The sequence below is a fragment of the Musca domestica genome, unplaced genomic scaffold, assembly GCF_030504385.1.
Source record: "Musca domestica strain aabys unplaced genomic scaffold, Musca_domestica.polishedcontigs.V.1.1 79, whole genome shotgun sequence".
Classification (NCBI taxonomy): Eukaryota; Metazoa; Arthropoda; class Insecta; order Diptera; family Muscidae; genus Musca; species Musca domestica.
In genome coordinates, this window is record NW_026712406.1 from 897,281 (window position 1) to 958,556 (window position 61,276).

General features: G+C 35.7%; 2 protein-coding genes across 3 annotated transcripts; both read right to left on the bottom strand.

The window, feature by feature from the left end:
* Positions 1 to 6,016: 6,016 nt before the first annotated feature.
* LOC131800326 (glutamyl aminopeptidase-like) lies at positions 6,017 to 56,843 on the bottom strand. Of its 2 annotated transcripts, none has more exons than XM_059130745.1 (12): positions 44,624 to 44,716; positions 13,105 to 13,580; positions 11,902 to 12,496; positions 11,653 to 11,800; positions 9,562 to 10,003; positions 9,405 to 9,502; positions 9,048 to 9,337; positions 8,845 to 8,988; positions 8,693 to 8,778; positions 7,090 to 7,495; positions 6,740 to 7,018; positions 6,017 to 6,681 (listed from the first exon to the last, which is right to left on the bottom strand). In XM_059130745.1, the coding sequence occupies exons 2-12, from the start codon at positions 13,343 to 13,345 to the stop codon at positions 6,279 to 6,281; spliced, it is 3,132 nt and encodes a 1,043-aa protein (XP_058986728.1). In that variant the 5' UTR covers positions 13,346 to 13,580; positions 44,624 to 44,716; the 3' UTR covers positions 6,017 to 6,278. The 2 variants fall into 2 exon arrangements, with proteins under 2 accessions (XP_058986728.1, XP_058986729.1); XM_059130746.1 differs by lacking the exons at positions 11,902 to 12,496; positions 13,105 to 13,580; positions 44,624 to 44,716 and adding exons at positions 47,828 to 48,198; positions 56,213 to 56,625; positions 56,693 to 56,843 and having other exon boundaries at positions 6,018 to 6,681.
* Positions 51,228 to 51,761, bottom strand: LOC101899124 (uncharacterized). Its single transcript, XM_005182073.4, has 2 exons — positions 51,658 to 51,761; positions 51,228 to 51,585 (listed from the first exon to the last, which is right to left on the bottom strand). Exons 1-2 carry the CDS (start codon positions 51,683 to 51,685, stop codon positions 51,302 to 51,304), a joined length of 312 nt encoding a protein of 103 aa, XP_005182130.2. The 5' UTR covers positions 51,686 to 51,761; the 3' UTR covers positions 51,228 to 51,301.
* Positions 56,844 to 61,276: the final 4,433 nt, after the last annotated feature.

Here is a 61,276-nt window from a genome sequence, read left to right on the forward strand (position 1 = left end):
CCTGACCTTAGGATTTGCAAATTTTAAGCAAAATCGGATTACCTGACCGGAAATATTAGGATTTACAAAGTTGAAGCTAAATCGGATTATTTCTCTTTCTGCGCAGAAAATATATTTTTTTTTTTTTTTTTGTAAATTTCGGTCTTCGCACCAGACCTTGGGTAAAAATATTCTGAAGTGTGAAATTTGAAGAAAACTCTTGCATCAGATTTTATAGGGGTTATAATTATTCAAAATTTTGACCCATTATGAGGGAGGTACTTCTTGGTGGAGTGGACCGATATGTTCCATTTTCACACCTTACCTAGAACTGATGCAAATATATGCAAAGTTGGAGCAAAATCGGATTATCCCTTCTCTCTGAGCAGTAAAATATTTTCTTTGAAAATGTTGACCTTTTTGTAACAGGGAGGTAAAAGAAGAATGGACCGATAATGCCCACATCCGAAGTCGATCTAGGTTTAATAATAACATTACGATGTTCCAAGTTTAGACCAAATCGGATACTCCCTTCGAGAGTTATCGTTCGCAACAGCCAGACAGATGGATGGACTTCGCTAAATCAACTCCAAATGTCCTTAAACGGAATTGGTCCATTTGAAACCGATGAGGCTAGAATTTTGAAATTTTGTATTAAGGCCCCTGTTGCCTAAAAAAAATAAAACTATCACCGCCTTTTCAATCATTAAAGTGTGTTGAAATTAATGTCCTTTGATATTTAATCCTATATCGTAATGAAAATATAAAAACTTAATATGTAAACTTGTTCCAATAATAACTTTTAAAATACACACATTTTGGACACCAACAAATGTTATACTATACGAACATATTGTCCTCTGGTGACAATCAAAAAATATAAAAAAAAATATTTAAACTATTTTACGTCGATTAGTTGGTGTTACGTTAAATGATCAATCAATCATAACTGGAATGTTGATATTTTGATATTTAACAAAATGTGTGTAGGTGTGTGGGTGTTTGTATCGAATAACACACTTTACACCACCAACGCTACAGCTGAATGTCTGGCATTTTACAAATTTCGGCATAGAATGTAAATAAAATATTCAAAATGGGGGAGGAAGTTATGTTCATTCGATATCTATTTAAGTTTTGTGTAACATTTTATACACAAATTCGTTGCCACATATAAATATCCCGCAAACATATTTATCAACACAACAAAAACAGTTCATATAAAACCCCCAAATGACTAGAGCCGGATTAAATTACATTATCCTTCACATAATATCCTTCATATAAATTTTGCCCAAAATATTTTACAAGCATTTTGCGTTTTGAATAACAAAATCCTCACAACAACATTCATATCAATTTTGAATTTATGACACTTTATTGAAATTCAATCGAATGGATTAGTCAATGAAGTCATTGGCAACCAAACAACTTTAACTCCCGGAAAAATGGGGAAAGTTTTGTTTGCAAATAAATCTATTACAATGTCATTAGGGTGCCTTCGGAGATAAAAATTTGTGTGGGAGAAATTTGTTTTTTTATCGAGTAGATTGGAAATGGAAACTTCATATGAAAGTTACAAAGTGCATGTTTTCCATTTCAAACTCTTTTACATTTTGGTCGAATTAATACGATGTGCAAATTTTAAATCAAATATGTAATTTTCATTAATATATTTCTTTTTTTTTTAAATGTTGACAAGCTATTACAAAAGTAAGTATTTCTTATAAGAAACGTAAGGTATATCAATTCTACTTTGAAAGTAAACAGACAGCGTCCCTGCAGAACATGAAAACAATCAGCTGATTGGTCAAAACAAAGAAATATATACAGCAAAAGAGAGAGAGAGAGAGAGAGCACAGATTGTATTCCAAAAAGTAGAGCGAAAGAGCATTTCTGTCGCCGCGCATTTCAACAGCAAACAAACGAAAATAAATAGAGCAGAAATGGCAGCAGAAACAATTTCAAAAAAAAAAAGAATCGCATATGGCTGAAAAAACAAAAATCCGTAGTGAAATAAAGGACCAACTATAAAAATAATTGGCTTAACTCTAGTTTAGTAAAAACTCTTCCATTTTTTCCAGAGGTAGGTATTTTTACCCAGATCCTGGGAAACTATTTTTTCTTGGGGGACGGACAAGGGACCCCCAGACGTTTTACCAGAAAGTCCGGGTTCAAGACCCGGGCTGGACCAGCTTTAATATATTGGGCAAGTGGATCCGAAAAAAAGTTTCCCGGAATCAAGGTAAAAATACCTACCTCTGGAAAAAAATTTCTAAAAAATCGAAGAGTTTTTACTAAACTAGAGTTGTTCCAAATAATTTTATTTTTTATGAAAGTAAAATAAACTTTTATAGTTAAGGAATCCCGGAATCTTGACCTTGAAAGATTGTTTTTTTGATGCAGGAAAAAGCTTCCTCAGTGGTGGAAAACTTATTCCTACTGGTGGAAAACTTATTTTTAATAGAACCAATTATAAAATGGCTGTCGATTTTGCCAACATATTTATGTATACCCTCAGCCAGTATTCGATTATTTTAATATATTTTGACTTCTGTTATGATTATTCAAATTATTGATCCTCTATGGAGTAGGAGTATGGAATGAGCCAATATTGAGAAGGAGTGGACCGGTATATCCCATCTTCACACCAGACTTTGGGTTAATGAAAATATTTTTATGTATGTAATTCGAAGAGAACCGGAAGCTTATTTCGGAATTTCTGATTGTTTTGGTTATTCAAAACGTTGACCCTTTGTGGGGGAGGTACCAGAAGGAATGGCGCAATGTCTACCATGTTCAGATGTGCCAAATCTAAATCGAATCCGATGTTAATTTCGGGTTTTATGAGCTTAATCAATATTCAAAATGTCGACCTTTTGTGGAGGAGGGACCAGAAGGAGTAGACCGATATATTCCATCTTAACACCAGATCTTGGGTTTATGAAAATATTGGGATGTGTGAAATTTTAAGACAATCGAACACTTACATCACATTTTGTAAGAGTTGTAATTATTCAAAATTTTGACCCTTTGTGGGGGAGGTACTTGATGGAGGAGACTGATATTGTCCATTTTCACACCTGACCTAGAACTAATGCAAATATTAGGATGTAAAGTTGGAACAAAATCGAATTATCCTTTCTCTTTCTGTGCAGTAAATTATTTTCTTTACAAATGTTGACATTTTGTGGGGGTGGGGGTGGTACCAGAAGGAATGGACCGATATTGCCCATCTCCGAAATCGATCTAAGTTTGATAGTAATATTACGAAGTACCAAGTTTGGATTAAATCGGATACTCCCTTCGAGAGTTATCGTGCGTGCACCACCCAGACAGATGGACGGACATCGCTAAAACGACACCAAATGTCCTGAAACGTATTTAATCCAAAGAAATGAAGGCTGGATCTATTTAGACCATGTTCTGACAAAGGAGATAAAAACCATTACGAACTCTAAATACCGAATATGAAGCAACTACATTTGAAATATGACTTAAATCTTTAAAATACCGAATATCGGAGGTACAATAGTATGGGGGGCTAGAAGAATACATGAAACTTTATAGACAATGCTCTGCCACCGGAGGTAAAACCCATTGCAAGCTCTAAAAAACTTGTTACTTAAAATTGTCCAAATGCCGGATATCGGGAGATATCATTACATGAAGTCTATACGAAAACGTTGACCGACATGGTCCAAAAAGTCTTCGAACGACCCGCTTATTTGCGATATGGCGGGACTGATGACAATACAATGTGCGAAAGTTGTCCATGTGGATTTTTGGAAGAAATGGAAAGGGAAAAGTATGGGTCCAATTTGATATTTATTAATGGCAATATGGATCGTAATCAGCATAAGACCATTTTGGAACAAAACCCGCAGACATCAGTCGATAAATTAGAGCCAAACTATTCTTTTTCATATGTGGTATTCTTATGTAGCCCTCCAGGGAAGCCACCCTAATAAATATGTGTACATCCAATAGCGATAAATTGTAATGCATTCGCCTTTCTTGGTTGGAATATCTTAAAAATATTGACTCCTTCAATTTGAAAGACAAACAACTTTGGCATTGAGGAAACCAACAAAATAACAACAACAAACACTATTTTTTTGTCTAAACTTCCGAAAAGCTTTTATCCAAGTCTTCGCAGGCATTAGCGGGAATGTTTGTAACACCCATACATGTATGTGGATATGTATGAACGCCTCAGAGTTAGGATAAACATTGAATATCAACCGCACCCATAATTTCATTTCCCAATTTTTGTTTGGTTTTCTTTTTGGTGTTGCTGATATTATTTTACATAAATTTCAAGTCAATACTTAGCGCGTAGTAACGTGTGTCCTTGAAAGAATTTGGTAAAATTGTAAGTCAACAATGTTGCTTAAATTACTTTTCACTTCTCCTCTGGCCCAGACAGTCAGCCACCCAGGCAGTCATCCGGCCAAAGCAACAATAGATGTTGTAAGAAAGCCATAACAAACACGCACACACACACACACTCATATCATTTTATAAAATATAGCATGGTACATTATTTATGCTAATAGAACGGAAACACGAGTTGGCGAAGGATGCCATATTTTAGGGGGATATTCGATAGAAATTAGAAATGTATTTTTGAATTGAAATATATTCTTATCCTAGACATTCAGAAATTTCATATCTAATGAAGTTATTATTTATTTGTCAATTTAATAAATGTATTATTCAATGTTTGCGGAAGTAAAAATGAATTTTTCGGAGACCAAAATTATTTGTCTTGAAATTGGGAGTAAAATGTGGAAGCATGCCATCCTCGTGATGACAAATGAATATTCTATGAGGCTTCTTGTTTTCCTTGCCACATTTGGGTGTTTATAATTTCAATTGCGTCTTTATTAAGATTGTAAGTCTAACTAGAGGAGAGTATGAACAAGTAAAAAGGCAGCTAAGTTCATGTTCGAAAGGAAAATGAATATTTTCCAAAAAGAAAAAAAAATAAATAAATAAATCCGCCGAAAAATACCGCTCAAATGAAAACCTTTATATGGAAGCTATACAAAGACGTGGTGCTACATCGTGATCAAATGCCAAATTTGAAACAATTCTGGTAAATAATGTCGCTAAGATCATCAAAATACCGAATATCGGGGGCTGCCGTTATATGGGGGCTATACGAAGACGTGGACCTGAACAAACAATTTTCTGTCTTAGAATGTAGTATCCACTACGAACTTCAAATACCAAATTTGAAACAATTCCGGTGAATAATGTCGCTAATATCATCAAAAAACCGAATAAAGGGAGGTACCATTGTGTGGGGGCTATAGAAAGACATAGACCCGCACAGACAATTTTCTGTCATAGGCTGTAGTATCCGTTACGATCTTCAAATACCAAATGTGAAACATTTCTGGTGAATAAAGTCGCTTAAATCACCAAAATACCGAAAATAGTGAGGCACCCTTATATGGGGGCTATACCAAAACGTGGACCTACATGGCCTATTTTGAATACCAAAAGTCCTGCAGAGATAATATACATTTAAGTGAAATTTTATCAACCTACTTCATTTCGTTCGGAAGCTAGAGTGATTTCCACAGACGGGCGGAAGAACCGACATCACTAAGTCGATACCCTCCATACTATGGCGGATTAAGAAGAAACTGCCGGACTTGCAGGATAGCAGAAAATCAACCTTTTGATACATGGATTTATTTTAAATCCTTCAAAATTGTAACACAACATTTTCCAGCATAAGTTACTCAGCAAAGGTTGTTAACTGCCTAGTCCATACACGATTTTTGTACATAGCAACTCCTCTATACGAAGGGTTACTGTCAACGCATGGTCTTCCGAAGGCATCAACCCAATAATTATAATATATTATTATATTTAAAAAATTATTTTCATTCCAAAACACTTCAATATTTAAATTTTCTTAAAAATATGCATTTATATTTTCTATATATGTATTTCTTTTGGAAAAAAAACTATATAATCCAATTAAAGCACTATATTGGACTTAACAATTTCTAAATTTCATTATTTAAATATCATTTAAAAAAACTTTTTGTTTTTATGCAAAAAATAATAACATTACAATTATAAAATACTAATATGTAAACATTTTGGCATATGCCCGGATAGAACAACTTAGAAAGAACAAAGGAAAGCTAGTGTATAATACAAAATAATAGAAAGACACAGAATAGAGTGAAAGAAATAGAAAATAAAATACATTTACAAAATGCTATAACAAAATTATATGCTTTGGATATCGCTTAGAGAGTGGTGGGTGTGATCAATCAATTAATGCTATTCACGGTAGTCACATCAATTTCCGTATTTTGTTCAGCCAGCCATTTACGTACTTGTTCCTGATTCTCTTCCAACCATTTCTTATTGTTCTTGACATTTTCCAATGCCTCCTTGCGGGCGGCAGTACCAGCACCACCTTCAGGATATTTCGTAAAGAAAGCTTCCATTTCATCCAATTTGGTTTGCGAGGCAAAACGGGATGTAATCGAGGGAATCATACGGCCCAAATAACGTTCATTAATGCCAAAACGTTCAACCAAACGTGGCCAATTTTCGCGTACATAATCCCAGACCAAAGCTTGGCCAATACGATTCTGGGCAATATACTGCAGACAGGTGAAGTAATCTTGGCCACGTACATAGTTTTCATTCCAGGCCAGATTGATATAACTATTGAAAAAATAAATTTTAAAATTGTGTTCCTAATCAGAATTTTCTTTATATTTACCGTTGCAAAATCCAGGGTTCCTTGATGGCAGCCAAGGCTTCCATTAGCTTGATTTTCTCCTGGGCATCTTGTTCGGCCACAAACAAATCCCAAACTTGATTCCAGCTTTGCTCATTGCCAACACTTTGCATGCCATAATAGTAAACAGTTGAACGAATATCAGGATTAGGTCTTTCCGAGGGATTTGCCAACCATTCCGTAAAACGTTTGCCAGCTTCGTCCAGGGCTTCAGGAACACCATAACCACAGGCAGCATTGAGTACCGTGACTCGTAAAAGGCTATACAAATTACAAGAACAATTAAATAATCCAATGATCCGGAAATGCAAAATCAAAAACAAAAAACTTACTTTTGCAAATGATCATCGTTGACATTCCATGTAACAGCGGGATAGACATTTTTCAACAGCTGTCGGCCATAATCGACAAAGTCACGATACAAATCGGTGAAATACAACAAATTCTTAATGGCACTCAGGCGTGAGGCACCCACATTCCAGGGTACATAATCCAATTCATTTTCCAAATATTTACTCAAATCCAAAGCAATGCTATATTCCAATTGTCCGGCATCGGCCAGGGCAAAGGCATCATTGATCAAATGAGCACGATCCGAGGCACTGAAATCGCCACGGCTTGTTTTAAGTGTATCTATCAGGGATTGCCACATTTCGGTGGGATAGTTGACACGATAATAACCGATTTGATCCTTGTTGAATTTGATCCATTTCACTTCGGCCGGAGTGGTGACAGTGACTGTAAATAAACAATTAAGAGATTAATAAAAATAAGTTAAACAGCTGTAAGTTCGGACGGCCAGAACTTTGAATATCCTCCAGCAATTTGGCAATTTTCAAAAAAAAAAATAAAATCCGTCAAAAATTCTCTTAAAATCTGAAAAATACCGAATGTAGCTGTTTTATTAGTTTCTATACGACGACGTGGACCTGCATTGGCAACTTTTGTCATAAGCCATAACAATATTCAAATGCGAAACTTGAAAAAATTTGTAATAATGTCGCTTATATCATCAAAATACCGAATATCGGGAGGTGTCGTTATATGGGGGCTATACGAAAACATGGAGCTACACAGACAATTTTCTTTCGTAGGCTGTAGTATCTATTACGAACTTCAAATACCAAATTTGAAACAATTCCAGTGAATAATGTCGCTAAAATCATCAAAATACCGAATATCGGGAGGTACCGTTATATGAGGACTATACGAAGTCATGGACCTGCACAGAAAATTTTTGTCTTAGGCTGTAGTATCCATTACGAACTTCAAATAACAAATTTGAAACATTTCCGGTGAATAATGTGGCCTAAATCACCAAATAACCGAAAATAGGGAGATACCGTTATATGGTGTCTATACGAAGACGTGGACCTGCACAGACAATTTTCTGTCATAGGCTGTAGTATCCATTACAGACTTCAAATACCAAATTTCAAACATTTCCAATGAAAAATGTCGCGAAAATCATCAAATAACCGAAAATAGGGAGGTGCCATTATATGGGGGCTATACCAAAACGTGGACCTACATGGTCCATTTTCAATACCAAAAGTCCTACAGACATAATATACATTTGAGTAAAATTTTATCAACCTACTTCATTTCGTGCGAAAGATAAAGTGATTTCCACAGACGGACGAACATCAGAATTTTATGTAGATCAAGAATATATGAACTTTGTGGGGTCTAAAATGTACATTTCGAGGTTTTACAAACGGCGGAACGACAAACTTAATATACCATCCATACTATGGTGGAGGGTATAATAAATTTTTAGAAATTCAATAAAGTAGATCCTTTGGAAGATAGTTGAACTTGATCATTAAATTCCAAATATGGTAGATTGTTCAAATGTTTAAATTATCTTCTTTATGCAAAGTGCAGAAAAAATTTTGGTTTTAGAAAAAACTAATATACGATCCCCAAACTTACCTTCATTGTCATTATAATTGAAAATTGTACGTTGAACTTCAGAATTGGAGCTTGTGAAATAGGTAATGGGAATAGACCAGTGGTAGCTACAAGAGAAACAATGACAATATTTTATAACATCTTCTTTTCCATACTGTTTTCAAAAACCCTACTTGAATGGCGAATCCGTATAGCTGCCTTTGTAATCTTCTGGATTGGCAAAGAATCTCTTTTGGGTCAAGGTATATGAGTTGCCATTACGTTTAACCTCCACAACGGGCAAACCCATTTGTTCGGTAAAGGTTTGCATAATCAATCTAAAATACAATTACGAAATTAGTTTTCAAATTCATTAGAATGGAGGGGATTTTCTTACTTCACATCAAAATCAAAGTTCAAGGCTTCAACTTCAGTTAGGAAATCATTGGTTTCGGCATTTGAGAAGTAGAATCTATTCAAATAATTGGTGGTGGCATTACGGAACTTCTCGGCACCAACTAAATCTTCCAGCATGCGTATGACAGAGGCTCCCTTGGAATACGTAATACTATCGAATAGCTCAGTAATTTGATTGGGACTTTCCACGGTTTGTACAATGGGATGAGAAGCCAATGTGGCATCCAGTTTCATAACGCCATGTAAATCGGCAATAAGGAATTGTGATAGCTATAAGACACAAAAGAACAAGTATGAAATATGTTTCAGAAAAAAAAGGATATATCATTGAGCCTACCATATCCCAGTCGGGATGAATATGAGCCACACCCTTGTATTCAATGTAACTGGCAAAACCTTCATTCAACCACAAATCATTCCACCATTTCATGGTAACTGTAAGGAAACAAAAAATAAAATATGTTCCAAAAAATAAAATGTTCCCTTAAACTTACCCAAATTACCAAACCACATGTGAGCCAATTCATGTGCCACCACAGTTGCAACACGTTGCTGATTGGCACTTGAGCTAATGGTTTTGTCGTACAACAAAGCTGTTTCCCTGTATGTTACCAAACCCCAATGTTCCATGGCACCGGAAACGAAATCGGGTATGGCAGCCATATCAAGTTTTGGCAAAGGATATGAAATATTGAAATATTCAATATAGTATTCAGTTATGCCGACACCAACACTTAAGGCATAATCAACTTTATCCACTTGAGCCGGTGTAGCAAAGACACGCATCTTAAAGCTGGGAACATTTGCAATTACACCTTTTACATCTTTCTCTTTGAATGCGAAGTCCGATACAATGAAACAAGCCAAATATGTACTCATCGGTTCACTTTCGGCGAAATGTACTTCGGTCAGGCCATTGCCAATGTCTTCTTCATGCTAAGCGGGGGAGGAAAATAAATAAAAGAATATGAATTAGATAAAATTATTGTTAATTTTAATTAGTTATAAATTTTGTAAAAACAATCGAAATTTTATCCAAGAGGCAATCAATCCCTTATTTGATACGAATATTGTACATATTCTCAAAGGAAATAGTTCTTATAGAAAGATACAAAGAACATATCCTCTACGAGACAGGCTTTAATTGCTTTTAATGTACACTAGAACCCCAACTTGCGTCGTTAATGGGGACCGGAGAATCGTGACGCAACTCAAAACGACGCAAATCGACTCACCTTTTTCTACCCTTGCTCAGTGGCATTCTTCTCTTATTTAATCATGTATCCAAATTGAAATTGCTATAGTATCTTGTTTAGATTGGAGTGGAATTTCAGCTAATTGATTTATTTTATCACTGTCTCTGTTGCAAATTGTTCTTACTGTTGTAGGGGCTAGTCCAAGAACTCTTCCTATATTAACAGCATTTTCTCTCGATTTAAATCGTTTTATTACGTCCAATTTTAATTCCAAACTTATTAATTTTCTTTTAAATTGACTCATTTTTTACGTCCTTAATGTACTCCGGCGAATCACACACACTAAATTCTTACCACAACCAGACAGTTGTTCTTAGCACAACAATGAAAAGGAAATTTCCCTTAACGTACAGGTGACGATCAGTGTTACCAGATATTTTAAAAATGCTAAACGACAGAAAAGATGCTAAACCAGGCACTGCAAATGCAAAAAAAAAATAGTAATCCACAATGTAGCTCGGACCGACGCAACTTGAAATTGCAACGACGCAAATCGAATTTTCTGGTTTTTGAAAAGCGACGCAAGTCAGGGCTCCAGTGTACTTCAGCATTTAAAGAATGAAAATGTCTATATTGTTTTTCTCCGCCTAAAAGTATGCTAAAGAATTTTTATACTAACAGACGTTTTTTACAATCTTTCCAATAATAAGGATAAAAAAGCATTTGGTGGGTACCATATAGTCGTCCAACTGCATTTTTCTATCCTAAGAATGTGCTTCACGCTACAAATGCATATATGGGTCTGACGGTAGATTAAAGCGAACTGGCACGAGTCAAAATATGGAAGCATTTCGAAATACGAAAAATAATATGATTATAATTTGGGAAAGGCTACTGCTTGATTGAATATGAGGTGTCATATCAAATATGATCATTATCGGATGTATATAACGAGCAGCTCAATTCTGAATGAATTTAAATCGTATTTGATACAGGTAAAGGCTATTTAGGATGCCTTGTTCTAAATATAATTAATATAGGATAGCCATTACGATGATGAGACGTATTAAATATATATTTTGGGACCGATTTGGAAGCTAATTGTAGGCTAATTTACTTTTAAAAACCAGGGAGCAGGGAATTTAATATAGGGTTTAGTAGGGAATTTAATATAGGGTTTCCTCAGAGAGAGCCGGTTGGTTTATAGCGGCAACCTTCACTTTTCCATGTACCCCAATAAGGCATGGGTTTAAAGAACCAAATCCCTAAGTAAGCTGCCTTATCGTTCTTACTCTAGTATTGTCCCTTAAGTAGATAGCTCCTTATCTAACTTTTTGAATATAATTTATATTAGATAATCATTTATTCAGTTATTTAACGAAAACTTACCTCAACATTCATGTTGGAAAGAGCATGATAACCATCTTCAGTTGGTCTGACCACAGTGATGGCAAACATGGCCTTCATGTCGGGTTCATCGAAACAGGGGAAGGCTTGGCGGGCATAGGTGGGTTCGAACTTGGATGTGGCAATTGATCTGTGAAGAAAAACATAAATGTATTGATTAACATGTTCTGTAAAAACAATTAAAAAAACTATTCTATATGGCAAAAGCATTTCTACACATCATAAATATACCTCTTCTCATTTTTCTTCTTATCCAAATAAGAACTTTGATAAAAGCCCACAATACGATCGACCAGAGAACCATTAAATGCCAATTGTAGTGAATAATTGCCCACCTCAAGGGGCTCTGCAAATTCTGTTACCCAATATTGAAACTCGGGATGTTCAAATGTCAGCGTTGGCGTAAGCGATTTCAATGGCTGCAAGTCTTCGCCTAGCTGTTGTACTTCTTTGGTTTCCACAGTCAACAGTTTCGAATGCAAAGGTATAAATGATATGGGTTTTAATACTTCCAGTCTTATGGTTACATTGCCCGTAAATGTTTTATTCTTTAAATCTGGCTGCAGTCTTAAATTGTATTTGTGGGGGCGCAACTCGCGGGGCAGACGAAATGATAGTTGGTGCAACACCTTTGAGGCGGTCATAATTCGGGGAGCCAGTGTGGTTTTGTTGAAGCGTATAACTTTCGATGGAGGTGGTGATGGCGTTTGTGTCTGCTGGTCTGTGGGACGAAAACGCAAAATGGGTTTCGTGGATAGTGGTATGCCGCCGTTTTCGTAACCCAGTTGACCGTCAGCTTTCAGAATGGTGTCGTTGTAGGAGAAATCTATTTGATGATGAGGTTATTAAAGGCACGTCACAAATCAGTCTTTTGTTCTTTGCTCCCAATAGGAATTGATGAATGGGTAAATGATGCAAAGGTACGTTATATATCTACTGCGGGAACAACTTGAGGGTTAAATAGTTTAAACAATAAAGCAAACAAAGTAAACTACCGGTTGCATAAAATGCATTTCCAGCAAAGTTCAAATTAACTATTCACTTAATGGAAATATGCACTCATGTTCATATGTCAACAGAACAGAAGGCATTCTTTGTGACTGCTTTTATTGGCATTGCCTTTTGATACAATTTAACCGTTAGCTTTGAATTTTGTTGTATTTTTAACATCTTATTTTCACGACAAAGAGAGATATGGTGTTGCCATACATGAAATGTATACTTTTTTCTTCTGATGCCACACATTGTCAATTGTCATGACAAAAGAGAGAAAATAGCCATAAACTCATTTTTTAACGAAAATATTCAATGTATGGCCTCTCATTGAGTAAATTACTTATACATTACCTTTGTAAAATTTCTTACTACCCATCCCCATCAATTCCAATTGGATAAAGCAAACAAAACAGCATTTTCATCTCCCAAAAAACAAACCTGTCTTATGCCTCTCATTGACAATATTTCGGCCCACATAGACAAGGGCACCCAACAGGAATACACACAACACCAACAGAAATATACAAAAGCCGGCCAATGTCAGCACAGCATTGCTTGGCTTTCTATGTAAATGATGTGAATCCTTCATTCGATGATGATGTTCGTCTGTGGACAGCGATGAACGCGGTCTTATTGGTATGGGTATTTTTGGTTGATGTTGTTGCTGTGGCGGGTACATTTTGGCGGACAATTGGCGTTTGTCGCGCGCCTTTACAACACTGGCAAAATGCACTTTGATCTGGCAATGCTGTTGCGTTTGTTTTTGTGTGTTGGCGGTGATGTGAAGCTTTCTTCTGTTACTTTGCTGTTGTTGTTAACATTTGTTTGTTTGGTTTGTTTGACAATTTGTTATTTTCGTTAGATTTTAGTAATTTTTACGCGGGATTTTGTGAAGTTTATTAACTTTTTTTTTTCTATAATTGAAATATATTTCGTTTTGGTGATTTGTGAATAATAAACATGCGGAATATTTTGGTGTTTAGTGAAAAGTCAATTGTCCTGAAATCAGGTTCTAAACAAAGGCAGTTGCTGCCGGAACATTTGAAGATGTGCGATGTGTGGTAATTTCTGGTGTTTTTTTGTTAAAATTAGATAATCCTTTGATTTTTTCTTGTGTAATAGGAATGATTTCTATGTTTGGCCTAATATTGCTGCTGAAATCTAAAAGCGAGTCCCAGCATTGGTAATTTATTATTTCTCCTTTGACAAATGAGGTCAGGTGCACCGTATCGTATCCCGGTGACTAATATAACCATCAGACGATTGATGCTAAGGCCACTAGCCATCAATGTATCCTACTAATTTGGTAACAAACTCTTCCGCTGACTGCATTTTTGGAAATAGCCACGGGCACCTTCTTTTTCATAAATTCTGGATTTATGACTCATAATGAAATTTGGAAAGGATGAAGTACTCATGAAGTACTCTGAAGTCAAATAATGGTTTTCAATAAACTTCCCATAAATTGAGAACCTTTTGCTAGGTAAGTACATCTTTATTTAATCTTTAACTGGAATTGGAATGAGAAATTTACATATTTTTTTACCCTTAAACAATATTTCCTAGAAGGAACAATTATTAATAAATATGTATATAGACCACGGATCGGAAATATCGTCTATGTCTTTTCAAAGATAGAAGTGAAAATACTAAAGCCACTCATATCTAAAATTTTGAGAAGTATCAAAAAATTGGCCATTTGAAAACGGTTCCGTGTAATGTTATCAAAAATACCCAAACGATTAAGGGCGATTCTTAAATAACGAATAAATATGTTTTCGAAGTCCCACAAGGCGACTAGTTCGTTCAATCAGCACCAAGACTCCATCGTCGGACGATACTCGTTACAAGACATTTTGAATCGATCTTGTTATGTACACCTGTTCGAACGTTCTCCCAAATTTTGTTCATTGTAATATATTTACAGACTTAGATTGAATTTGAATATTGACAAATCAGTCTACTGAATCCCGTAAAAAAATGTGTTATTATTTATAATAATATTAATGCAAATTTTAATTTTATAAAGATACTTGAGTTGGAGCACGATTTAATACAGTCCTAAGACAAAAATGCCACCCATATTGGAGACAATGATTTTAGGGCCAATGTGTCTTCACGAAACCAGTCATCCCACCCACATTGTAATATTTGTTTTATTAAACTTAGGCTGTTTTCGAATGTGGTACATCCCCAACGAGATTCAAACTCAGTTAAGGCCAATTGAAAATATCGATTCACATATTCTGTAACGATTTAATACCGATCATTTACGGATTTAATTTAATGCTGCCCTCGGAAAAATAAGTTGGTTTACTCATTCTGGTACTTTCCCCATGGAAATTCAAACTCAGTTTAGGCCAATTGATAATATCGATTTATATCTTTTGGTGTCTGTCGCAAATACAGCTTAAATTTTGAAAAAAAAATGTTTTAATGCAGCCCTCGGACAAAAATCCCATTCACTATTGGAAATAACGGTTTTAACGCCAATATCTATTCCCGAAACCAGTCATCCCACCCTGGTACCTTGTAATAATTTTATTAAACTTAGATTGACTTTGAAAGTGGGCAAAAATGTTATTCCACTCATTCTGGTACCTTCCCCAACTTAGATTGACTTCGAAAGCGGGCAAAAATGTTGGTCCACTTATTCTGGTAGCTTACCCATGGAAATTCAAACTCAGTTTAGACCAATTGATAATATTGATTAACATCTTTTGGTGCCTGTCGCAAATACGACTTAAATTTTAAAAAAAGACGTAAAACCAATGATACTACTTTTTACCCTAGGTCTTTTTGGCCCAAATCCGATTTAGGGCGTTTGATTTAGATCTAGGAGGGTCCATCTCTAATATTTTTTATTAGTGCTAGGTAAAGTGCGAAAATTTACAATATCGACCTCCCCCACCAAGGGTCAACATTTTGAATAATTATAACTCGCATAAAATATTAATTCCAATATAAGATTTGGTACAAAGTTAGAACGGGCCACGTCTGGAACCTCTTCCACAACGGGTCACACATTTGAATATCCATGAAGCTCGGAAAACGGGAAATGTGCAATTCATAACTTTTAAACTCTGATCATCCCAAAATGTATATCAACATAAGATTTGGCGGGAAGGGATTTATTGGTCCACTCCTTCTGGTACCGCCCCAACAGAGGGGTTAAAATTTTGAATAACAAAACCCATTCGATTCTCTTCAAAATTTCACATATCTCAATATTTTTACTAACACAAGATCTGGTGTAAAGATGATGGACATCGGCCTTCCCCTTCTGGTATCTGCCCCACGAAAGGCTTACATTTTGATTAACAATTATTCGCATAAAATTCGAATTGAATTGATTATCCTTAAACTAGGCACATCCCAATATTTTTATCAATATTAGATGAAGCAAAATACTTCGGTCCAATATCTCTGGTACCTCATGCACATTTCAACATTTTCCATAAATTATTATGAAATATTTTATAAAATGAAGGAAATAATACAAATACGAAATGGACAATATTGGCCCACTCCTTTGGAACCGGAAGGGTCTACAGTTTGATTAGTCACAACACAAGTCAAAATATATTTGGATAAACGAATATTGGCTGCTGGTATACATCTCCTGGTAAAACCGATTTATGCCTTTCATCATGTATAAAATAATTGTTTAAGACTTTCCAAATCTAAATTGCGGATTGTTAATAATTTTTGTTTTATAATTTCTTCCCTAAAACTCTAAAACTTGTGGACTTTGTTAGAACTTTTAAAAGACATCCTGGTAAATAATCGTTTGATTATTTTTTCAAGAACTTTTTATTGAAAAGTTTAAGAACCTTTTCAAGAACAATACCAAAAAAAGAACAATACCAAAAAGCATCTACGAGTTATGTTAGAGTGTGTATGAATATTTATTATCAGCAAACAAAATATTAAATTTTAATATTTCAAATTGTATGTTGGAATTAATCAAGTTCGTTGACCTGCAATTCGTTGACTTTCACTGAGAATTTTATGCATATGCAAACTTTTGCGCATCTCTTGTTTTCAAAAATTTAGCTTAAAGTTAAAACAACTTTAAATCCTAAATATAAAATACGACATATAATTAAACCTTATTACGAAATACGATAATAAAAATGTTAGTGACTTTCGAAAAAAAGTTACAGTCATAAATTGTAAATCGCGATCATGTCGAAAGAGACAGTACCAAACGAAAATTGAATAATATTTTTTGTAACAAACAATTGAAATAATTACAAACAAAAAATAATAACAACTCGATATTGATATCAGTTATTAAGCAACAATCAAAAAAACGGCAGGCACGCATTTGCATTTATTTTAATTTGCAGGCAATTCAATACTTCCGCTGCCAGATAAATTACAATTTTTCGATTATAAAATTTTGTATTTTTTTACAACTTTAAACAGTTATTCACTTTTTATAACAGAAAAAAATACAAATTTGAAACCATAAAAACGACGTTGAAATACATAAATCAATTGCAGCCTAATGATGGCGAGTTTCGTGGTAGTGGACATGAATGATTAACGGTGCATGGGAATGATTTCGAGCGGAGAGAGTCATTGATCATTGAAGAGAATTGTTTGAGATTGCCAATATTAAAATGATTTTAGGATCCTTGATTTGGTCTCCATTTAATATAAATCTAATACTGTATCAATTTAAACAAGCTTAGAGAATGTGGAAAAGGATACATCATGTCCACATTGGCCTCAACAGTAAGCATTTATATGTATGATGTATACCCTCAGCCAATGTTCGATTATTTAAATATATTTTGACGACTGTTATGATTATTCAAATTGTTGACTCTCTATGGAGTATCGGATGAAATCGAATATTAATTTCTCGTTTTATGATCTTCATGGATATTCAAAATTTTGTGGGAGAGGTACCAGCAGGAGTGAACCGATATGCCCCATATCCACAGCAGATCTTATGCTAGTGGAAATAATGGGATGTCTAAAATTTGATGAGAACCGGATGCTTATTTCGGATTTCCTAATAGTTTGGGATATTCAAAATTTTGACCCTTTGTATGGGAGGTACAAGAAGAAATGGTCCGATCTCTACCATCTTTATAATAGATTTGAGATATTGAGGTGTACTAAGTCTGAATGAAATCAAATGTTAATTTCCCGTATTATGAGATTGATGGGTATTCCCCCCCCCCCCCTTGTGGGGGAGGTACCAGATGGAGTGAACCGATATACCCCATATCCACAGCAGATCTTATGCTAGTAAAAATAAAGGGAAGTGTGAAATTTCATGAGAACCGGATGCTTATTTCGGATTTTATGATCGTTTTGGATACTCAAAATGTTGACCCTTTGTGGGGAAGGTACCAGAGAAAATGGTCCGATCTCTACCATCTTTATAACAGATCTTGTGTTGATGAAAACATTGATATGTACCAAGTCCGAATGAAATCTTATGTTAATTTCGTGTTTTATGAGCTTCATGAATATTCAAAATGTTGAACCTTTGTGGGGAAGATACCGGAAGGAGTCTACCGATGTATCCCCTCTTCACAGCAGATCTTGTGTTAGTAGAAATGATGGGATGTGTGAAAAATGAAGAGAACCAGATGCTTATTTCGGATTTTATCATCGTTTTTGTTATTCACAACTTTGACCATTTGTGGGGGAGGTACCAGAAGGAAAGGTCCGATCTTTTCCATCTTTTGTTTATGGAAATATTGAGATGTGCCAAGTCTGAATGGAATCGGATTTCAATTTCATGTTTTATGAGCTTCTTAAATATTCAAAATGTTGAACCTTTGTGGGGAAGGTACCAGAAGGAGTGGACCGATGTATCCCATCTTCACAGCAGATCTTATGCTAGTAGAAATAATGGGATGTGTGAAATTGGATGAGAAACGGATGCTTATTTCGGATTTCATAATAGTTTTGGATATTCAAAATTTTAACCCTTTGTGGCGGAGGTACCAGAAGGAATGGTCCGATCTCTGCCATCTTTATAATAGATATTGTGTTAATGGAAATATTGAGTTGTACCAAGTCTGAATAAAATCGAATGTTAATTTCCCGTTTTATGAGCTTCATGATTATTCAAAATGTTGACCCTTTGTGGGGAAGGTATCAGAAGGAGTGGACCGATATATTCCATCTTCACACCAGACCTTGGTTTAATAAAAATACTGCGATGTGTGCAGTTTAAAGACAAGCAGACAGTTACATCACATTTTATAAGAGCTATAATTATTCAAAATGTTGACCCTTTGTGGGGGAGGTACTTGATGGAGTAAACCGATATTGTCCATTTTCGCCCCTGACCTAGAACTGATGCAAATATTAGGATTTGCAAAGTTGGTGAAAATTCCGATTATCCTTTCTCTTTTTTGCATTCCCTTTCGTACAGACACAGGCTCTAAATTTGCTAGAATGCCACCGTTCATTTTTTTTACGATTTTTTTCTATAATTAATTTCCTTTCTAAAAATTGCCAACATTCTATGGAAAGTAAACCCACATTTTTTTAAACAATTAACTTACATTTAATCGTTTTTGTTATTAACATTTTAGCCAAGTTTTGTTTTCCTCTTTTTCATTTGGGAAATAAAGACGCATAAAAAACAACCAGCAGAACCAACAATAATGGGAAAACACATACCATTTGAAATGGAAAGAAAGAAAAGTCAAAGCACAAAATGTAAGTGCAGAAATGTCGAACCAAATGACCGATTGTTGCTGAGGTTATGGTGCTATCTTAACAAAAAAACACACACAAACTCGTTTGAGTTATGGCCAAGTTAAGCTGATTTGTAACACGACTCTTTTTGGATGATGTCGTTATGCTACTTCTCGTTGTGTTGTTGTTATTTGCGACGATGCCTTGTCTCAATTCACTTTCTATGGTCAATGCGAACGAACCGAACGTACATACATAGATAGCTATGTACATACATATGTTGATGAATTGAAAACAACAGTATTTATCTAAAGCCGCAGATAATTGTAACAATTCAACACCACAACAACAACAATAAAAACAAACAAATTTTACACCCAATCCCATGTGTAATTACTGTGTGTAAACACATAGCTCTTTGGCCCCCGATGTGTAATCCCCTTCGAACCAACGAATTTGATTTGTTCGTTGGAGGCTTCATCGACAAGCTCTGGCGGTTTGACATCATTTGTTGTGAATATTTATGTAGAGTTTGTGTTTGGAAGTCAATCAAGGTTGTTGCCTTGCATTCGATGTTGTTGCCTCTGAGAATTTGATATGTGATGGGGTAGTTATGGGTAATTTTGTGATATTGTGTCCTAAGAGCTGATCAATGGGGGACTGATGGGGAATTGTTTAAACTAATTTTAATGGAATTATAAGAAAATTTGTTCGAGTAAACTAATATTTTCAGTTTTTATGCCCTCAACCATATGGCTAGAGAGGGTATATATAATTTGATACGACCAAAACGTGCTAGGTTTCTTTGGACCAAATCCGTTTCAGTACATTTGGTGTCGATCTGTCTGGCTGGTTGGTGCGCACGATAACTATCGAAAGGAGTATCCGATTTGGTCCAAACTTGGTACATCGTAATATTATTGACAAACTTAGATCGAGTTCGGAGATGGACAAAATCGGTCCACTCCTTCTGGTACCTCCCCCACAAAGGGTTAACATTTTCAAAGAAAATAATTTGGTGCATAGAAAGAGAAAGGATAATCCGATTTTGGTCCAACTTTGCAAATCTTATATTTGTATTAGTGCTATATCAGGTACGAAAATGGACAATATCGGTCCACTCCATCAAGTACCTCCCCCGCACAGGGTCAAAAATTGTGAATAATTATAACTCTTATAAAATGTGATGTAAGTGTCCGATTGTCTTCAAATTACACACATCACAATATTTTTTATTAATCCAAGGTCTAGTTTGTAGATGGGATATATCGGTCCACTCCTTCTGGTACATCCCCCACAAAGGGTCAAAATTTTGAATACTCATTAAGCTCATAAAACACGAAATCAACATCCGATTCCATTCAGACTTGGCACATCTCAATATTTCCATTGACACAAGATCTGTAATAAAGATGGTAGAGATCGGACAATTATTTCTGGTACCTCCCCCACAAAGGGTCAAAGTTTTGAATAACCAAAACGACCATAAAATCAGAAATAAGCAACCGGTTCTCTTCAAATTACACACATGCCAATATTTTTATAAACTCAAGATCTGTTGTTAAGATGGAATATATCGGTCCACTCCTTCTGGTACCTCCCCCACAAAGAGTCAAAATTGTGAATATTCATGGAGCCCATAAAACATGCAATTTACATCCGATTCCATTCAGACTTGATACATCTCCATATTTTCATCAACGTAAGATCTCTGATAAATATGGTAGAGATCGAACATTTCCTTCTGGTACGTCCCCCACAAAGGCTCAAAGTTTTGAATAACCAAAACTATCATAAAATCCGAAATAAGCTTCCGGTTCTCTTCAAATTAAACACATCACAATATTTTTATTAACCCAAGGTCTGGTGTGAAGACGAAATATATCGGTCCACTCCTTCTGGTACCTCCCCCACAAAGGGTAAAATTTTTGAGTATTTATTGAGCACATAAAACGCGAAATTAACATCCGATTCCATTCAGACTTCGCACATCTCAATATTTGCATCAACACAAGATCTATGATGAAAATGGTAGAGATCGGACCATTCGTTCTGGTACCTCCCCCACAAAGGTTCAAAGTTTTGAATAACCAAAACGATCATAAAAGCCGAAATAAGCATTCGGTTCTCTTCAAAATTCACATATCCCATTATTTCTGCTAACACAAGATCATTTGTGAAAGTAGCATATATCGGCGCACTTCTTCTGGTACCTCCCCCACAAAGGGTAAAAATTTTGAGAATCTATGAAACTCATAATACGCGAAATTAACATCCGATCAACATCAGGCTTGGTATATTTTTGCTAACACAAGATCTGTTGTGAAGATGATGTTCTGATTCTAGTACCTTACCAACAAAGGGTCACAATTTCCAATACTTATATCTGTCATAACTTGCGAAACAAGTCGGGGTTTCTTTAGAACTTGCTATATCTAAATATTTCTCTTAACCAGAAATTTGATATGAATATCTAATTTATTGAAATTTATGCGTTCGCATAAAATTGGATAAAAATGTTCGATTTCCGATATAGTCCAAATCTGACACTTTAAAATATTTATATCAGTCTTAGGTCAGATACGAATTGATCAATATGGGCCAACTGCTTCGGAGAGATCAACAGTTTGAATAATCATAACTCAAGGCTGGTGGTATACCTCAGTCAGCAAAACCGACTGATACTATTTTACTTGTTTTTTAACCTTCTTTGATTGCATCTCTAACTTATTTTCTTTGTTTATATTTTAAATTTGAAGTGTCCTGCTGAATTAATGGTTGGCGAAATCTGGCGAAATTATCCTTATCATTGCAGAAGAAACTTCAAATGGTCTAAAAACGAATTTAATTGCAAGTCTCCCGGTAAGTTAACATTTTGTATGCATTATGGATATTTTTAGTGCCAATGAACAATAGTTGGAATCATTAATCAAAAATGTCTTCACAACTTTAAATATTTCTTTCAATCAAAAATTGTCAATATTTTCAATTTTAATTCATCCGCAGATAAAGGGGAGTTGTTTCAAACAATTATTTGATTTTTATTCATAACATCTTCATTTCCTTAATATATCCTTGCGAAACAGCTTCCTAAAACCAAAAACAATGTACCCATTTTCTTTAACTAAAAAAAGTTGTAGGGAAATATTTTTCCTGCTTGACGCATGAACAATACATGACACCGTGTGAATTCAATTTGGATGCATGATCGCCTAACTCGGTTACAAAAAAAAAAAAAAAAAAACACCGAGAGAAACTGAAAAGCATTAAAACAGCATGACCATCATCAGCACCACCAACATCACCACCATCACCGTCACTACCAACAGTAACTGTCAATTAATGTGTCAAATCTTTACATTACAAATGAGAAACGCAAAAGTGAAAAAAAAAAAACAAAACATTGCAACGGCATACCGCCAAAAGCTGTCATAATTTTTTGTGTATTTCAGAAATTTAAATTTGAAAAGCCAATAACCGCCCCTCCTTTTAAAATCAAAGTGGTTTTGTAGGCGAATTTGTCTGTTGAATGATTTATGTACGTATATAATCTCGTGGATGAGAGGTCTTTGATACCGCTGGCATAAACTTGTACTAGATCGATGTTGTTGGTGTTACACGCACACATACACAAGTTTACTCACACCTGTAATTATTTACTTAATATATGCCCCCATATAAGTATGTACATTATACATACAAACCACTGCATACTATAACAGCAACAACATTGCCATGATACAAAACGCTGTAATATACCAGCTACATACATACATAGATAGCTGTGACTGGCAGATCCATCGTAATCGATGCAAGAATGACTGCCTGCCTGCCAGCGAGAATGGTTGAATGGAATGGATTTGTGTCATTATTACCATTGTCATTAAAGTTGCACTTTGCCGTTTTCACATACCCACAGAGACAGACGAGTTCAACTGTGCTTCTATCATCTAGACATAGGTATCTGGAAGTCACCACAGTGGATTTGTAATGTTTCAAATCGCCTTATCGATTGAATTGGAATAGTTTCGCTTGTATTTAAATTATTCATATTAATGAAATCCGCATAGCTATGCGATGTTATATTTCTGTTATTATAAACTTGAATTCTTAATACCAGAAATCCACCACCAATTTAAAAAACATTAAATTCCTTTTAAATTTAATACTGAACAACCGTAATTGGAAAATTACAGCGACTGAGCACTAAGTCTCTTTGAGGATAGGAAAACTCCTTTCTCAATTGAAGTCTCACAATTCCAAAAAAGCAATACCCCTGAATTAATTCGGTTATAAAAAACAAGTCAAATAATATCAGTCGGTTTTGCGACAGATGTATACCCCCATCCTTGACTTATGATTATTCAACCTCTTGACTCTTTATGAGGAGACTCTTTATCATTGAGGATTGGGAAACTCCTTTCGCAGTTAAGTCTCACAATTCCAAAAAAAAAAAAAAAAAAAAAAACAATTATTCATATCAGTTATTTATATCAGTTTTAGGTCAGCTACGAATTGGTAAATATTATATTCGGAACCTCACCCATAAAGGGTCATGGGTGAGGTTCCGAATATAATATTTACCAATTCGTAGCTGACCTAAAACTGATATAAATATTACCACGTGACATATTTGGACTATATCGACTACTTCCTGTACTTGATATGAGATATCTCCAAATTCCTGGAAAATGTGGAAATATGCGTGAGGAAACAGATACAGCTGACCGGAGTATTTCATTTTCATACTTCATCTAATACAGATACAAATATTGGTATGTGCAAAATTTGAAGGATATCGAACGTATATCCATTTTATGCGAAATCATAAATTCCGATAAATTACATATCCATATCAGATTTCTGGTTAAGAGAGATACAGGGTGAGATGAAAAAAACTGCAAGCAACTTCAGACTGCTGTCATTTCTAAGCCGCTCATCCGATAGCTGTTAAAATTATTCCAGTGACAGCTCCTTATATTGTTTACAAGCGTACAAAAGCATTTTGGTGAGAATTTTCCTGAAAAAAAGTTATTCGTGATGGAATTCAAGCGTGATAGTGTTATTTCTTTATATTTGTACGGAAAACCACAAGTGGCTATCGTTAGAGCACTCCAGCATTTAAATGTGAATAAATCTTTTGTGTCTCACTTCCTTGATGTCGGGGAAGTGGACGGAAGAAAAAGCAACATCAGCAGAAATGGTTCGAAAAGTAAAGAAGCGACTTGATCGAAACCCGTGTCGCAGTTGCCGAAAAATGGCTCGTGAGATGAACATATCCCAATATTTCATTCGGCAAATATTGAAAAATGAGTTGAGTTGAGCCATTGAAATTCCAAAAAGTGCAAGAACTTACACCACGACAGAAAGAATATAGACTCAAAAGAGCTAAAGAGTTGCTTCGCTTGGCCGAAAGTGGTGAACTGTTGAATTTGGTTTTTTCCGATGAGAAAACATTCGTTGTCCAGCAGTTTGTGAACAAACAAAATGATCGTGTTTACCTGCCAAAGAGGTCACCAGAACTCAAGCGCCGGCCATGGTGATGGTGTGGTTTGCCCTAAACGGCCGATGATCGCTCTCCGCTAGTATTAATCGACCGTGGCATTAGAATAAATGCCGAATATTATAGCGAAAATATTCTGGAGGGTGTATTAAAGCCCTGGGCACGCAAACATTTTGGCCACAGACCTTGGGCATTCCAACAGGACTCAGCACGCGCCACCCAAGAATGGTTACAAAATGAGGTGCCTCGCTTCATTTCCAGCGCTCAATGACCACCAAAATCTCCGGATCCCAATCCGTTGGACTATTGTGTCTGGATTGTTTTGGAAAGCAAGGTTGGCACTAAAAAATACCAAAGTGTGGATCAACTCCAGCAAATGCTTCGGCGGGAATGAGCCAAAATACCACAGAGCAACATTCGGGCAGGGTGTAACGGTTTCATTGGCCGTTTGAAGGTTATAATTCGTGCCAAAGGTGACCAATTCGAACAAAACTAAAATTATTCTAAAATTTGATGCTATTTCCGACATTTTTTGCTTTCATTTAATAAAATTGAAAAAAATTGAGGTCCCAGATAGAATGGACCGATATATCCCATTTCCACACAATACCTTGGGTTAATAAAAATATTGTGATGTATGTAATTTGAAGAGAACCAGATGCTTATTTCGGATTTTATGATCGCTTTGTTACTCAAAACTTTGACCCTTTGTGGGGGAGGTACCAGAAGGAATGGTGTGATCTCTACCATCTTCTCAACAGATCTTGTGTTGATGGAAATATTGGCATGTGCTAAGTTTAAATGAAATCGGATTTTAATTTCGGGTCTTATGAGCTTCATGGATATTCAAAATTTTGACGCATTGTGGATACCAGAAAACTCCAAATGTCCTGAAACTGATTTGGTCCAAAGAGACTTAGGGTGTAAAACCGTTATTTCGATGAGGCACGTTTTGGCCCTATCAAATGATATATACCCTCTCTAGCCATATGGCTGAGGGTGCAAAACTCTTACATCATTTGTATACTAGCCTTTAGATCGAGTTCGAATAGGTGTCATATCGACCTCCACACAGAGGACCAAAAATTCTGTAAACATTTTCTTATTTTCATTCCACTTTGCATTATACGCTGCAGCCTGCAGATAAGCATGAATCACACTCTCATGACGACGTGGACGACGATGATGATGATGTGATATGGTTTCATTTTTCAAATGCATAAATATTTGCTGCAAACATTTTTGATATTGTAATATTTTTATGTTCGCCTTTAGTTTTTGTAGCTGTAGTGCTTTGATGCAACGGCAGGCCAACACCCGCTCGCTCACTTACTGTGGTTGGTAATACCTCCCCCCCCCACAAAAAAATGCAATTGCTTCTTTATGATGCGTTTGCGTATGCATGAATAATCGCTCCATCGCTGTTTGAACTGTGTTAGCCTGGCATCATCATCCGTTAGTGCCGCATCTAACAGAAGAGCTTTCGTACCCTGTGGGGCATCACAGTCAATTATGGAAATTATTATTTGTTGGAGGCATCAAACGACAACAACAATGACTGTAATTCACAGCAAGTTTCTCAAAACGCCTATTCAAAATTTGTTTTAATTTTGTTGTTATTGTTGTTGTTTGTCAAAGTAATGCAATAATACCGCAATACAATGGGAGATTTAGGACGAACTGATTGGGGTACTACATAGGATTTAAAAAACGATTGCAAATATCGGGATCTTTTACTTCAAATTTCCATCGGAATTGAAACAAGTAAAAAAGCTGTAATTTCGACCGGGCCGAACCTTAAATACCCTCCGCCTTTTGAAACAAATTTGACAATTTTCAAAAAAAAAAAAAAAAAAAAAAAAATAAATAAATAAATAAATAAAATAAAATAAATAAATAAAAATTCTTAAAAATACAGTATGTAGCCATTATATTAGGGTCTATACGACGACGTGAACCTGCATAGGCAACTTTTGTCACAAGCCATTACAATATTTAAATGCGAAACTTGGAAAAAAATCGGTGAATAATGAGCTAAAATTATGAAAATATCGAATATCGGGAGGTACCGTTATATAGGGGATATACGAAGACGTGGACCTGCACACACAATTTTCTGTCCTAGGCTGTAGTATCCATTACGAATTTCAAATACTAAATTTGAAACAATTCCGGTGAATAATGTCGCTACAATCATCTAAATACCGAATATCGGCAGGTGCCGGTATATGGGGGATATACGAAGGCTTAGACCTGCACAGACAACCTTCTTTCATAGGCTGTAGTATCCATTACGAACTTCAAATACCAAATCTGAAACAGTTCCGGTGAATAATGTCGCTTAAATCACCAAAATACCGAAAATAGGGAGGCACCGTTGTATGGGGACTACACCAAAACGTTGACCTGCACAGACAATTTTTTGTCATAGGCTGTAGCATCCGCTACGAACTTCAAATACCAAAAATGAAACAATTCCGATGAATAATGTCGCTAAAATTATCAAAATCTCGAATATCCGTTGGTACCGTTATTTGAGGGCTATACGAAGACATGGACCTGCACATACAATTTTCTGTCATAGGCTCTGATATCCATTACGAACTTCAAATACCAAATTTGAAACAATTCCGGTGAATAATGTCGCTTAAATCAACAAAATACCGAAAATAGGGAGGTACCGTTGTATGGGGACTACACCAAGACGTGGACCTATATGGTCCATTTTTAATATCAAAAGTCCTGCAGACATTATATACATTTGAGTAAAATTGTATCAACCTACTTCATTTCGTTCGGAAGCTAGAGTGATCTCCACAGACGGACGGACATCGCTAAATCGACATAAAATTTTATGCTGAGAATATATATACTCTATGGGGTCTAAAAGGTATATTTCGAGGTGTTACAAACGGAATGACAAACTTAAAAACCCTCCATACTATGGTGGAGGGCATACAAATCTTGGAAAATTGAAACCTAATGTCATCTGTCGGAGTTATGACTCTCAGTTTTGTTTTGAAAAACATAACTCTTAAGAGAGAGAGAGGGAGAGAGAGAGAGAGAGAGGGCAATAGAGATTAATATGATATTAAACCAATGGGAAAATAGTCCCGATTTAAGCAATCAATTTATATATACTTTTAAAAATATAAAATTTTACTTTTTCAATTTTCCTTTACTCAACAAACGTCATGCATTTTCATTTTTCAGATTCCCATGCTGCTGACTGTAGGGTATCTTTATAAATTTGCATATGCAAAAAATTTTGTTTTTTCTATTATATTTATTATTACATTTATTTATTTTGTGTGTGTGTTTTTTTCTTTGTCATAAACCAATTCAGTGCAATTTCATAGAAAAAGTGCCGCATTGGGGTCACAATAACGTGACACAACTAACACGAATTAAACTCAAGACGTAGACCTAATTTGATCATACATCATACAACGTCATCGTACATCATACTCGTACATGTACGTACGTGCCTATTTATTTATGTATGTGGTGTAATGTCGGTTTATTAATTACTTCCAGTTCACTTTTATGTGGAAGAGATCATCTCGTACAGGATTGTCCAGTTCTGTGTACTTTTCTCATACATCATCATCATCATCACTGCTCTGACCACTGGCCGGTCAGTGATCATTAATTGATTGCATGTTTTTAACGTTTTGAGGGAAATTATTTATGCTATTCATAGTTTTTATTACACAGAGAGATTAATATAATGGCCAACTATTGATCGAATTGAGGCAATACAAAAATTTAAACGAAATTTTATGGTAATTTCGAAAAAAATGGCGAGGAAACATTTGTCAAACAAGTAGAGATTTTTTTGCGTTTTATAGTCTCCACCATACTAAGGAGAATATATTAAGTTTGTCATTTCGTTTGTTACACCTCGAAATAAACATTTTAGACCCCACAAAGTATGTTCTTAATCAGCATAAAATTCAATGTCGATTTAGCGATGTCCGTCTGGCCGTAGAAATTACTCTACCTTCCGAAAAATACTCAGATGTGGACTTTTGGTATTGAAAATCGAATATATATAGATATATGTTTAGGATTAGCCCCATATAACTGTACTGATAGATTTAAGGTATTTTGGGTGTTGTAGTCATAATTTTAACCCAAATTTGCTATAGCGTGTGTTCCCTTGCCTAGAACTGTCAGTATATGTAAATCCAAGTTTTGGGACATAACTGTACCTCCCCATATTCGGTATTGTGATGATTTGAGCGGCTTTATCCACCAGATTTCGTAAAGAAGATTCGTAATAGGTAACACAGTCTGTGACAGAAAACTGACTATGTGGGTCTACATTTTTGTATAGCCCCCATATAACAGCACAACCCTATATTCGGTATTTTGATGATTTCAACGACATTCATCACCGGAATTGTATCAAATTTTCTATTTAAACTTCCTTAAGGGTACTACAACCTATGAAATTTGCATATACAGGTCCAGTTCATCATATAGCCCCCATATAACAATATCTCCTTATATTCGGTATTTTGATGATTTTAGCGACATTTATCACTGGCATTTTATAAAAGTTTGTATTTAACGTTCTTTGTGGGTACTACAGTCTATGACAAAAAATTGTATATGCAGGTCGAGTTCTTCGTATATTCCCCTTATAGCGGTACTTCCCAAAATTCGCTATTTTGATGTTTTTAGCGACATTATTCAATGGCATCGTTTCAAGTTTCGTATTTGAATATCGAAATGGCCTATGACAAAAATTAAGTTGCATCTACAGGTCCATGTCTGCATATAGGCACCAATATAACGGCATATCCCTACATTCGATTTTTTTTTTTGATTTTAGCAGTACTTTTCAACGGACTTTTTTACAATTTGCAAATATTCAAATCTGACCGAACTTACTGTTTTTTTAATGCAGTGGAAATACAGTTTTGTTTTTTGTAATCCATAATAAAATTTGACGGCGGATATTTTTGTCTTTGTCGTCACCTTTCTAAAATGATGCTTTGAAGGAGACTTTTTCACAAAACTCACATAAAGTACGACATTAACCCTGAAATGTGTTTTATGAAGTCCCGACGTTTAAGTAAGATTTAGACTTTTCACGTCTTTCAGAACCTGTAGTAGAGTTTTATAATATTTTGACTTGCTATGACAACCTTCAAAGGGAGCTATTTTTTCAATATTTTCAAATAAGGACCAGAAAGACCCCCTTCTCCATCACTTCTTCTTTTTTCCAATAGAACACACCTTTTTTACAGTGTACAACATAATTGAATATGTCTCTTGTAATTAGAAAGATCTTTTGACATTTAATGAGCAGAGATTAATTACGATGACATGTAGACCAGAATAATTGCACAAACACACATTATTCTGCAGAAGATAATTTTTGCTGCATTCTCGGCAATTATGCGAAAACAAATTCTTACATATTGTAACGTATTTGAAGTTACAGAAATGACGATATTTAAAGGTCGTATTTTCCGTCCACAGTGGTTGTAGTTCGATATTTTGAAACTATTTAAAACATTCTTACAACTAATTTGGTACAATTTCCCTAATTTGAGGTACACTGATAGCGTTCTGCGCCGACAGAAACAAATGGTAGTCGGGAGGGAAAAGGTGTATGAGGCTGGTGAGCTGTTTTGAAATCGTATTAGGAGCAAAGCTTTGAAATACTCGCTCTTATTCGAATGGTATTCCCTCGCTCTTATTCGAATGGCATTGCAGTCTGCTGTAATCACACTACATTCGAAGGATTTGAGATAGATATTTGAAAAATTTCACATATTCGTCCGTCTTTCTGTCTATATGGTAGGTGAGCACGATAATTCTCGTTGGGGGTACCCGATTTGATCCATATTTGGCACATCATAATATTATTGTCAAACTTAGATCGAGTTCGAAGATGGGCAATGTCAGTCCACTCTTTCTGGTACTTCTCCCACGAAAGATCTAAATTTTGACAGTGCTATGTCCGGTCCGAAATTGGGCAATATCGGCCCACTCCACTCCTAGGGTCAATATTTTGAAAAATTATAATTCTTTTAAAATGTGAAATAAGTATCAGATTGTCTTAAAAGTTCGCACATCCCAATATTTCTATCAAGACAAGATCTGGTGTGAAGATAGGATGCAAATCTCAATATTTCTACCAGCACAAGATCAGGTGTGAAGAAGGTCCTCTTGGCACCTCCCCCACAACGGGTCAACATTTTGAATAATTATATATCTCTTAAAATGCGAAATAAACACCCGTTTCTCTTAAAGTTTCACATATCCCAATATTTTTACTAACTCAAGTTCTGGTATGTATATGAGAGATATCGGTCTACCACCCTACTCCGACACAAAATAATGCACATAGGTGCACGATTAGTATCTCCTTATATGCGGTAGTTTGATGATCTTAACGACATTTTTTGGTGTAATTTTTTGATTTTCGCACCTGAAGTTCGTAATGGGTACCAATGCATTTAGCAGCATATCGTTTATTTTGGTCCATCTTCCCGATATTGGGTATTTTCAAGATTTTAGAAATATTTTCCAAAGGAATTGTTTATCAACCTAGAATTTGAATACCTGGCAGAAAATAATCTGTTCTAATAATGATTCGACGCAATATTCAGCACTTTAATCAAATGTTTTAAAATTTTGTTTTTATACCCTCCACCATACTATGGAGGGTATATTAACTTTGTCATTCCGTTTGTAACTCCTCGAAATACTCATGTCAGATCCAACAAAGTATATATATTCTTGATCAGCGTCAAATTCTAAGTCGATTTAGCCCTCTCTCTGTCTGTTGTAATCACGAAGGAATTGAGATAGAAGGCTAAAATTTTGCACACGTGTTTATTTTTTCAGGTGGCAGGTTAAGTCCGTAAATAAGCCATGTAGGTCCACGTCTTCGTATAGCCCCCATACAACGGTAACTCCCGATATTCGGTATTTTGATGATTTTAGTGTCATTATTTAACGGAATTGTTTCAAATTACGTACGATTTTAGCAGCATTATTCACCGTTTATTTCAAGTTCCGAATTTGAATATGGTAATGGCTTATGACAAACAAGGCCTATTTAGGTCCAAGTCGTATAGACCCCAATATAACGGCTATATTCGGTATTTTCAAAAATTTAACAGAATTTTTTTAAGGATTTTGTTTTTTTAAAATTTCCAAATTAGATCCAAATGGTGGAGGGTATTCAAAGCTCGGCCCGGCCGAGCTTACTGCTTTTCAACTTGTTAAAGTTCGCAATGGTTCCCAATCTCTCTGGCAGGAAATTTTGATATGGACTTTACATTCGGCGTTTTAATCCCGAAATTATTTGAAATTTGGTGTTTGAAATCTAAGCCTCTGGTAAGAAAGGGTTAATGTAGTTCATTACTTTAATACATCTCTCATATATGGGAACCTCTTCTTAACAAGTATTTGGTTTACCCCACGATTCTCTATCTGAAGAAGTTCAGAGATTGTAATCAGGAACATAAGAACATATTTTCGAAAGCTTTCTTTCTCTAATGGCAAATAGTATTCAAAGTTCGGTACTACCAAACATAAAACCATTTATACTGTTTCCTGATTTCTGTTGTGTAGTTTTTCTCTCTGTCATATAGTGTCCTACTTTACCCAAAAAGACAATTTTACCCAATCTCTATAATTTTGACAAAAACTATTATTATTATTGACTTCATATTGAATTCCTTCAAAATCTAGGTTAATTGAAAAATTAATTTCTATTTGCTGGTTACAAAAGAAAGTATTTTTCTCTAGATTTTCATTTTCACTTCTAACAATTTATCACCATTGAAGAAGAGCAGGAGAAAAAACCAAATAATTCAATAGAAAGACTTTACCATAGCCAATGTCATTTCTTGATAACAATGGCTTGTACGTTTTGAAGAACCCATTGAGGGTTTCTATTTTTTGTGGGGCGAGGTCTGCCCACAACAATAATGGCAAGCAACTACGAATTGTTGGCTTTCCGATGATGATGAACAATTACTCACACCCTTGACAGTTTAATTTTTATTTTTATTGGATTTTAATATTTTAACTGCACCCAAAATCAAACAACAACAACAAGAAAACAAAAACATTTTGCATTTATGGCCGCCGCCGACACAAAGCGCTATCTGATAATTTCACATTCTCTGCACGTGTGCGCATGCGCAACATGAATATGTTAATTGTATACCGTAAAGTAAATGAATCAGGCTGCCTGGTTGGTTGGCTATAGGCCTTTGATAATAGCAAATGAAATGGAAAAAACACAACCATCTGACAGACTATTAGTCGATTAATCAACTACGTCACGTTGTTTTAGCCATAATATTGGCTAAAATGGTTTTGTGTTTTTGGTTTTTAAATTGTCGCCAATGACGGACAGACGGTGTGTTTAGCCAAAGGCACTTTAAGACTCAGGTGGTGGTGGAGTATTCCCCACATAACTTTTGCATGTGATTGTTTCAAGTACATTGAGGAGGGTAATTAAAAACCTAATTCTATGCAGTGAATTCCCGTGGCTTGTATTTTATCACCGGAGAATTTGTTATTGCTCTTTAAACAAATATGTGTGTCAGTGTGCCACATTACCTCCACCTGACGAACAGCTGAAGGTAAACTGAACCTAATGATGGACAGATTGTTAAATTGCACAGTTTAACTGTACATTTGCTTGGATAAAAAATAACTTTTGTTTTTGCCATCTGGAGGTCTTGCTTTAATTGTAATTTAAAATGTAGTGCTTTTTTTCGCATAACCTGCATTAGGAATTCTCCAAAGCCAGTGCGCATGCTCTCGACGTCCTCCATATATGCATAAAATTAAATCAAAATTATTTGCAATATTGGAATTTTTTTCTATTTTTGTTTTTGTTGTTGTATTTTTGCAAGCAACTAGACTGGTTTTCGTTTTCATGTCTTTAAATGGAGTGACTAATGCCATAAAAAATGTTTTATAAATAACGTCAGATCTGAGAGTTGGCGTTGAGGGGCAGATCTTGATATTAGGTGGCAATGGAAATTATTGGGGTATAATACGCAAGTAGCCTGTAGGCAAAAAGGTGTTTTGAGTAGCAAATTTAAATTGAAGGAAATGTCATGGGCTATAGAATAAAAGTTTAAACGTCCGAAACTAGAGTCCTGAAATTTGGCATGTGGGCCACTGCTGGTATTTAGAGGGCACGGAAATCCTAACTTAATGAGTATAACACGTAATGTTGCACTAATTTTCGAGGGTCAAAATTATTGCATTCAATTTCGAAAAATGAATATTTCTTTAATCATTATTTTAGATTGAAAAACTTAAATAAAAACTTTGGTGGAAGTCGGTTTGGCCGACAGATCCATACCATCAGTCAATATTCGATGATTTAAATATATTATGACTTGGTCAAGCAGAGCGGATTTTAAGCTTCTAAGCTTAAAATATTGCGAATTTTACAGCGATTATGTCAGACATAATTTCTAAATCGATTTTTCGACATCCCTCAGATTAAAGTAAAAAAAAAAAACAAGTAAAAAAGCTGTACGTTCGGCCGGGCCGAACTTTGAGTACCCTCCAACATTTGAAACTAATTTGGCAATTTTCAAAAAAATAAAATCCGTTAAAATCTTAAAAATTCCGATTGTAGACATTATATTAGGGTCTATACGACGACATGGACCTGCATAGGCAACTTTTGTCATAAGCCATTACAATATTCAAATGCAAAACTTGAAAAAAAAAATCGGTGAGTAATGTAGCTAACATCATCAAAATACCAAATATCGGGAGGCACCATTATATGGGGCTATACCAGAACGTGGACCTTCACAGACAATTTTCTGTCATAGGCTGTAGTAGCCATTACGAACTTCAAATGCCAAATTTGAAACAATTCCGGTGAGTAATGTTGCTAAAATCATCAAAATACCGAATATAGGGAGGTGCCGTAATATGAGGGCTATGCCAAAACGTGGATCTACACAGACAATTTTTCTGTCTTAGGCTGTAGTATCCATTACGAACTTCAAATAACAAATTTGAAACAATTCCGGTGAATAATGTTGCTAAAATCATCAAAATACCGAATATCGGGAGGTACCGTTTTTTGGGGTCTATACGAAAACGTGGATCTACACAGACAATTTTTCTGTCTTAGGCTGTAGTATCCATTACGAACTTCAAATAACAAATTTGAAACAATTCCGGTGAATAATGTTGCTAAAATCATCAAAATACCGAATATAGGGAGGTGCCGTTATATGAGGGCTATACCAAAACGTGGATCTACACAGACAATTTTTCTGTCTTAGGCTGTAGTACCCGTTACGAACTTCAAATGCCAAATTTCAAACAATTCCGGTGAAAAATGTCGCTAAAATCATCAAAATCCCGAATATAGGGAGGTACCGTTATATGGGGGCTATACGAAGATGTGGATCTACACAGACAGTTTTCTGTCATAGGCTGTAGTACCCATTACGAACTTCAAATACCAATTTTGAAACAATTCTGGTTGCTAAAATCCGCAGAATACCGATTTTGAAAGATTTCTGGTAAATAATGTCGCTTAAATCCCCAAAATACCGAATATCGGGAGGTTCGGTTATATGGGGGCTACACGAAGGCGTGGACCTGCACAGACAATTTTTTGTCATAGTCTGTAGTATCCATTACGAACTTCAAATACTAATTTTGAAACATTTCCAGTGAATAATGTAGCTCTAATCATCAAAATACCGAATATCTGGAGGTACCATAATATAGAGGCTATACGAAGACGTGAACCTGCACAGACAATTTTTTGTCTTAGGCTGTAGTATCCATTACGAACTTCAAATACCAAATTTGAAACAATTCCTGTGAATAGCATCGCTAAAATCATCAAAATACCGAATATTGGGAGGTATCATTTTGGCCCCCATATAAAGCAAAACGTGGACCTACATGGCCTATTTTCAATACCAAAAGTCCTGCAGACATAATATACATTTGAGTAAAATTTTATCAACCCACTTCATTACGTTCGGAAGCTAGAGTGATTTCTACAGACGGAGAGAATAGATATAGAATTTTAAGCTGATCAAGAATATGTATACTTTGTGGGGTCTAAAGTATATGTTTCGAGGTGTTACAAATGTAATGACAGTCTTAATACCCTCCATACTATTGTGGAAGGTATAATAATAAAAAGAAAACAAAAGAGGTTTTCAGGTTTTGATTAACAATTTTTCGACAACACCTCACAACAAAGTAAGAAACTCTTTAAAAAAAATTAAGAAAGAGATTTTTACACTTGTCAAAATTATTACTAACTACTAAAATAAACAAAGCTTAGTATAATCGCTATTTTTTCACTTTAGCACTGTGAAATTAACACTACCCCCGAAACGGTGATACCTAACACCATAAAAATTCGCTCAGCTCAAAACATAGCATCATTAATTTATTTATGGCGTTACTATTTTATGGCACTACTCTGTTTTTTTTTTTTGGATTTCAAAACTAGAAAATCTCAAGCAAATGTCATGAAAGACACAACATCATAAAAAACAACAAATGAAAACAAATTTTGCAAGCCATCGACCCACTGGCTGACTGACTGACATTCAGCGGCAGAAGCAGCAGCAAAAAAAAATTAATGAAAACCAAAATTTCAACAACAAAGAATCTATCTTAACATAGGAACTAAACAAAAAAAAAAAAACAAATGAAGAAGAAACAACAAAAAACTCAGCCCTGAAAGAAGAGCGAGGAAAAATATCAAGGCACTCAGCTAAAGAAAAGATGCTAAATACAAAGGAAAAAGCCAAGACTCGCAAAAAGAAACCGATAATAATGACAATAATAAATATAAAGCCAATTACCTGGACAAAACTTTACAATGTTTAATGACTTCTGGCAAACAATAACAGAAACAAATGGAGATAGTCATGGATGGAGTGTGTGTGAGAGAGAGAGAGAGCGAAAAACAAAAGTAACATCAAACAATGCAGTAGTCCAACGAAAGAAAGAAAGTAAAGAAACCAATAACCCGTATTCCATCACCACCAGCGAAAAAAGAAAACTTTTGCTTCTCCGCATGCCATTGGAGTGCACAGCTCAGCCATTCTGGAAAGTGGACACTAATAATGCAAAGAATGCGTGTACTACCTCTATTCCATTACCCGAGTAGTACATGTATACATATATCTATCTATTTGTCTGTCCGTCTGCTCACGTACTGAGTTAGCACTTGGCCATCCAGTTCTTGGTTGCATGGATGCAACCTGAATCTGAAATGAGAAGGAATGCTGCTGGCATTACGGACGCCCAGGTATGTAAAAAAACGCATTGCCAGCCGAAGCCAGAAGTGGTCAGAACCCCCCGGTTCAATGCATTTAATAATGGCATTAATCATGCTCCATGTCTGTCTGCCCGAATGAATGCCAATGGACTCGAAAGCAAATAGTACAGGAAAAAATGTAAACAAAAGAAACCTGACACATGACAGAGAGTGAATAAAGTGTTTAACACCATTTTAGATAGAGTATTGATCTTTTGAGGTTATTTTTCTTTGCATATACTGAGCTTTTTTAAATAATAATGCATTCAACAATGACACTATGAAATTCAACTGTTTTCCCCATCATTTCAGGAAACCCAAAGTGGATTATGAAAATAGATTTAAAAATGGAAGTAAGGTGTATGGGAGTTTTGAAATTTTACATGACAAGGTAACTCAAATTGAGGGGATAAGTTCACCACCTCTACCACAGTTTTTATACCCTCCACCATAGAATGGAGGGTATAATATACTCCACCATAGTATGGAGGATATATTAAGTTTGTCATTCTGTTTGTAAAATCTCGAAATATACATTTTAGACTCCACAAAGTATATATATTCTTGATCAGCATTAAATTCTATGTCGATAATGCGAAGTCCGTCCGTCTGTGGAAATCACTTTAGCTTCCGAACGAAATGAAGCAGGCAGATAAAATTTTACTCAAATCAATATTATGTCTGCAGGACTTTCGGTATTGAAAATTGGCCATGAATGTCCACGTTTTGGTATAGCCCTCATATATTAGTACCCCCGTATTTTCAGAATTTTGATGATTTTACCGACATTATTCAACGGAATTGTTTCAAATTTGGTATGTGAAGTTCGCAATGAATACTACAGCCTATGACAGAAAATTGTCTGTGCAGGTGCACGTTTTGGTATAGCCCCCTCTTCCCGATATTCGGTTTTTTGAATGATTTTGGCATTTGAAGTTCGTAATCGATATTACAGCCTCTGACAGAAAATTTTCTGTGCAGGTTCACGTCTTCGTATAGCCCCCCATATGGTGTACCTTCCAATAATCGGTGTTTTGATGATTTTAACAACATTATTCACGGGAGTTGTTTCAAATTTGGTATTTGAAGTTCGTAATAGATACTACAGCCAAAGACAGAAAATTGTCTATGTAGGTCCACGCCTTTGTATAGGCTCCCTTTAACGGTACCTCCCGATATTCGGTATTTTAACGATTTTAGTGACATTATTCACAGGAATTGTTTCAAATTTGATATTTGTAGTTCGTAATGAGCACTACAGCCTATGGAAGAAAATTTTCCGTGCAGGTCCACGTCCTGGTACAGGCCCCATATAACGGTACCTCCCGACATTCGGTATTTTAACGATTTTAGCGACATTATTCACCGGAATTGTCTCAAATTTGGTATTTGAAGTTCGTAGCGGATACTACAACCTATGCCAGAAAATTGTCTGTGCAGGTTCACGTTTTGGTATAGCCCCCACATCGGGTACCTCCCGATATTTGGAATTTTGATGATTTTACCGACATTATTCACCGGAATTGCTTCAAATTTGGTATTTGAAGTTGGTAATGGATACGACAGTCTATGACAGAAAATTGTCTGTGCAGGTCCAAGTCTTCGTATAGCCCCCATATAACGGTACATTCCGACATTTGGTATTTTAATGATTTTAGCGACATTATTCATTGGAATTGTTTAAAATTTGAAATTTGAAGTTTATAATGCATACTGCAGCCCATGACAGAAAGTTGTCTGTGCAGGTCCACGTCATCGTATAGACCCCAATATAACGGCTAAATTCGGTATTTTTAAGATTTTAACAGATTTTATTTTTTGAAAATTGCCAAATTCGTTCCATGTGTTGGAGGGTATTCAAAGTTCGGCCCGGCCTAACTTATAGCATTTTTTCTTGTTTTGTTTACGTTTTTTTACTAATAATTTTAGACGTTTCCAAACTGAGTCAAAATCAAACCCTCAATTCCTTATTTTTGGGGGAAGTGGTCAACGGAAGAAATATTCTAGAACAAATTTCATTATTAGTCACCACTGAAAATTAATCTATTTGTCCATCCATACATCAGGAAAATATACGAATCAATGATGTGAAATATAAGTGAAAATATTTCAATTTTTTATCTAATTTTGATGATGCTTGAAAGTAATGGAAAATTTCGTTTTAGGCAAAAAGTCTCAAAGGATGAAATATTCTACACAAAATTTCATTACAAATGTCAAAATATAACGTATAGCTAGGTTTAATAGTTTTTAAGAAAATTATATTAGAATCTTATGTACTACAAGTGCAACATATGTGTTTGTTTATTTTACTGTTAATTGAACACGTTTCCAATCTGAGTCAAAATCTCCCTTTAAACTTCATGTTTTGGAGAAAGGAACCCCTATATTTTGAGATACATTGCGCAATGTTAAATGTAGAGCTTTAACAATCATTGCTTAGAAAAATTGGCCATTTCGTTCCACCTTTTTAGTATAACCCTAAATAAGCTCAAATCCCGATTTCAAGTTTTTTTTTTTACGCTTTGGTCATACATTCAATTCAATTTCGCCAAATTTTGGTATTTCAAGTTCTTATTCTATAGAAACGCAGTTAACAAAAAGTTATTAATAAAAGTCCTTGTTTTGGTACGGTCCTTGTATAAAGATATCCCCTGATTTACGCTATGTTAAGGGACTTGGCCGGGGAAAAATCCATGAAAAAGGGAAATATTTCCGACTTTTTCCTTAATATATATCTTAAATAGAGTTTTCCTTTCTGTGGTAACTTATCTTTAAATTTGATGAAGAATGCTAGGAATTCTAATATAAATTTCTATCGGATTTGTCATCAAAACATTGCAGCCCCGTTTGACTCAATTCAATTTGTATATGAGTTGAGGCTCGTCAACAACTTCAAACAGCCAAGCCAACCCACCAACCAACACACAAGTTCGCAATCAACAACAACAGCAGCCACACAACTTTCTGGCCTAAATAGTAGTGGCGAACAGGTTTTAAAAACAATTTCTTTTCTTTCTATTCAAAAAAATTAAAAAAAAATTAGATGAATATCCCAATAAAAATATCTCAATTTGTTTGGAATTGAAATTTTATTTCGTTCACCTTTCATCAACGATCGACACCTTCAAACAACAGAAAAATGTTGCCTTTATTTTCCACTCCCCCCTTGGCATTGTTTACAAATAAATGCCAATGGAGATGATTACAATGAGTTGTTGTTTGTGTTTCGTTTTTTGCACTTGCACTGTAATAATTGTAATTTTCAACCATTGTTTATTGGTTATTGTTGTTTAGTTGAGTTTTGTTCTTTGTTTGTTGGTTAGCTGGTGTGTGAAGTTTTAAATGTTTGTAGTTTTTAGGTTTACTCAACCGTAACGCATACCAGAAGTATGTTTGGATAAATGTTTGTGGGACCATGGTACAATGAAAGTTGTATGGGAAGGTCTTCAAATAAGAAGGATTTTCGAAGTTTATTGGTAGGGGTTAAGGTGATACTACATTGAAATGTATAGCCAATAGGTGTTCAACGCCCTGAGAAAAGAAGTCAAGCAAATTTGATTAGCCATAGAAACCACGGCTTTCGAAATAACTTAACCGTGGGTATATTTTTTATAAGGGCTATTCCAAAACATGGACTGATATTGATAATATTTTTCATTGGGAGTTTCATTGGGTCCTCAAAAATGTGGTTTTAAAGTTTATTGGCAGCATTTAAGATGGACGCCTTAAGAAACTAATTTGATGCCAAATCGATGGAAATACATGGTCAAGGCCTTCGAAATAAATAAAAAGTGGGTATATCTTTACACAAAGGCTTTACCAAAACCTGGACTTATATTGATAATATTTTGCATGAAGGGTTCCTAGATTCACCCAAAATGTATTGAAACGTATGGTCAAAAACGTAAATAATATTTGAAATTAGGATGTAGCCTTATATGATGAGGGGCTATATCAAAAAGTTGATTGATATGGCCCATATTTTGTGCCAACGATTCAAGATGTAATCCTAAGATCTCTATCAAATATCAAAATATCGCAAAAGATATGCGAAGCATAGCTCAACATTTTGGAGACCCTTTGTTTATGGCTGTGGCAATATAGAGGCCCTTGTAAGTTTGGCCTTAGAGCCCAAAACACGTTTGGGATTTTTGATCTACAAACCGAGTATTATCAAATCCTTGAAATCAGGATATAGCGTTATATGATGAGGGGCTATAACAAAAAATCGGCCGATATAGCTCATATTTTGTGCCATATTTTGTGCCAACGATTCTAGATGAAGATCCTTAATTCTCTATCAAATATCAAAGCTATATCTTTAAATTTGCAAAATATAGCTCAACATTTTGGAGACTTTTTACGGCTATGGCAATATAAAGGCCCTTGAAAATTTGGTCTTAGAACCCAAAACACGTTTGGGATTTTGATCTACAAACCAGATCCTTGAAATCAAGATATAGCTTTATAACATGAGGGGCTATAACAAAAAGTCGGCCGATATAGCTCATATTTTGTACCAACGATTCTAGAAGTAGATCCTAATATCTCTAACAAATATCAAAGCTATATCCTTAAATTTGCGAAATATAGCTCAACATTTTGGAGACCCTTTGTTTATGGCTGTGGCAATATAGAGACCCTTGAAAATTTGGCCTTAGCACCCAAAACACGTTTGGAATTTTGATCTACAAACCGAGTATTATCAAATCCTTGATATCAGGATATAGCGTTATAGGATGAGGGGCTATAACAAAAAGTCGGCCGATAAAGCTCATATTTTGTGCCAAAGATTCTAGATGTAATTCTAAGATCTCTATCAAATATCAAAGCTATTTCTTTTGCGAAACATAGCTCAACATTTTGGGGACCCCTTGTTTATGGCTGTGGCAATATAGATACCCTTGAAAATTTGGTCTTAGATCCCAAAACTATTTGGGATTTTGATTTACAAAGCGATCACAGATAACAGGTCCACTTCGTATCTCCCACACCCAGATTAATTTTTGCACAGTGAAATTTTAAGAAAATTTACGTGGAATTTGAAAAAAGTGTTAAATTTGTCGATTAGGAAATAGGATGTTTTATTAAACAAAATTAATGATATTTTTTATGGTACATATTAACATTACCATTTTCTTTTGTTCAGAGATTCATAATGAAATTTAAAGTAGAATATTTCCTCCTTTGACACTCTTCCCAAAAAATACAGTGTAAAGGGAGATTTTGGTTTAGAATAAAAACGTGTCAAAATTTACAGTAACAAGTTTTGCCGACAGATTTATAACCCCAGCCCTGAGTTATGATTATTCTAATTGTTGACCCATTATGGGGAAGGTTCCGTAGCAATTGGCCAATATTTTCCAAATCGTATCTATCTAATACAGATCAAAAATATGTCCTGTTTTCAAAGAAAATCTAACATTTATATCCAATCATAATCATAAATTCCGATTAATTACATTTTCATCACAGATTTCTGGTGTTTTTTGTTTTTCAAAATTTTGAACCCTCCGTGGGGGAAGTACCAGAAAGAGTGATCTTCACACAAGACCTTGGATTAATAAAGTTAATCGCATGTGTGGAATTTGAAGAGATCCAGATGCTTATTTCGGTTTTTATGATCATTTTGGTTATTCGAAACTTTGACCCTCTATGGGAGAGGTACTAGAAGGAATGGTCCTATATCTTACCATCTTTATAACAGATCTTGTGTTGATAAAAATTTTGAGATTTGCCAAGTCTGAAAGAAATCGGATGTTAATTTCACGTTTTATGAGCTTCATGAATATTCAAAATTTTGACCCTTTGAGGGGGTGGTACGTGATGGAGTAGATCAATATATGCTCTCTTCACAGCAGACCTTGAATTAGTAAAAATAGTGGCATGTGCGAAATTAGAAGAGAACCGGATGCTTATTTTGGATTTTATGATCGCTTTGGTTATTCCATATTTTGACCCTTTGTGGGGAAAGTACCAAAATAAATGGTCCGATCTGTAGCATCTTTATAACAGATCTTGTGTTAATGGAAATATTGAGATGTACCAAGTCTGAATGGAATCGGATGTTAATTTCGTGTTTTATGAGCTTCATGAATATTCAAAATTTTGACCCTTTGTGGGGGAGGTACCAGAAAAAGTGGACCGATACATCCCACCTTCATACCAGACCTTGGATTAATAAAAATAATGTGATGTGTGCAATTTGAAGACAATCGGACACTTCCAACAATTTTTTTTAGAGTTATAATTATTTAAAATGTTGACCATTTATGGGGGAGGTACTTGATGGAGTGAACCGATATTTTCCATTTTCGCACCTGACCTAGAACGAATGCAAATATTACGATTTGCTAGTTGAAGCAAAAGCGGATTATCCTTTCTCTCTCTGTGCAGGTGTGGACCGATATTGCTCAACAGATTTTAGGTGAGAACTTATTATTACAAGTTGTCCCATTATTCCAGTGAAATTTTTCGAAGATGTCGATTTAATTTGTCTATATCCCGCAATTTCTCCCTGGTGTAAGGGTATCCAAAATAATCATTTTCGGCTTCAAAATTCCAAAAATGTATGACTTTTTTGGAAGTGACAAACTGTCCAACCTCCCCTCCCCCACAAAATTGGAAACAATAGCAATATATCTTTCGTTTCTTTCACTTGTTTTCAATTCGGGGGGCATTATTGATGAATGTTGTTTACGATCTTGTGGCGGCACCGTTTGTTGTTGTTGTTGTTGCTGTTGTGCCTGTTTCTATTGATAATGATGCGGTTTGAGACAAATGATGATTGTGTTTTTCTTTTCTTCTTTCGAATGTCTTTCGAAATGGAACTTCCTATTGATTTCACTTTCCTTTCAAACCAAACTTGCAGCCATGAAACTGAAGTCAAACTGAAGTTTCAAAATCAAACTCTGTTTTCCCTCTCACTCTATTTAAAGTTAATTAATTATTTTGCAGGCGGAAAATTTGAAGTAGGAACAACAAATGATGGTTGGCCACCTTCATCAGTCAGCAGGGATACCTTGACCTCGAATTTAATTTTGTTTTGGCGTTTATTTTTTTTTACTCTTCAAAGCAGCTGCTTGAACTTTCATTTCTTTGTCGAAACAAAAATAAATGATTTTTCTTTTCAAACCTTGGAAGTCAATTAGCTGGACATGCACTGAACAAAAATTGCTGGATAAACGCAGCTTAAAAAGCCTTGACTTGTGCGTCGCTATGATTTATGGATAATTTGTAGTTTCGATTTTTAAGAAAACAAAAAACCGAGATTTATTTGCACAAATTTAAATTAATTTTTTTTATTATTCGCAAAACACCAAAACTATTTCTTTTATTTTTTTCAAATATTCAATTTGCCGTTAAATTTTGTTTTTTTTATAAAAAAATTCCGTTATTTTGATTTTTCTTTGTGTGTCGATTTCTATTCAATTTTCGTTTGCCATTCAAAATTGAATTCGCACCGTGTAAATGCCGCTGTGGACCGCCTAACTTTGACCAACGTTCACTCTCAACTGATTTGTGTTTTTGGTTTCAATTCAACTGTAAAGACTTTTTGTGTAAAAAACCAACAATAACAACAACAAAAGCAGTAGAAAAAACACAACGGCGACAACAACATAAGCCACTCAGCCAGTCAGCCAGTCTGAACTGAACAACATTGTCCCCCCCAACCGTATCCCCACCTCCAACTAACACAAGACTTGGATGGCTGGATTAAAATATTAGTGTGATGGGGAGACTGATTCGGAGTGCGCCGAGGGAATTCGAAGCTGGCTTTCTTTGCCGATACTTGTTGCTCGACGTTGTGCATAGTGCGTTCGCAGAGCCAAGCTTTGTATTGGACTGGTTGATTTTTTGTTTTCCTGTTTCTCTTATTGTTGTTGTTGTTGCTTTTGTTGTTGTTGTCGTGTGTGCTTTTGCCCATCCACTGCATATTGTCGCTGAGACCGGCTTTTTGTATTGTTTTTGAATCGATTGGGGAGTAGATATCACAATGACCTAAGTCTCTCTTGGAGAGGCTTGTGAGATATAATTTTGCGCGCAACTTGTGTTGTTAAATTTTGGCAACACCAAGAGTTAGGCTTCGTTTACACTAAACTAATTCGCAAAACCAAGGAAAGGTAGTTGAACTTTTATGATTTAATTGGTTAGCTTAAAATTCTAAGATGATTTAGTCATGTCCGTTCGTGTGTTGTAATCACGCTAGAGTCAAAACGAATTAAGATAGAAAGCCAAAATTTGGCACAGATCCGTCTTTTGATCTGCAGACAGATCAAGTTCGATATTCGGTTTTTTGATACTTTTAGCCCCATTTTTTAATGGAATTGTCTGAAATTCAACACAAGGAGTTCCTTCTGAGTACTTTACCCCCTCGAAGAGAATGGTCTGTATAGGTCCACGATATCGTATTTCCAAATATAATGGAACCTCTCGATGTTTGGTATTTTGATTATTTTGGCCAAATGTTTGACCGGAATTGTTTCAAATCTCGTATTTAAAGTTCGTAATGGGTACTAAAATCTATGACAAATTTTGACTAATTGCGCATGCAGGTCCATATCGTATATCCCCCATATAACTATACCCCCCGATATTCGTTATTTTGATGATTTTAGCGACATTATTCACAGGAATTGTTTCAAATTTCGCATTTAAAGTTCGTAATCGGAACAAAAAATTGCGCATGTAGGTCGACGATATCGTATATCCGCCATATAACGATACTTCCCCATATTGGTTATTTTGATGATTTAAGCGACATTATTTACCGGAAATGTTTCAAATTTGATATTTGAATTCCGTAATGGATACAGCCTATAACAGAAAATTGTACGTGCAGGTTCACGACTTCGTATAGCCCCTTCATATGGATAACACCCTATATTCGGTATTTTGATGATTTTAGCAGAATTTTTTAACGGATTTGAAAGTTGTCAAATTGGTCCCAAAGAGTGGGGGATATTCAAAGTTCGTCCCGGCCGAATTTATTGTTTTTTTATTTTTATTTTTTTAAGCAGCATAATTTCCGAGTCGCCTGAAAAACTATCGAAAAACTTCAGTCTCTAAAATATTTCCATTTATTGAAGACTAATAGTGTATTACATCTGTAGAAGAGAAAATAATAAATTATAATAGCTGGTTCAACGCCACCATACGAAATTCCTAGAAACCAACAATGACCTCAACATCACATTTTAGAATTTTAGCTGTATTCCTTCATCTAATACAAAATGTACATCAATTTAGTACTTTTCGTATAACCTCGAAATCTCAAACCCAGATACCATCAGTAATCAAAATATCGAATTTTAGAATTGTATCTCTACCAAATTTAGTACTATTTGGTACTTTTTGTACAATTATAGTACACTTTTCCGAATCCAACTCCACATCTTAACCCCAGACACTAACATTGACATCCTTATCAAATTTCGGGATTTCAGCGCTATTCCTTCACCCAATTTAGTACTTTTCGTACATTACACATTTCCGAAAACACCTACATATATCTACGCTACACTTGAATACCGACCTTAATTTAAAATTTCAAACTCCAATACAAAACTTAGCACATACAGTACTATTTAGTACCTTTCGTGTACTTGTAATACACATTTCTAAAACCAACTCCAAATCTCAAACCCAAATACCATCAGTATCCTAAATATCAAATTTCAGAATTTTATCCCACAGCCATATCAAATTTCAAGATTTCAGCTCTGTTCCTTCGACGAATACCAAATTTAGTACTTTTCGTACAATTATAGTACACATTTTCAAAATCATCTCTGCATCTCAATTCAAAATACCAACAGAGACCTCTATATGATTTTTTGCGATTCCAGCTCTATCTCTTCACCTTATACCAAATTTAGTACCATTTAGTACTTTTTTAGCACAGCCAAATCTCCAATCCAGATACCATCAGTAATCTGAATATCATCTCTATTCCTTCGCCCAATACGAGTCATAGTACCATTCAGTACTTTTCATACAATTATAGTACACATTTTCGAAATCACCTCCTAATGTCCAAGCAAACTTCAGGCACTTTCTGTTCACTCAATACCAAATTGTACTAAATATGGTGCACATTTCCGAAAACACCTTCAAATCTATACCATCAGCGATCTAAATATCAACTTTCAAAATTTTCGCAAGCCTACCACCAACAGGGACCCCAATATAAAATTTTAGTAAATTTAAAAATTTGTTACGAATTTCCAAAAAAAAAAAAAAAAAACTGGAAATACCATTTTCCAAATCCATAGAACAGGTTGAATATTTTACTGCAATTAACCGTTTTGTAGAAATTTCAGTTTATCAGAAATAACAGCAGGTAATATAACACCAATATCAGTGCCATCCCGCTGTGATAGCAAACCGACTAGAAAAACTGTTCCGCTGACAAAATTAAGTGCTTTGACACAGAAATTTGGTATCATAACAATACGTTCATGCTGGGAAACGCCCCTTATACATACTAATGCAGAAAATCGAATAACAGCATTTACATATCAAACCTTGTTCGAAATAAAAAAGTAGAAGAGGTGAATGATATTTTTAAATTCCACCAAATGTAAATTATTATAAATAAATATTTTCTTCTAAGAAATGCTTTTGTCATAATTTTTCTTAAGAAAAAAAGAACTATTCCAACTTACCTCGATTTTCCCGTTGGATCCAAATACGAACTGTGATAGATGCCAGTCAAACCGCCCAAATCGCATTCATATGAAATCGAAACTACATAGGGCATTCCCGTGTACAACAACTCCTCCAATTCGATGAACAACATTTCACGTTCCTCTGACAAATAGAATTTCTTGATGCGAATACGCATGCGCGCCATCATATTCAGAATGCTGATGCCTTCAATTTTCAAAGCACGGGCATTTAGGACAATCAAATTGGTTACAACATCTATTTCGATTTGAATCGAAACGGTTCCAGTGCAAGTTTTCGCCACCAAATCGGGATGAATGTAGAGTTTGTATTTGATGGGGCGAATTTCGCGGGGTAGACGATAGACAACCTGGAATTTTAAGAAAGAGAGTGAGGGATTAGATTTTTATATCTATCTACATATGCATATAAAAGATTAGTGAAATAACTGCCCGACTGAGAACGATGACGATGTGAATGGGTCACATACAACCTAAAAATACCCCTTGCCAAAAGTAGGCGGACATCGATCCAGATTAAGGTATATATCTCATATATGTTCTATCCTATCTAGAACTAAAAAAAGTCTGTCGGCGTTTTGACTTTTTACGTAACTTAAATATAGGGGGGAAATTCACAATTGCGGATTGACAGGGGAAAAATTCCCCCCTGTTTCACAATTGCGGATTAAGATTCTGGAATTTTTTTAGGTATATAGTGTCTTGGTGGCAAAAATACAAGGATTTTTTAGTAACATTTAGTACGCATATACAAAAAAATCCACACCTTTCCATACCAGACATTTCCATACCAGAAAATTAGTACCTTTAAGTGATTTTCGTATAATTTTAATACTCAATTGCAAAACTCAATTCTAGACACCAATATTTATCGCAATATTAAATTTCACGGTTTCAGAACACACGCCATACCAAATTAAGTAATATTTAGTACTTTTCGAACAACTATAGTACGTAATTCCATACCCACTTCCAGATCACAACTTACATACTAACAGTTTGTAAATATTAAATTTCAGAATTTTATCCCTATCCCTATTGGTTGTACCAAGTCCAAATTTAGTACCATTTACTATTTTTTGAAAAATTTCACTCAAAACTATATACCAACGGCGGTCCCCATACCAAATTTCAGAATTCCAACTCTATCCTAATACAAAATTCCAAATGTACTTCCTTCTCTCCACCCTAGATACAAACACATTTTTTGGCATTTGACACTTTTTGTGCGTACTCGACTAAAGACACCAACATAGACATGTATATCAAATGTCAGGATTTCAGCTTTTTAATTTCTCCCATTACCAAATTTAATATTATTTAGTACTTTTCGTACAAATATTGTACACATTTCCAAGACCACCTCCTTACCTCAATTCCAGATACCAACAAAGTCCTCATTGTCAAATTTGAGGATTTGAGCTCTATCCTTCACCCAATATCCAATTTAGTGTCATTTATTACTATTCGGCATTTCCATGGGACAGATTTCCAAACCACCGCCAAATCTCAAACACAGATACCTTTAGTAATCTAAATATTAAATTTCCAAATTTTATCTCTATCCCTTCACCCAGTACCAAATATAGTAGCATTCAGTACTTTTCGAAAAATAGTTGTAAACTATTCCGAAACCACCTCCATGTGTCCAGGGTCCACTCGAACAACGACCGTAGTACCAAGTTTCAGATTTCAAGCACTATCTGTTCACCCAATATAAAATTGTACCAAATATAGTACGATTTAGTACTTTAGTACGTATACTTGTAGTACACCTTTCCAAAATCACCTCCAAATCTCAAGCCCAGACCCAAAATATAGTACCATTCAATACTTTTCATACAACAATTTCCGAAATCACACATGAACAGCGACCCTCAGATAAAATTTCAGATTTCAAGCATTATATGTTACCCCAGTACCATGTATGGTACTACTTAGTACTTTTCGTACACTTGTACACATTTCCAAAACCACCTTCTTGTATCAATTTTATTTCCCCAACTTAATTCTTATACCAAATATGAAGATTTTAGCCCTGTCCGTTCACATAACAGCAAATGTAGTACTTTTTAGTGCTTTTAGTACACTTATTCGAACTTCCAAAATTAAAACTATGGTACACCTATCCTAGACTCCATATGAGACCCTCATTTCGAATTTGAGAATTCTATCCGTTGGGATTAATTACACTCGCAACCATATGGCTAGAGAGGGTATATATCATTTGATACCCCCAAAAGTGTCTCATCGTATCTTTATCTTTGGGCCAAATCCGTCTCATGACATTTGGAGCCGATCTAGCGATGATCGTCCGTCCCTCTGTCTGCCTGTCTAGCTAGCTGCTGCGACCGATAACTCTCAAAGGGAGTATCCGATTTGATCCAAACTTGGTACATCGTGATATTATTGTCAAACTTAGATCGAGTTCGGAGATGGGCAATATCGGTCCATTCCTTCTGGTACCTCCCTCACAAAATGTCAATGTCAATTTACTGCACAGAAAGAGAAAGGATTATCGGATTTTGCTCCAACTTTGCAAATCCCAATATTTGCGTCAGTGCTAGGTCAGGTGCAATATGAACAATATCGGTCCACTCTATCAAGTACCTCCCCCACAAAGGGTCAAAATTTTGAAAAATTATAACTCTTATATAATGTGGTGTAAGAGTTCGATTGTGTCCAAATTACATAAATCAAAATATTTTTGAAATATATCGGTCCACTCCATCAACATCAACATTCAACATTCAAATTTTGGAATATCCATGAGGCTCTCAAAACGCGAAATTAACTTTCGATTCCATTCAGACTTGGCACATCTTAATATTTCCATTAACACAAGATCTGTTATAATGATGGAAGAGATCGGACCATATCTCCCCCCTCAAAGGGTCAACGTTTTGAATGACCAAAACGATCTTAAAAACCGAAATAAGCATCCGATTCTCATCAAATTTCTTACTTCTCAATATTTTTATTAGCATAAGATCTGTATCGGTCCACTCCTTCTAGTACCTTCCCCACAAAATATCAACATTTTTAAAGGAAATAATTTACCGCACATAAAGAGAAAGAAAACTCCGATCTTGCTCCAACTTTACAAATCCTAATATTTTCATCAATGCTAAGTCAGGTGCAAAAATTGAAAATATCGGTGTACTCCATCAAGTACCTTCCCCTTACATAGATGACAATATTTTTATTAACACAAGGTCTGCTGTGAAGGTGGATGTATCGGCCCACTCCTTCTGGTACCTCCTCCATAAACGGTCAAAATTTTGAATATCCATGAAGATCAAAGAACACTGTGGCAAATGAATTCACGTTCTTTAAGTTCGGTTTTTTTACCAATTCTCATCAAAAATATTTCTAACTAATAAAATCATAAAATTTATTTTGAATGATGTAACGTAGATAGCTATAATTTCCGTAGGTTATCCGAATACAAATTTAAGGTAAAACTGGTGGAGGCGGTGCTGTTTCAGGGGCAGCTGTGGTTGTGGTCTGTATCGGCGGCTGTGGCACCGAAAATGTAGTGGTCGATGTTGCCTCTGTCGTTGTGGATGTTGTTGCCATATTCTGTATATATAATTCCAAAATTTCCAATTTTTGGCGAGCTTCCTTCAGGTCATGGGACATATTAGAAGTTTCAACGGACAAAACTACTACAACCACAATTAGGATGGTGCAAAGTAAACCCAGGAATATGGCCAAATGGCGAGCTGTACATTTTTCTGGAGGGGGTGAACATTTTGTTATTTTACGTGTGTAAGAAGTGTCAGGAACATATCACCAAATTTTCTTACCCTTAATTGAAGTCAAAGCGCTGTTCATGTTTGCTATTTGTTTTGCCTTGGCTTTGTTTTTCGCGGAACTTTAAAAATACAACTAAACACTAATTTGAAATTTTTGGCCAGTCAGTTGGTCACTTTTTCGATTAAGACATTTATTGGCCAATTTTTTTTATTGTCCAAAGGGGGGCTCATAAAACTTAACGAATATTTCTCTTTTGATCGATAACTGATATCTCAAGATAACATTTTGTGGTTGACCAGCAACAATATCTTTGGACGATATTTATTTTGGATTTGGCCAAAACGATAAGGCCATGGCTGTAATTAACCCCAGAAAGCCGCCTCTAACGTCCGATCGTAGTGCATACATACATATTTGAGATATTTATCGCCGATATATAACATAAATGAAATGTCATTCTTGTGACCATTATAAATATGAAAATAATAATTGTTTTTTTTTTAATATTTTTGTTATCAAAGCAATCGAAATTTTCGTTGAGTGCCACATTAAGATTTCCTCCTAAATTTTTCGAATCTGTTATTGGGCCAATTTATGGTCAATCTGGGTGGAATGTTTTCTTACTTTGGTTTTATTCTTTGATAGCATTTATATTGCACTTTTTGGCGTTTATCGTATTTGGGTTTTGGAAATTATGGCCAGATATCGAATACGATATGGGGAATTGGTGTCATTTTCGAATTTAGATATTTGTGGTTGAAAATTGTAGGCTGTTATTTTCTGATGATTAAATTGTACTTTTTTACTTTGAATTATAACTATTTATGATTTTTTAAAATCGAAGGAGGAAGATAGCCGCGGATAAAAGATTCATACTTAAATCACTTATGTCCATATCTCCGAGAAACTCAAACGAATTCGAGTAGAGAATGAAACTCGCTTCAAGTCGACTGGGAGCACTCCTGGGAGCAGAAAAAACAAAACGAGGAAAAATCTATTTTTCGGTTTCGCTCGAATATGGCTCGAGTAGGCTTTGTCAATTTTAGAATGAGAGCAAAATTCGTTGGAAAACGAGCAGATTTTACTTATGACGAGAACTCGTTTATTTTTATACTCTCCACCATGCATAGTATGAAGGGTATATTAAGATCGTGATTCCGTTTGTAACTCAGCGAAATATTAATTATGCCCTACACCACTTAGTGGCAAGGATATTATGTCTTTGTGCATTTGTTTGTAACAATGAGAAGGGAGCGAGGTAGACCCATAGTTATTTTTGAGGATCTTTATAGAATCACTTTCTGAGTCGATTTATGCATGTCAGCCGTCTGTCCATGTATTCTTGTGAACAAAATGCAGGTTGCATTTATTATCCGATTGATATGAAATTTTACAAACAATATTTATTTAGCCCAAGGACGAACCCAATTGAAATTGGTGACAATCGAATCAGATTTAGATCAGATTTATATCTTCAACCGATTTCGGGCTAATCGTGCACCAAATGGCCAATACAAATCCAAATGACCTGAATTTTGGTACATCCCACCGAATTCAGTCTAGAAGCAAGGGCATGAAATTTGATGAAAATAGGTTCAGATACTCCCATGTGTATGTTTATCCCCAAGAAGAGAATTGTCCCCAAGAAGAGAATTGTGTACATAGGTCCATGATATCGTATTGTACCCCCACGATATTCGGTATTTTGATAATTTTGGCGACATTATTCGCCCGAATCGTTTCAAACTTCGTATTTGAAGTTCCTTCTTTCTAGGTCTTCTTATAGGCCCCTTATATCGGTATCTCCCTCTATTCGGTATTTTCATGATTTTAGCTCCAATATTAAGCCGATTTTTTAAGTTTCGTATTTGAATATTGTAATAGCCTATGACAAAATTTGCCTACAGCTATATTTAAGATTTTATCAGAATTTTTAATGGATTTTATTTTTTTGAAAATTTTCAAATTCGTTCCAAATAGTGGAGGGTATTAAAAGTTCCGGGCGAACTTACTACTTTTTTATTTCTTTTTTATGCTCTTGTTGTATTTATATCACTCCTTCCCCTCCTCGTATCACCCCTCCCCTTCTTCCCATATTCTCTACCTCTTCACAACTCCCCTTTATCCTTCTTCACAAATCCCCTTACCCCCTTCTTTCCAACTTTCCCTTCCCCCTTCTCTCTTTTTAAAAAATATACTCAGTAAAATTCTCCCAATCTACGAGCAATCCTGCTCCCGATCAAGTTTGGCTCCCGAATGAAAATGAAGAAATCCTTCTTATGCCCAATTATAATGGAAATTTTGGTGCGGATTATTTCCTCAAAAAATCATCAAATATTTTTAAAATCAGCAGTGACGCGAAAATTAAAATCCTTAATGGGTTACATAGTTAGGACAGTGCGAGTTAGACGATCAAATAAACTAAACACTTGAAATTTGGCAGGAGAATCAAGTTTGGAAAGTAAATTTGATATATAAAGGTGGTTTTGCGAAGTGTGTGAACTATACGGAATGGTACTAAATTTTGAACAGTTTGGTTTAGGATGAACAGTTGAAGCTGGAATTTTGAAACTTGGTATTCGGGTCCATGTTGGCTTTTGGTTTGTGATAAAGAAGTTGTTTTGGAAATGTGTACTACAAGTACTAAATAGTACTATACTTGGTATTGGGTGTACAGATAGTGTTTGAAATCTGAAATGTGTCATTTGGATTGCTGTTCACGTGTAGCCTGGACATATGGAAGTGATTGCGAAAATGCGTAGTTTAATTGTACGAAAAGTTCCCAATGGTATTACATTTGGTATTTGGTGAAGGGATAGAGGTAAAATTCAGAAATCTGATACTGATTACTGATGGTATTTGTGTTTGAGATTTGGCGGTGACTTGAAAATTCCTCCTTAATTTGTACGAAAAGTACTAAATGGTACCAAATTTGGTATTAAATAAAGGAATAGAGCTGAAATTCTGAAATTTTATTTCGAGGTCCCTGTTGGTATCTGGAGATAGCCTTGGAGATGTGTACTATAATTGTACAAAATGTACTAGATAATATTAAATTTTGTATTGAATCAAGGGATTTAGTATTGAGATCTCTGTTAGTTTTTGGAATTGAGATTTGGTGGTGGGTTTGGAAATACCTACTATGTTTGTATGAAAAGTACTAAGTGGTACGAAATTTGGTATTGGATGAAGGAATAGAGTTGAAATTTGATGTTGAGGTCTCTGGGATTTAGAAATGGAGGTGGATGCGGAAATGTGTACCATAATTGAACGAAATACTTTTTGTACTATTATAGTATATAGCCTTAAATTTGGTATTTGGAATAGAGCGAAAATCCTGAAATTTGATTTGATTTTGGAAATGTGTACTATATTTGTTTAAAAAGTACTAAGTGTTACTAAATTGGGTATTAGATGAAGGGATAGATCTGGAATCCAGAAATATTAGATAGAGGTCTCTGTTGGTATCTAGTGTTGAGACCTGGTAGTGGTTTTGGAAATGCTCTAAGCGTAGAAAAAAAGCTGAAATTCTGAAATCTGATATCGAGTCTAGAGTGGACAGAAAGATGGTGCTAACCGTACGAAAAGTATTGTATTAAGTTTGGGATTGTGTATTAGTTTAGAGCTGGAATTCTGAAATTAGATTTTGAGATCTCGTTTGGTATCTGGTGGTGGTTTTGAAAATGCGTATGTACTATAATTCATCGAAAAGTACTAAGTGGTACTAAATTTCGTAATGGGGGAAATTATAGAGCTGAAACCTGTAATTTGATATTGAGGTCACTGTTGCTTTTTAGGGTTTACACATGGAGGAGTTGAAATAGTTTTGGACAGAGAAAATAGATTGGATTTTATAATCGTTTTGGTTATTCAAAACTTTGATCTTCTGTGGGGGAGGTACCAGAAAGAATGGTCCGAGCTCCACCATCTTCATAACAGATCTTGTGTTAATGGAAATATTGAGATGTGCCAAGTCTGAATGGAATCGGATATTAATTTCGTGTTTTATGAGCTTCGTGAATATTCAAAATTTTGACCCTTTGTGGGGGATGTACCGATATATTCCATCTTCACACCAGACCTTGGGTTAAAAAAAATTTTTTGTAATGTGTCTAATTTGAAGAGAACCGGATGCTTATTTCGGATTTTATAATCGTTTTGGTTTTTCAAAACATCGATCCTCTGGGGGGAAGTATCAGAAGGAATTGTCCGATCTCTCACATCTTTATATCAGACCTTGTGTTGATGGAAATACTGCGATGGGCCAATTCTGAATAGATTCGGATGTTAATTTCGCATTTTATGAGTTTCATGGATATTCAAAATGTTGACACTTTGGGGAGTAGGTCCCAGAAGGAGTACGCGAAGTAGCGGGACCTTGCTGGTATTACAAATTTGTATTATGCAATATTTTGTATAATGGCGTATTTTTCCTCCATAACTCTTATGAAGAGTTCATTACATTAATATAATCATTATAACTAGCTTCTTTGGAACTCCTTGAAGTATGATATAAGGTGGAACTCCTTTTTTCGCAAAGTCATACTTCCGATTTCAGTTCATATGTTGTTGGTTAATACTTATTTTTTAATATTAAATCCTTACCTCTTCTGGATTTGGTAGTCCTGGGGGCAAGGTTGGGAAAGTTGGATCTACACCTGGGGCTGTGGGCCATGATGGCAATGTTGGAGTTCCCTGAGAGCTGCTGTCTGTAGAACTGCTCCCTGTAGAACTGCTCTCTGTAGAACTGCTGCCAGTGGATGAACCGCTACCACCACCAGTGGTACTATCCGTCGTTACACTCGAAGGCGGAGCTGGTGTTGTTTCCGATGATGATGGTACTGAAGGAGTTGTTTGCGTAGTAGGTGGCGATGCTGTGGAAATCATATCCAGTTTATCCAAAGCATCCTGTAGGTCATTCTCCAAATCGGCCTTTTCCACGGCCAGGACAATGGTGGAGATACAGAAGGCTGTTGTGGCCAAGCCAAAGAAAATGGCAATATTTTTGGCTGTCAACACTGCAGGAAACGAAAATTATATGGCATTCATTTTTTGAGCCCCCTTTGCAGCATTTAGAGAACTTACGCAACATATTTTCCTTGGGGAATTAGATAATATTAGCTATGAAGAAAACAGGGAAATTAATTCTCATTCCCTGTCGATATCATTTAACTCTGCACTGATATTCTCGATTCGACTGAAAATCGTAGACTGGCAATTAACGGCAATCTGACTTTGCACCTAGACTTGATTTCGGATTCCTAGTCCACATAGTCGTCGTCGGCGCCCTCGTTTTCGTTTTTGCTTTTACCACATCACAAGTCTCCACAATGGGTTATCAATCCATTCCATCCAGATAGGATATTATCACAGATTTTATCGTTTCGGACTCGCTAGATGTGATTACTTTATTGTCTGCTATTTATGGGACGTGAGACGACAACAATAGCCCCAACACTATGGCGATTGTTTACGCTGTTCGAGGCTTGTAAAACATCTGAAGCAATTTGCCATTGATTGCCATCATAAAGCCACCAAATTGCAACAGAACTTTGGGACATTTTTTTCACCTAAGTAGATATGGTAGGGCGTATAGATAAACTTGTTCAATTTTTTCAATAGTTCTAACTAACTTTTATTTATGAATAAATCATAAAACAAAAACAAATATTTTTGCTCTAAAAGAGACTCTTTGGGAATCGCACCGAAACTAAAACAAAAAATTGTTTTTCCCTAGACACATAAGCAACTTATCCGACAGAAATTAAATAAATTCCGAATATAATTCCTCAAAAATTACGAAATTTCACATTTATTTGTCCTTACAATAAGGTTCGTTCGCCGAACCCTTGTGGAGAAAAAAATGCCGGCGAATAATTACCCACTTCATAAATGTTATAATTTTTCAAAATGTTGGATATACCAGAAAGATAGAGGCTTGTTCCCTGCGAATGATACTAAAAGACTTCGCTTCGAAGGCAGAATCAGCAGTGGGGACAGTCACTGAAAATTCATAAGGTCGGCAGGAATTTGAATTGCAACAATAAATTCTCAAGAAAACCAATTGTGGCGAACCAGAGAACCGTTCACATCTGGGTCCAGACACCCATACTCCCGTGTAAATTATATCCTGCAGATGGCACTGAATGACTTCACTTAGTTGATGAGACCGAGTGAAAACTCATAAGGTCAGCAGGGAACTGAACTAAATTACAACATCGGATTTTCGAGAAAACTCATTTTGGGGATTTGAAAATGCCAGGTGGGCAGAGACGTAATGCCGAAGATAAAGCATACGGGGCAGCATTCACATCCTAAGTGAGTTATACGAAGCCACCAAAACAAGGAGCAAGCTGAGAAAAAAAGCTCAACGGGACGTTGATTGAGTCCACTGAGTTGCCAAAACCCGCTGGAAATGGGAGCTTGTAGTCCACAAACCGCATTGCATGGTGAAGGAGTCGGAGAGACGCCGGAGAACCACTTAGGTCTGGTGTAACTTGGTTTTCTCGTCGACTGAGGTAAGCTCAGCTGTACCCAGGGTCTCCATAAGGAACCACTCAACCTTATGAAATAATAAGAGTAGATTTCTCCCTTTCCTGGGGTTAAAAATCGGGTGTTTTATTGATCTTTAAAGCTAAACTACAATCTACTCGAGTTGAATACGATAAGATAAATATCGAATGTAGGATGGCAAATGGACTTCGGAAATGTTCGTAAATTCAAAGTAATGATGTTTAATTGATGATCGGGAAATCGATGTTTACTCGTATCGTAGGCAAGAGGGTGTACGACTCGAGGCAAAATCGGGAATGATGATGTCTAGCTACGGTTTACAACTACGTCTACTCCACTACCAATGTTTGACTATAGTACGGAACAGCGAACCAAGGCTCCTGCGAAACAGCGATTCCGAACTCCTGCGGAACAGCGAGCCGAAACTCCTGCGGAACAGCGTACCGATGCTCCTGCGGAACAGGGAGCCGAAGCCCCTGTGTGTATGTGACCGGCCCTACCAAGTCATTGCGAATTCTTTGCCTTATGCTGTGAACGGCATACTTCTTCTTGTATTCATGCAGTAGCCGTTGTTGTTATTATTATTGTTCAATAGGTGTGGTTGTTTGTTCGTACTAATGTACGTAAAGAAATCATCACGTTACTCTGGGTATAAACCGGAGTAAACTCAGATTAAGAACAATGATATGCATCTGCCTTGCCCTGAACCTTAACAAATTCATCGATCGGTCTATATTTTTATACTTTCGGCCAAAACGTACCTCATCGAAATAACGATTATAGACCCTTGGTCTTTTTGCACCAAATACTTTTTAGGACATTTAGATTTGTTCGAATTGGTCATCTTTGGCACGAATTATGGCCTTCAAACGACCAATGAAACCGTCACACGCTGCCCGAATGTTGCTCTGCGGTATTTTGGCCAATTTCCGGTGAAGCGCTTGAGGTGATCAACACTTTTGTAATTTTTAGTGCCAACCTTGCTTTCCAAAATACTCCAGACACAATAGTCCACCGGATTGGTATCCGGAGATTATGGTGGCCATTGTGTGGTGGCTGGAAATGAAGCGAGGAAACTCACTTTGTAACAATTCTTGGGTGGCGCGTGCTGAGTGCGATGGTGCTGAGTCCTGTTGGAATGTCCAAGGTCTGCGGCCAAAATGTTTGCGTGCCCAAGGCTTTAATACACCCTTCAGAATATTTTCGCGATAATATTCGGCATTTATTCTGATGCCACGGTCGATTAATACGACCGGACCACACTATCACCATGGCCGGCGCTTGAGTTTTTTTTTTCTGGTGGCCAACCGAAGGTGCACATTTTCACCTGATCTCTTTGGCAAGTACACACGATAATTTTGTTTATTTACAAACTGCTGGACAATGAATGTTTTCTCATCGGAGAAAAACAAATTCGGCGATACGTTCAGCTCACTAGCCATTTTTCGGCCACTGCGAAGCGTGTTGATTGTAATTCAAAGCGATTAAATTTTGAGCACTATTAACTGATATCTTCTATAGCAAGCCAGTGATATATTTAAATTTTAGAAAATCTGCATCACTTATAACACGGCTCAAAACCGTAGCTGTAATTCCCTTTACTACCTTTACTCGATGCCTATTTTCCTTTATAATTTATTTTTCCATTCCCAGACAATAACCACGGGAACTGATGAGGATTAGAAATTATTACCATCTTTCCCCACTAATAAATAAAGTTTTTTTTTTTCAAAACCGCTATTATGTAATTAAACAACGACAAATAAAAAGATAATAATTTTATTTCCGATCTCTTTACATTCGATTTCCATTGATTATACAACAAAAATATAAAGCATACTTTTAGTTGTTAAGTAATTACTTAATTGGAATTGTGTGACACCCTACAGTTTTTACTCAGTCGAAACAAAATATATGTGTCGCCCTGTTCTTTGCAGGGTCATACATTTTATTAAAAACCTTTTTTATACCCTCAGCCATATGGCTAGAGAGGGTATATATCATTTGATACGGTCAGTTTTAGACCTTAGGTCTCTTTGGAACAAATCCGTTTCAGAACATTTGGAGTCGATCTAGCGATGTCCGTCCGCCCGTCTGTCTGGCTGATGGGCACGATAACTCTCTCTCGTAATATTTTTGTCAAACTTTGATGAAGTTCGGAGATGGGCAATATCGGTCCACTCCTTCTGGTATCCTCCCACAAAAGATCGAAGATTTCAAAAATTTATTTTCTGCACAGAAAGAGGAAACGATAATCCGATTTCACACCAACTTTGCAAATCTTAATATTTGCGTCAGTTCTAGGTCAGGTGCGAAAATTGATCTGTTCACTCCATCAAGTACCTCCCCCACGAAGGGTCAAAATTTTGAATAATTACAACTCTCATAAAATGTGATGTAAGTGTCCTATTGTCTTCAAATTTCACACATCGCAATATTTAAATTAACCCAAGGTCTAGTGTTAAGATGGACTACATCGGTCCACTTCTTCCGGTACCTACCCCACACACAAAGTCAAAATTAAAAAAAAAACAAAAACATATTTTTTTTCTGTACAGAAAGAGAAGCTATAATCCGGGTTTGCTCCAACTTGGCAAATCCTAATATTTGCATCAGTTCTAGGTCAGGTACAAAAATGGATAATATCGGTACACTGCATCAAGTACCTCCCCCACAAAGGGTAAACATTTTGAATGATTATAAGTCTTATAAAATGAGATGCCAGAATCCGATTGTCTTAAAAATTTCACACATCCCAATATTTTCATAAACCCTAGATCGGGTGTTAAGATGACATATATCGGTCCACTCCTTCTGCTACCTCCCCCACAAAAAGTCGAAATTTTGAATATCCATTAAGCTCATTAAACGCGAAATTAACATCCGATTCCATTTAGACTTGGCACACCTGAATATTTCCATCAACACTGGATCTGTTATAAAAATGATAGAGATCGGACCATTCCTTCTCGTATCTCCCCTACAAACGGTCAAAATTTTGAATATCTATGAAGGTCATAAAATGCGAAATAGGCAAATTTCGCAAATCCCATTAGTTCTACTAACCCAAGGTCTGGTGTCAAGATGGAATATATCGGCCCACTCCTTCGGATACCTTCCCACAAAGGGTCAACATTTTGAGTTCATAAAACGCGA

Bases quoted from the DNA above. Each gene is read 5' to 3' on its own strand.
- LOC131800326 (XM_059130745.1), bottom strand. From the start codon at position 13,345: ATGTACCCGCCACAGCAACAACATCAACCAAAAATACCCATACCAATA. The intron at 12,497-13,104 runs GTTTGTTTTTTG...ATCATCAAATAG, and splicing joins CAATGAGAGGCATAAGACAG to ATTTCTCCTACAACGACACC. The intron at 6,682-6,739 runs GTAAATATAAAG...TTTTTTCAATAG, and splicing joins GAACCCTGGATTTTGCAACG to TTATATCAATCTGGCCTGGA.
- LOC101899124 (XM_005182073.4), bottom strand. From the start codon at position 51,685: ATGAACAGCGCTTTGACTTCAATTAAGG. The intron at 51,586-51,657 runs GTAAGAAAATTT...CACCCCCTCCAG, and splicing joins CGCTTTGACTTCAATTAAGG to AAAAATGTACAGCTCGCCAT.